The sequence below is a fragment of the Prionailurus bengalensis genome, chromosome B3, assembly GCF_016509475.1.
Source record: "Prionailurus bengalensis isolate Pbe53 chromosome B3, Fcat_Pben_1.1_paternal_pri, whole genome shotgun sequence".
Taxonomy (NCBI): domain Eukaryota; kingdom Metazoa; phylum Chordata; class Mammalia; order Carnivora; family Felidae; genus Prionailurus; species Prionailurus bengalensis.
The window spans coordinates 73,965,669-74,033,225 of NC_057355.1; the positions used below are offsets into that span (position 1 = coordinate 73,965,669).

At 45.7% G+C, this 67,557-nt stretch overlaps 4 protein-coding genes and 2 non-coding genes across 17 annotated transcripts in view; 3 read left to right on the forward strand and 3 right to left on the reverse strand.

Annotated features, from left to right (window-relative positions):
• The window catches only part of REM2 (RRAD and GEM like GTPase 2), a 6,162-nt gene extending 1,071 nt beyond the window's left edge, over nucleotides 1-5,091 (forward strand). The window contains exons 1-5 of the mRNA XM_043555763.1: nucleotides 1-833; nucleotides 2,074-2,415; nucleotides 2,657-2,730; nucleotides 3,458-3,665; nucleotides 4,024-5,091. The exon at nucleotides 1-833 is cut by the window's left edge and continues 1,071 nt beyond it. Coding sequence (XP_043411698.1) covers nucleotides 731-833; nucleotides 2,074-2,415; nucleotides 2,657-2,730; nucleotides 3,458-3,665; nucleotides 4,024-4,319 — 1,023 coding nt within the window. The 5' untranslated portion in view covers nucleotides 1-730 and the 3' untranslated portion in view covers nucleotides 4,320-5,091. The remainder of the gene's footprint in view (nucleotides 834-2,073; nucleotides 2,416-2,656; nucleotides 2,731-3,457; nucleotides 3,666-4,023) is intronic.
• Nucleotides 5,092-14,564: 9,473 nt separating this feature from the next.
• RBM23 (RNA binding motif protein 23) lies at nucleotides 14,565-26,534 on the reverse strand. 5 transcript variants are annotated; one of them, XM_043555766.1, is made up of 14 exons: nucleotides 26,298-26,534; nucleotides 21,191-21,266; nucleotides 20,495-20,610; nucleotides 19,967-20,014; nucleotides 19,661-19,834; nucleotides 19,354-19,407; nucleotides 19,084-19,201; nucleotides 18,837-18,989; nucleotides 18,614-18,751; nucleotides 17,947-18,012; nucleotides 16,234-16,429; nucleotides 16,023-16,142; nucleotides 15,843-15,927; nucleotides 14,565-15,746 (listed from the first exon to the last, which is right to left on the reverse strand). In XM_043555766.1, the coding sequence occupies exons 2-14, from the start codon at nucleotides 21,254-21,256 to the stop codon at nucleotides 15,743-15,745; spliced, it is 1,338 nt and encodes a 445-aa protein (XP_043411701.1). In that variant the 5' UTR covers nucleotides 21,257-21,266; nucleotides 26,298-26,534; the 3' UTR covers nucleotides 14,565-15,742. The 5 variants fall into 5 exon arrangements, with proteins under 5 accessions (XP_043411701.1, XP_043411703.1, XP_043411704.1 ...); XM_043555768.1 differs by having other exon boundaries at nucleotides 16,270-16,429; nucleotides 26,298-26,503; XM_043555769.1 differs by lacking the exon at nucleotides 19,967-20,014 and having other exon boundaries at nucleotides 26,298-26,497.
• A 1,216-nt stretch (nucleotides 26,535-27,750) lies between these two features.
• PRMT5 (protein arginine methyltransferase 5) lies at nucleotides 27,751-37,122 on the reverse strand. Of its 2 annotated transcripts, XM_043555764.1 has the most exons (17): nucleotides 36,777-37,122; nucleotides 35,994-36,112; nucleotides 35,600-35,685; nucleotides 35,289-35,423; nucleotides 34,599-34,711; nucleotides 34,404-34,453; nucleotides 32,304-32,467; nucleotides 31,663-31,824; nucleotides 31,412-31,489; nucleotides 31,261-31,319; nucleotides 31,055-31,177; nucleotides 30,793-30,968; nucleotides 30,127-30,236; nucleotides 29,789-29,882; nucleotides 29,495-29,611; nucleotides 29,224-29,288; nucleotides 27,751-28,305 (listed from the first exon to the last, which is right to left on the reverse strand). In XM_043555764.1, the coding sequence occupies exons 1-17, from the start codon at nucleotides 36,884-36,886 to the stop codon at nucleotides 28,153-28,155; spliced, it is 1,914 nt and encodes a 637-aa protein (XP_043411699.1). In that variant the 5' UTR covers nucleotides 36,887-37,122; the 3' UTR covers nucleotides 27,751-28,152. The 2 variants fall into 2 exon arrangements, with proteins under 2 accessions (XP_043411699.1, XP_043411700.1); XM_043555765.1 differs by lacking the exon at nucleotides 35,994-36,112 and having other exon boundaries at nucleotides 36,777-36,890.
• Nucleotides 37,123-37,241: 119 nt separating this feature from the next.
• TRNAR-ACG lies at nucleotides 37,242-37,314 on the forward strand. The gene has a single exon. It is a non-coding gene; the product is annotated as a tRNA-Arg (tRNA).
• A 4,101-nt stretch (nucleotides 37,315-41,415) lies between these two features.
• HAUS4 (HAUS augmin like complex subunit 4) lies at nucleotides 41,416-60,629 on the reverse strand. 7 transcript variants are annotated; one of them, XM_043555777.1, is made up of 11 exons: nucleotides 60,419-60,629; nucleotides 58,813-59,788; nucleotides 58,385-58,469; nucleotides 56,111-56,253; nucleotides 55,890-56,021; nucleotides 55,292-55,426; nucleotides 54,226-54,322; nucleotides 53,445-53,590; nucleotides 52,950-53,080; nucleotides 52,542-52,610; nucleotides 41,416-41,459 (listed from the first exon to the last, which is right to left on the reverse strand). In XM_043555777.1, exons 3-11 carry the CDS (start codon nucleotides 58,437-58,439, stop codon nucleotides 41,453-41,455), a joined length of 915 nt encoding a protein of 304 aa, XP_043411712.1. In that variant the 5' UTR covers nucleotides 58,440-58,469; nucleotides 58,813-59,788; nucleotides 60,419-60,629; the 3' UTR covers nucleotides 41,416-41,452. The 7 variants fall into 7 exon arrangements, with proteins under 7 accessions (XP_043411712.1, XP_043411708.1, XP_043411706.1 ...); XM_043555773.1 differs by lacking the exon at nucleotides 41,416-41,459 and adding an exon at nucleotides 50,859-51,329 and having other exon boundaries at nucleotides 58,813-58,943; XM_043555771.1 differs by lacking the exon at nucleotides 41,416-41,459 and adding an exon at nucleotides 50,859-51,329.
• On the forward strand, nucleotides 42,314-42,398 carry TRNAR-UCU. The gene has a single exon. It is a non-coding gene; the product is annotated as a tRNA-Arg (tRNA).
• Nucleotides 60,630-67,557: the final 6,928 nt, after the last annotated feature.

A 67,557-nucleotide genomic window follows, 5' to 3' on the forward strand; every position in this document is an offset into this window, starting at 1 on the left:
CAACCTGTGTACTAACACCAGGTTGGTGGGCCTGGCAGGGAGGGAGAGAAGGGGAGCCCACATGGTTCGCATCCACCTAAACGTAGTGACAGAATGAAGCTGCCCAAACAGGGCAGCCATCTCCCCTTCCTTAGAGCCCCCATCTGCCTAGGGGCCCAGCTGGGAAGTGGCTACTCTGGTGTGTCTTAACCCAGAAGGGGTGGTATGGGAAAGGAGAGGGTGATGGGGAAGCTTGGTGCCAGGGTGACCGGTGTCTTTTGGTTTCTGCCTCCAGGCCCTCCATTTAGCCACTGAGCAGCCACTCTGAGCTGGACACTGGGCTGGGAGGCTGAGAGTACACAAATGACGCACAGTCCTGGTTCCTGGACTCCCAGTCCCTGGGTCCTTGCCTCTGGCCATCCTCCACTCCCTTACCCACTGACCCCTCAGCCCACTTCTCTGAACGCCTGTCTCTTTTGCTCCTCTGACTCCAGTCTGTTCAGGTCTTAGCCAGACTCCGCAGTGTGTGTGCTCCCAGAGGGAAGCCACACAAAGGAAGGGGGGGGGGGCAGAAAGGAGGGAATCCCGCTGACATCACTGCTCATTAGCATGTGTGACCTCATCAGGGGGCGGGACAACTTCCCCAGGTGTTGGGGGGGGGGGAATGGGGGTGGTATTTAAGGGAAAAGCTGACAGTGCTGCTGAGTGAGGGAGCGGGGACTGCAAGCGGCTGGGCTGCACACGCACACGGATGCACACGGACCTCGACACGGACATGGACACAGACACAGAAACCACAGCACTCTGCCCCTCCGGCAGCCACCAGGCCTCCCCCCCTGGGACGCCCATACCAGGTGAGGGCTGAGCTGGGCAGGTTTCCAGCAGAAACCACGGGGGGTGGGAGCTGAAGCTCTGGTGGGGAGGTCAGAACTGGCGGCCGACGGAGCTTGAACCCAAACAGCAACTCGGGAAGTGGAGAAGCCTCCCGCTCACACCAGGACTGAGGCTGGGCTGGGCTGGGGGCTGCGGAGTGCTGCCTAAACACCCCCACCCCCCATCACTCCTCCGGGGCTTCGCTGGGGAAACTGGTGCTTAGCTCCTAGGTCAGCCTCATTCCCATGAGGCTGGGATGGGCAGGAGGGATGGGGGAAAGGAAAGGGGCAGCCCACAAGCCTGGGAATCACAGGCTGGGGGCTACCCTGGGGACCTGTTGTAAGGGTTTCACTGGCTCGAGGAGGCCCTGGCTGCCAGCCAAGTATTGATCCTGGGCTATTTCCAGCCTCTCTCCATCCCCCTTTGTTGTGTCTGTCGTTCTTCCTCCAGTTACCCTGACCCATGCATTGTCACTCTCCCTCTTGCTCATGCTCCCGCTCTCTCGCTCTCTCCCTCCCTCCCTCTACCTCACCATGAACACAAGATTCTCTGGAACTCACGGGAAGGTCAGAGATGCAGAAGGGTTCTCACACACAGCCATGCACCAGGAGTGCTCACTTAGAGGGCCATTTGAAGAAGCGAAGAGGCGGCAATTCTCACACACCGTGGAGGGGGACCCAATGCACACATCGTAATGAGCAAAGGCCCTTCCCTGGGCATAGGCTCCCCACAAAGTTTTTGACTCTACCAGTACCCACCCCTCAGAACCTGGGCAGCAGCTTCAGCTTCTCATCCCCTGTGCCCCTCCCCAGTGTGGGGACAACCAGTGCGGAAGCAGTGGAAGGCAGGGCCTCTTGGTGGAAACAGGGGCAGCCCTCAGGGCCAGAGGCCTAGTCTGGGGGTGTGCCTGTGTGTCAGTGTGAAGAGTGAGTGGGTGTGCGAGCCTGCGCACAGGTGCCTCCCCTGCATGGGGCATGTTTTAAACAGGTTGTGGCTGGAACCACACTGGCTAAGCCTTCAGCTCAGCTCCTCAGAACCCCACCAGTTCAGGCTTCTGAGGGAATTCAGTGTAAGAAGTCAGACCAAAGATTCTCAGCTCCTTCTGGGGCATGGTCATCAGCTGGGCCTCTGAAGCCAGAGCAGCCAGGATTGAGCCCTCTGCAGATGGCCAGGCATACCTTCACTCATAGCTTCTTTCTCTTTGCCTACCCCCCACCTCAGAAACAGATGCCACACTGCTGAAGAAGCCAGAGAAGCTGTTGGCAGGGTTGGACCGGGGTGGGCCACCACCGGCCCCAGGGGCACCCAGACGAAGAGGCAGTATGCCTGTTCCCTACAAGCACCAGCTGCGGCGTGCCCAAGCTATAGATGAACTTGACTGGCCACCTCAAGCCTCATCCTCTGGCTCCTCTGACTCCTTGGGCTCGGGGGAGGCAGCCCCCACCGAACAAGATGGCATCTTCAAGGTCATGCTGGTAGGGGAGAGCGGTGTGGGCAAGAGCACCCTAGCAGGCACTTTCGGCGGTCTCCAGGGAGATAGTGCTCATGAGCCAGAGAACCCAGGTATTTGGAGGGGAAACCCTGAAAGGGTCAAAGGCACCTGCGGACCCCTAGTCAGGGATGCAAGAGGCATGAGCAGCCCCCAGAGGCCAAAACCTAAGAGAAGTTACTTCAATGCTTTCTGTGGCAACCTCCCTGGAGGGGGTCCCTGGTGCTGGGATCTGAGGCGTCCCTGGTTACCAGGTCTCATGAGTGTTGGGGAGCCTCCTGATGGGCTCTATTCCCTGTCCTTATTTCCCAACAGAGGATACCTATGAAAGACGCATCATGGTGGATAAGGAGGAAGTGACTCTAATTGTTTATGACATCTGGGAACAGGTAAGAACTAAGACAGGGCTGTAAGCAGGCAATGAAACCTAGGAGAGCTGGGGAGGGGCAAAGTCTGGCTGAAGGCAGGTGGCTCTGTAGGCCCTGGTTTTAATATGTACTGGACATATGACCTTTCATATGTGTCATCCAGAGAGCAAAGGCCCACATCAATTGTGCATACCATGGCACTGAGAGCCGCTGTCTTTCCAGGATCTTCTGACCCTGAGGAAAGTTAGGATCTGAATTTGACAAACCCTGAAGCTGCAAGCCAGGCTACACACCCTGAAATTGACCCCATCCATTCGTGTTTCAGCCTGGAAGAGTCTTACCTGACAGGACAAGAGCTCAGGGCTCTGGAATATCAAGGAAGGGAAATAAGTGAGGATTTATGAATATTTGGACAAAAATGGTTACCACATAGAAATGAGAGGCCAGATTACATACAGCTGAAGGGCATTCATTTTTAAGTTAAGAGCTTAAGCATATGAAAGTAGGATGGGCTACCCTAGCCTAGGACCCTATCTCCCCAATTCTCCCATGTGGGGCTCACATTACAAACTACTTTCCCCTCCACAACACACTCTAGGGATGGAGATTATGCCATTAACTAGCTCTGCTGTCCTAAGCAGGTGGCTTCTCCCTCACATCCAGATTCCTCATCCTTGAGATGTAGGTGGGGAACAGGTTCTCCCATGCCTCCACCCCTGACATCCCACCACTCTCTGCCCACATGCAGGGGGACGCAGGGGGCTGGCTGCGGGACCACTGCCTTCAGACCGGGGATGCCTTTCTCATCGTCTTCTCAGTCACCGACCGACGAAGCTTCTCCAAAGTTCCAGAGACCCTACTTCGGCTCCGGGCTGAGAGGCCCCACCACGACCTCCCTGTCATCCTTGTTGGAAACAAGAGCGACCTAGCCCGCTCGAGGGAGGTCTCACTGGAGGGTGAGTATCCTGGACCTAATTAACACTTGCAATCTCAGGGGAGATTCCAAGTGACCTCTTCTCCACAAGGCCCTTCTACCCTTCCAGGACAGGCTAAGGGCAGACTCCCAATACCCATGTCTAGCGCCGGAGAACCCCTTCTCTTCACTCCTCACCTCTTCGCCAAGGCCCCTTTATCTCCTTCCCTCGGCACCACCAAGACCCTCCACCTGATCCCTGCCTGTTCTCAGTTGCAAGAGATTCACCTACCAGGACCCCTTTGTACTGCACAGCGGGCATCTCCCCAGGCCCACCCTTGCCTGGCCACGCCCCGGGCCCAGTGTAGCCCGCGGGCTCCTCAACCTGTCCCTTCCTGCAGAGGGCCGCCACCTGGCAGGGACACTGAGCTGCAAGCACATCGAGACGTCGGCGGCGCTGCACCACAACACGCGGGAGCTCTTCGAGGGCGCGGTGCGCCAGATCCGGCTGCGGCGGGGCCGGAGCCGTGCCGGGGGCCCGCGGCCCGAGTGGGGCAGCCCCGACGGCCCCGCGCCGCCCGCGCGCCGCGAGAGCCTCACCAAGAAGGCCAAGCGCTTCCTTGCCAACCTGGTGCCGCGCAACGCCAAGTTCTTCAAGCAGCGCTCCAGGTCGTGTCACGACCTCTCCGTGCTCTGAGCCGCGGTCGTCATGGCCACCGCGGTCGCCATGGTCACCGCGCCCTCAGCTCACCCCTTCACCCCGCTCCGCCCCCGTCCGGCTTCCTTTGTGAAGACCGTCTAGTAAACCAAAAAGTCCGAGGGCGCGCGGGTGTGGCCGCGGGGGGCGGGCCCCCTGCCCCCAGCCCCTGGTGGGCGTCGCCCCCAGCCCTGCCACCACGCGTGCCCTGGCTACCTCCCCGCCCAAGAGCGCCTAGAAGGCGAGGACGCAGACCTGCGGGCGGGCGCGCTGCGGTCGGCGGGCAAGGCGGCTTCTGGCGGGCAGGAGGGGATATAGTTCCGTGAGCTACTTTGACTTTTATTAAGTCGCGCTTGGCCACCTCTCCTGTAAAGAGACCCTAAAAGTGAGAACTGGAAAGGAGCTTGGTAGACCTCTTTACAGTTCTCTGCGCGAACACGCCTCATCTTTAAGACATCCTTAAAGGTAAAAACACTGGAGACGCTTCTTTGAGACTTTTCCCAAAACGTGCTGGCTCTTATCTGCTGCACTTGTCCACTTTGCCTTTAAGAAGTTCTTAAAGGCAAAGGCCTGGAAGTGCCATTTTTCAGAATCGATTCTGTGATTTACCACTACATCACGGCACTTCCCTTTTAAGGTTATTAAAGGTAAGGTTTGGACAGACTCTTGCCTTCAGATGCCATTGTTAAGAGCTGAGCAGGCAGCACCCTGGGCCCAGGAGGCCCCAGCAAAAGAGCCACCCTTCCCTTTTCAATAAAGAACTTTTCTACTACATTTGCTCATTTTGACTCTGTTCTCAAAAGTCCTGCAGAAGGGATAGATGTAGATGGAAACTGTTAGAGACAAAACTTAGGCCCAGAGGAGCAAAGAACCTAAACCTACCTCTACAGAGGCTTCAGAACTGACTCAGTCTTGGTTGTAGTCTGTAACAAGGAGCCACAGGCCCTTAGAGATCGCTGGGTCCAACTTGTCGCTTTGTAGATGAGCAGACAACCCTGGAGAGCAGCAAGGAAATACTAGAAGTAATTTAGTGACTTAATGACACAATGGGACCAGGTCCATAGACTCTAGACCTCATCTCCTTACACGACCTTATTCTGCAGAGTAAGCTGGAGGCTACATTTAGCACCTAGAGCTATACAGAGCTTTGTCCTGAGCTGGTTTAAGGTGGGGCCCACATCCACCAGAGAGGCCCATCAGCTGGGGCATGATGGGACGGCCTGCACCTCCCCTGGCAGGCCTCCACCCTCCCAACTGTCACCTGCAAAGCCCGTGTGAGAACTGAAGCTGTCAGTGTCTCCCCCTGGGGACGCCCACGTCTTCTGCTGAGCCACGAGTTTGAACAAAGAGAGCAGAGGCAGCAGCTCTCCCCTCACCCCAGACATGCAGTATAGCTCCCTGAGTACCTGAGGGCCAGGCCTCCACTCCACCCCACTCAGGTTCCCAGAGCTTGATGGAGGAGGGATGAGATGTCTCCCGAGTCCTTGTAGCTGGTGGGAAGGAGCCAAGGGGACCAGTTCAGCATCAGTGGTTATGAGATGGTAATACGAATAATGACATTATCCTAAGGACTTTATTAATTTTTCTCTGTTAATTCTTTAAGGACCATATAAGGTGTTACTACTTCTTATACTGTAGAAGAAACAGTTTAAGTAACTTGCTTGAGGTCAGTAAGCAACAGAGCAGGGATCCCACTCATGTCTGCTTGATACTTAATTTTATCCAGCTTTGCATCGGAGGTTCCCGCTCCAGTAAGGATGAGGGGAAGAAGAAGAAGGTCACTAGAAGAAATGTAAGCGACACAATGGCCTGGGCCATGGGCAGTGGCTGTGGTGAAAAGGCCAGAGAAGTTACATGGCTATGGGGGAATAGGCCAGGAAACTCTAGGGACCGTGAACAGAGGCACTTCAAAATGTAAAATGTGTAAAAACACACTGGGCCCATTAAAAGACAGATGGCTGGGTTGAAACCTCAGGGATATTAAGGGGAGGGGGTAAGAGATGAGCACGGAGTAGAAGGTTTGGAACCCTACTTTTAAGTACCTTAAATGGCAGGCAAAGAAGTTTGTGCCCAAGCCTGCAGGCAGTGAGTCACCACAGGTCTTTGGCTATGGAAGTGACATGAGCAGGATGGTCCTTGGGCAGAGGAGGCTGGGAGAGGTGCATGGACTGGGGCAGCAAAGATAAGGCCTGAGAAGCTGAGTTTAGCGGGCAATTAACTTTACATATTGGAAGGTAATGAAGTACTGACCATAGGGAGAAGGCAGTGGGAAAGGAGAGGCACTACGGGTGTGAGTCAGGACTGCGATGACTGGGTACAGGGGGGAGTCTTAGGTGGTGGGTGAGGAACTGGGAGTTAGAGGGCAGAGGAGGACATGGGTAAATGGATCCATTTTGGAGACTCTTGAGTTTGCGATGCTAGAATATCCATATGGGGTTTCGGCAGCTCTCCAAAGATCTGGGTCTGAAATTCAGAACAAGTTAGGGCAAGGGATACAGAAATGAGAATAATTCCCGTAAAGATGGTAGTAGAGGGGTGCCTGTGTGGCTCGGTCGGTTAAGTGTCCCACTTCCTTCCACTCAGGTCATGATCCTGTGGTTCACTGGTTCCAGCCCTGCGTCGGGCTCTGTGCTGACAGCTCAGAGCCTGGAACCTGCTTCAGATTCTGTCTTCCTCTGTCTCTCTCTGCCCTTCCCCTGCTCATGCTCTCTCTCTCTCTCTCAAAAATAATTAAAATGAAAACATTATTTAAAAAATTTTAAAAACGTTTTATTAAAAACAAGATGGCAGCAGAGGAGCCAGAGGAAAGGATGAGCAGCAGTCACACGGCACCCCGTGCTCAGTAGAATGTGTTGCTATTGCGGCCTTGAAAATCTTTGAGCAAGGAGCCCTGCATTTTAATTTTGCCCCAGACCCCACAAATCATGCTAAGGGAGGTACAAAGGGAGAGGATACAATACTGGCTGGGATCCTTGCCTCAAATCACACATGGGCTTTAGGGGCTGTGATTCTTGTGAAGTGGGACAATTCATGTGCCCATGCAGTCATGCACTTGAGAATAGTGTGCATAGATTTCATAGATTGCCAAAGGGGTCTGTGACCCAACAAATGACAAACCAGGATGTTACTGATTGCTGCCGGGGAGGGCAGTTGGGTGGGGGCAAGACAGGTGTAGGAAGTGTACTTTTCATCGTGTGCCCTTTTTGTTCCTTTTGAATGTTTAACTATGGCGTGTATCACCTGTTCAAAAACTAAATAAAATAATGTAAAACAAAACACAGCCTTGATGTTCTAGAGAAAGAAGGACCAAAGCAGACGAAGAAGGAGGAGATGTAGCCACCACAGAGGCAGGCCGTGGAAGGACTAGAATTGTGCAGGTAGTGGCCAGTGCCAAGAAAGGAGGCCTTTTTTTTTTTTTTAAAGTAAACTCTATGCCTAGCGCTGGGGGGTCAGACTCATAACCCTGAGAGCAACAGTAGCATACTTTACCAACTGAGCCAGCCAGGCACCACAAGAGGAGATTTTTGTTTTTTTTTTAAACATTTCTTTATTTTTGAGAGACAGAGCAAGACAGAGTGTGAGCAGGGAAGAGGCAGAGGAGGGGGGGTACACAGAATCTGAAGCAGGCTCCAGGCTCTAAGCTGTCAGCACAGAGCCTGAGCAGGGTTCGAACTCACTCACGAGACTGATAGATCATGACCCAAGTCAAAGTCAGACACTTAACCCACTGAACCACCCAGGTGCCCTAGGAGGAGGGCTTTTAAAGGAAGACTACCACCAATGGTCAAATGTGGCCAAAGGGGCAGATGGGGAAAAAGGTCCAGTGCCTTTCACGTGGCTGAAGCTGAAAATATGCATATTGAAGATGATGGTGGTGGCGGCAGGGCCTCCCCCAGGAGGGGGACTGCACGTGCCACAGGCTTCCCTCCCCCTAACTCAGCCAGTCCCATCAGCCCAACCCATCTGTGCGTTCCCTCCAGACGCCTACAGGGACGAGCTCAGAACAGACGGAAGCTGAAGCCACGCTCCCGTCAGACTTGGGAAGTGGGGTCTTCTGCGAGAGCCAGGCCATTCTTCTACCTCCCTCTGATCAAGGCATAGTGCCAGGCTGCTGGTCTGGGCCGCTGTGAGAGACCAGCAAAGGACCCTGGGCCTGAGCTGCTTGTGCCAGGTAAGGTCTTCTCTGCCCTCATGCTCCTCTTAACCACTGCAATCTTGTCTCTGCTCCTTTACCAGCTGGCCCCTGTGACCCCCGCGATTTCTGGCCCACTAGGCCTCCTCACTGGCTGAGAGCATGAGCTGTGTGTGCTCTGCTCTGAGGGGCCAGAGGTGAGGCCTGCCCTGCATCTTGGAAAGCATCTCTCTGCTCTGAGCCTCTGCTCAGAGTTGGGCCTTTGTGCCCTGCTGCATCTAACCCTCTCTAGAGAGACTGGGCAGGGTCTCTCCTCTCCTAAACTGTTTTTTAATGTTTTATTTATTTTTGAGACAGAGACATAGCATGAGCAGGGGAGGGGCAGAGAGAGAAGGAGACACAGAATCTGAAGCAGGCTCTAGGTTCCAAGCTGTGAACACAGAGCCTGACATGGGGTTGAACCCACGAACCACGAGATCATGACCTGAGCCGAAGTAGGACGCTTAACTGACCAAGCCACCCAGGCACCCCTTTCATCTTCTAAAAGGCTGCCAGTCGTGGAAGAGCATTTCACAAGTCTTCTGGGTTAAACCCTCATTCCCAGAAAGTCCACCCATACATATACGTCTTTTTATTCATCTAGCATAATTCTATCCACATCAGTCTAAGTCAATTTTTCCTAGACTTTCATCCACAAATACTTGTTGTTCCCCTCAAGTACTGCCATAGGCCAGTCACTGTGCTGGACCTTATGGGAAAAACAAATACAGGTGACACTATCCCTGCCCTCAGGGAGCTTACAAATGAGCTGGAGAGATGGGACAAGGTGGTAATAGCACTACCAGGGCCAACAACAGCAAACTGTACCACATTCTGACTATCTGAGGGCTATGTCCTGAGCTCTAAGAATTCTGAATGGAAGAAACAATTTAAAGACAGATTTTAGGAGCTGGGCCTTAAAGGATATATGTAAGCTGTGGATAGATGGGGGAAAGAAGAAAAAACTCCCTGTGGTGAAGGTACATGAGCAAATGCACAGGAGACACAGACATGGTGGGCAGCCTGCCATGTGAGGTAAATACCCTTCCTGTAAGAAGGCAGCCAAATTTGGGTGGATGGTACAGCCAAGTTGTCAAGGGACCCCAAAACCAATAAGCAGCATCTTGCTGCTTAGTACTTTATCATCTTGGTGGCTCTCTGATGGATATGCTCAAGGTCCCTTTTAATCTTTTTTTTTTTTTTTTTAGGTAATCTCTACCTCTAATGTGGGGCTAGAACTCATAACCCTGAGATTAAGGGTCGCACACTCCACCAGCCCAACCCATCTTTGGGCCAGCCAGGTGCCCCTCATCTGTATGTAGCTTGATGCCATGCTCCATGGCTTGGTCACCTTGCAGACTCAAGATGCAAATACAGACTCAATGTGGGCCTTGCAAACATTTTAATTAGCACTTAGTCCCATGATTTTCTGGATGGAGGACACCACTCTCAACGTCTTTGCCTTTCTGAACCTCAGCTCTCCCAACTGTAAAATGAAGATAACATTACCTACCTTGTAGGATAGTCATAAGGACTAAATACAAATCCTAGTATCTTTGTAATTTGTCAAACATTATCCAAATGAGCTGTGGAAGTAATGCTTTTTACAACCTGTGTCCAGGTCCCTTATTCAGGCATCCAGACAGCTTGCTAACCTCTCAAGCAGAGCAGCACCGTGGAGATACAAATTTAAGCTGTGCCTGGCTGGCTTGGTCAGTGGAACGTACGACTCTTGATCTTGAGGTTGTGGGTTTGAGTCCCACCCTGGGTGTAGAGATTGCTTAAAAAGATAAATAAAAAAGTATTTAAGTTGCAGTCCACAAAGTCCAACTTGCCTCCCATAGGATCACAGGTAACCCCCTGTGAGTTGTGTTGTTTTGAAGAGGATGGGGAAGGAGGGGGGTGATTGGCAACCAAAGCCTCAGTGATGGTATTATACTGCCTAGTGTTCCATTGTTTGTTCAAGTTATAATGTCTTTAGGCAGAGTATCTGTGCTGATTTAAAACATTTATCTGAAAGGAAATTGTCAGAGGTCTGGAGACCAGTGATGGCAGGTGCTACAGGAGCATCTGCGGAAGGTCAGGAGGGAGGCTAAGCAAAGGGCTGTAGCAGACACCACTAGGATTTTCCCCGGCCAGACAAAGCAAAGGGCACTAGGTGCCCTGAAGGTACCTGAGGGGGTGGGGAGGGAGAGAATCACATTGATTTTTCAAAGCCGTCTCGCTCTGATTTATAGTTTCAGGCATAAAAAGAGATTGAGCCAGTGGGACTGGTGTTTCTGAAAACTAAGCTGCTTGTGACCCAGGACCTAGGGAGCTTGGGACTTTAGTCCAGGAACAGTTGAGACTTACTTCCACCATTGCCTCACCTTCACTTCTCTCCCTGCATATATTAAGCATTCTCTGAGGTTGGAAGATGAGGTCAGGTAGAGTCAAGTGTGTAGGCATCCAGAGGAATGGGGATAGTGATGGCAGTAGCTATGACAAGTAGTAATGACAAGATATCAAGTTCTAAGCCCTCAACACAATCATTTCATTTCATCCTCACAATGTCCCTGAGACAGGTACTATTGTCATCATTTCCCTTTTACAGAAGGGGAGTCGAGGTTAGAGAAGTGATGAACATCCAAGTTTATTCAGCTGGTTTGTGACAGAAGAGCTATCTGAACCATGTGGTATTGCCCCAGAGGGTGACCATTCTGCTACGGGATGGAGGTCTCCTGACTTGGTTGGGCCCAACCCAGTTCAGAAAAGGCTAATTTTCAGCACCACCCATTCTAAACAAGTAGGCTTCATGATGCCTGAAAGCTGACTGAAGCTCCCTTCCTTTCTGGGACATTGGCTAGAGTTTGACAAGTCTCTGATTTCCAAGGTCATTGCTTCTCCTTTCTGCAATCTAGCACTGACTGGCTCCTTTCCAGTCTTCAGGGCCCTCATCCATCTACCATTGCCCTAAAAAATAACTGCTTAATGGCTCTCCAGTAACTGCAGCCAACTCCTTAAGGGCTCTTGAGAGGAGATCATCTGGGAAAGCTAACAGAACTCATCCAACTTTTAAAAGTGAGCTATGATCAGCTCTTTCCTTGCCTCCACCTTCCCGTATGATCTAAACTGGTTGGTCTGCTTCACCTCTCAGAGCTCTCTCAACCAAGAGCACACTGAGCACATCAGTTCTGGATATAAATGTAAGAGTTGGGAGAGAAGAGAAGGAATGTTTGAAGCCAGAAGGTTCAGACACAGTTCTGAGACCAGAATTTCTTTCCTGGATCCAGCTCATGACTATTGACTTCACCTGGTTGCCGTGGAAACATCAGTCTGTGTTGGATGGGAAGCAGCATTTTTGACAGAAAGCATCACAGGCTACCATGGTAACACCAAAAAGAGTAAAGCTGCTTTCTCTCTTGGAGGGTGAGGAATGAATGGAGGAGGAGGCCAGGATGGACATTGGAAAGCTTAGCTCTGACTTGAACAGAGGGGAAATTAATTCAAGACATCTAGTATGTGCGAAGGAAAGCAATAGTGAAAAAGACATGTCGATGCCTTGTCTCATTGGGCTATCACCATCTACTAGTAGAGTTTACACAGAACTGTAAATAAAGACAGAATGAGACTTCTAATGGGACAAAGAATACTGAAAAGGGAAACCAACTAGCAAAGCTTCAGAGTCTTAATGGACAGGATTTTAACCAGCAGGAGAGGAGCAAAAAGAGAACAAGATGAGCAGACGTGGAAGAAGAAAAGTTCAGGACATACTGAGAACTCTGGGTACAGAGATAGGAAAAGTGACTCCAAGGCCTTGGCTTCTACAAGAGGCAGGCTGAGATTAGGATCCAGGAATGTGAAGCTAGACTGCCTGGATTGGAATCCCAAACTCACTTGTGTAATCGCAGGGCAGGTTACTTACCCTTTGGGTAGCCTCTTCCTTGTTCACAAAGATGATAAAAGAGTCTGCCTCAGAGGTCACTGTGAGGTTGAAGCAACTCTATACATACAAAGTGATTAGAACAATGCCTAACCCACAACGACGGGACAACCCTGCACCGATGTTAACAGTCATTATACCCCCTCCTACTTTCCGAAGCCAGGACAGCCTTTTCTCCCTGTCTAAATATTACTTCCGGATTCTCACCAGACCCCTTCCTTAACAGAGAAAGGAGCGGCTGCGGTTGACCATCTCCCTTCAAGGTGTAAACTTACTTTCCTTCTGTATAAGCACCAGGACTAAAGGTTCAAAGGGTAAACACCTGTTTCCTCTGGTAGCTCACATCGGGGGCTGTTGGAACCTAAGAAGGAAGTAGGCAGAAACCCAATTTCAAGAACACAGAAGTTTAGAGAACAGGGAGGAAAACATCACTGCCTTAGAAAAGGCAGAAGCATGGGCTAGAAGCCAAATGTCAGGTGAACATCTGTTTAGAACTGAGGACAGTTGGGAAATTCTATGCTAGTAGAGGATCCGGGTCATTCTCTCCTCTACCTTCGCCCCAGGTGCCATGCCCAGACAAGAGAGGTTGAAGGTTTCTTTTACCTTAAGCTGGGCACAGAGGCTGTTTGCTGCCCCCTCCTCTCTACTCCAACCACCTCCAATGCAGGCATGAGTAACAAGAAGGCACTGAGTCACATGCAGTGACTCCAGCTGTCACCCATTAGATGCTGTCACCTTATATGGATTAAGACTAGAGTAGCTGTCTTAGATGTTTCCTCACTTCCACCACGCTCTCTCTCCCAACAAGAGGCTGTATGAGGAAGTAAGAAGGGTGGCAGGAACCAAAGTGCAGAAAGACCAAAGGAGGCAAGGATGGGAATATAAGGAAACCAAGCAGAGATAGACACCCATCTGAGGAGGGCAGGGAGGCAAAGCCTGTGGGTATTTATGGTTTGGAAGAGTTCAAAACTGCCATGAGGCGGCCCAGTCCATAGCCTCAGGATGACTAACAAAAATGGTCCACACTGTACTTTTCAGGATGCATTAGCAGCCAAATCAATAACTACAGGGGGACTGGGCCACAGCCAGCTGCTACCTAAAAACAATGTATCCTCTGTCCTATCCCCCAGGCCAAGAGAGCAAATTAGAACAGGAAAGGGTGGAGGTGGTGGCAAAGGCAACCGTAGCAGCAAATGAGGCTGCACCAGCCTATACAGCCATACCACCCTGAACACACCCCATCTTGGCTGATCTCAGCAGGTAAGCAGGGTCGGTCCTGGTCAGTACTTGGGATAGGAGGAATCAAGACCTAGTCCTGGGTCCCAGTGGCCTTTTATACCACAAGCAGGCACCAAGTACTTAATACTTCAGTGTGAAAAGCAACCCCAGAAACTAATTATCACCAAAAACTGTTCACTCTGGTTAGAAGTCTGAGAGCTGACAAATTAAAACCTAACAGCAATTATCCATATTTTTAGCATGACAATACAGTCTTAACATTCTGTTGCCATAGAGACCAGAAGAGAATGGGGGACTCCCACAGAGCTCTGCCCCTGAACCTCAGACCTTCTTCTCTAGGTTGGTCCCTAACTGGTGAGCCAGGTTTTGGCAGGCCCCTTGTCACGCATCTTACAAAGCTGGCAGAGAAAAGAAATGTGCATCCCCTTCCTCAGGGCGATTCCTGGGATACTCAGCTTTCTGGAATTCACTGGTCCTAGCCTGTGTTATCTCAAGCAGAGCCATATATGGAAACCAAGACTTGAGGGGACTGACCAAGGAATAGCAGATTTAAGGCCTGGGAGCCCTGATGTAAGACCCCCAAGCCCCTTTGGATACCAGACTGGGATTTCCATTACAAAAAGGGCCAAAAGCGGGCACAGAGGCTAATGGTAAAACTGGTGAGCTTACGCTTCCCTGGTACTTAAGCTGCTCAAGATCTCAAACACCTCTAGCCACTTGAGGAGCAGAATGTGCTACTGTCACACTGCCATCTGGTGGAAAGACAAGATCTGTCCCTTAGACGCAGAGACAGCCTTGGGAAGTGTGTCCAGTAGGCAAGGTAGGTTTGGAAATAGTTAAGATGAAGACAAACGGAGGAGACAATGGGGCTAAAGGTGTAATGCAGATACAGACTGGGAACTCCATCCAGGCGTGTGCCTTTTGTCCATTTTAATTTCTAAAGAACGTTAGATAAAACAAAATTAAAGGGAAAAAACAGAAAGGCATTACAAATGTTTTATATCCTAGAACCATTCACGGTTTTGGCTCATGAAAAGTTATTAACATCAGACAGATACACCAACTGACTGAGACCACACACACATGGGCAGCAGCCGCCACAACAGTGGAGCTTGCCTTTTATACAAAGTTTATACGTATGTGTATGTGTATGTGTATACGTGTACACATATACACACACACACACACACATACACACAATTTTATGTACACAGACACAAGGGTATAAAATCCAGTGAGAAGGGCTCACATGTGCCCAGGTAGGGGACAGGAGCAGCTTTAACAGCTGGGGTTGAGCCCATGGTAGAGGCACATGGGAAGTGGTAGAGAATAGCAGCCTCCTCTCCATCCTCCCACCCTGGGCCACAGGAAAGACCTGGGAGGAAGGAAAACTATACAGAGGAAGATGGAACCTAGTAGAGAAGTACCCCACCTTTCACTCAACTCCTGAATGCCCCTAAGACATCCAAAATGCCTGGCAGGACAGATTACTCCCATACTTCCCAGTAAGAGGCTGAGCCCACAGTAGCAGTTCTGGCCTCAAGCTGAGACCCAAGGAAGGCTTCACAATGTTCATGTCCATGCCATCTTCCAGGGCCTGTGCAGCAGCAAGCCAGCACTTTCAAGGTTCACCTTCCAAACTGCAAAGTCCTCTTGGACTAGAGGTCTTCAAGGGTTTTCCTCAACAGATTGTAGGGTAAAGTACAGGAAAAGGAGAGAGGTTAGTTCCCTCAGTTAATGCCCTACGGCCTTCCCAACGGGGGAGGAATTGAGGAATCACTAAGAGCTGGTCGGAGAGAGCAATGAAGGTCATCCTGGGAGATGACACACACGGAAAAACAGGTGTTCAATATAGGTGCAGATTCTGTCCTCTTCGACTACTGGCTTTGCTCAGCAGAGTCCATTCCCGATGGGGCCCTGGGCAGGAGCTCTTCTTGGAGTCTAAAGGTGGCCCCAATTCCCACAGAGTCAACATCCACGCCCTCAGGATAGCTTGGTCCACAAAATGGAGAGAAGGGGCCATGGAAGGGTAGACGTGGAAAAGGGAGTGGCACCCAGAGGCACAGGGAGGCAGTGTACTGAGCCACTGATTTACCTATGGCAAGGAGAAGAGGTAAATGGGAAACCAAAGGAAAGAAAATAACCAAAGACATGGCACTTGCCACCATGAATACCAGACCCTGAGACTCACATGGTCTGAGGGGTAAAGAGGCTGGAAAGCTGGAAGCACTGGGAGGCGATTGCTTGGGAGGCGAGGTTCAGGGCTGGACTCAGAGCTGCAAAAAGAGAGGCACAAGGAGTTGGTGAGCACATAGCATTCCTTCTTTCCAGGCCCCAACCCAATTCCTCCCTTTCCCAAGTTTAAGTCTACCAGTCAGAGCCGCAGGGTTCAGGGCCCCCAAGGGAACTGTCCCATTCAGTTGCAAGGCAGCAGCAGCCTGGGCGGCGGCAGCAGCAGCAGCTGTGGTAGTAGGCAGCTGCATTCCAGAGCCTAAAAGGGAAAGAAAAGGTGGGGTTAAGTCCCAACTTCCGATCTAAAATTCAACCCCATGTTCTTCACTCTGCAGAGAAACTCTCTCCACCTTCTGCCAATTTGGCCATGAGCTGCAAACGTCCACCTGCTGATCCCAGATCCAGCTCCTGGTCCCCATCCGGAAAAGTGATGTCTGTGCCACCATCCAGTCGCTCGGTCACATGACCAACTCTCATAGGTCGACCAGCAAGCTCAAAGCCATTCAGCTGTTCCAGGGCTCGCCGAGCACACTCGGAGTCTGAGAACTACAAGAAACCCAGGCCGTATCAGTCACTTCCCGGACACAGACATGCTCTCAAAACCCCACTACTATTCCCTAGTCTCGCTATCCCAGGAAAACTGCATGCTCACCGTGGCACAAACTTTTCTGTCACAGGGAATGTGACCTAAGGTCCCCATCCTCCCAAAATGGGGTAAAAAGGACCTTTTCCAACTGACTAAATGGCAATTACTTCAATCTTCCAGCTACACTAAAAACCAAACAATACAAAAAAAAAAAAAAAAAATCTATTACCCATAGAGTGCCTACCCTGACAGACTGTTTCACAAATGACCAGATAAAATGGAAGTAAGACAGGCTAAGGGGCCCAAACTCCTGGACTTTTATTTTATCTCAGCCCTTTGGACTAGTCAGTTTCAATTCTCACTCAAGAAAAAGGAATCTGGAACTCCACAGTTCAGTCGCAGGGGGGAGCACACCCTGGCGTGGAGAGCAAGACTGCACCCCACCCCTACGCCTACACCAGTGCTGTCGATCAGAGGGCTCCACTCCCCAGTCCCTTTCATCAGCGTCACCAGAGCTGCCTAGCGTAGAAAAGATTCCAGTCTGCTATTTAAGTGTCATGGGTGTTGATCAAAAAGGCAGCAGCGCAAGGGCAAAAAGGCCTCACCAACACTTTTCTGCAACTGAGTCACACAAGGTGTTAGAAGAGGTACTTGCCACCATGAATACCAGAGCTGGCTTTGTTTATTCTGGTGGCACCTGCCCTAGGGCCTGGCACGTTGGTACTGACAATTCCTAGGCAGGTGGTGTAGGTGGCTTGCCTTTACTGGATACTTCTGAGGTGAGCAATACCTCACCTGTGCAGAACACAACATAACTCTCCTCTGCCCTGCAGGCAACTGTGGGGGGTGTATGCTTCCTGGACTAAACCCAGGAAATATCAGCTTCTGTGAGACTCTGTGGCTGGCAGCCAGTCTTCAGCCTGGAGTCACACAGGGCTGGAAGAACCAGTTATGGGAACTGGAAGTAATTTTGTGACAGTGTCAGGAAAAGGTAAGACACAGCCCCACTATTCTCCCTATAGCCGTCTTTAAACATAAAGATATTTCTCAGTGGAGAAACTCCTTCAAATGGGATAGTGCCAGAAAAAAATATAAATCTCTATTCCCACTATCATGAAAACACCAATTCCATGAAGCATGTCTACAAAAGCCCACATCTAACCTCCCTCATGCCCCCAACCTTTTAGCTGCTGCCTGAAATCATTACTATTACCCAAAAAGCAAGTTGCAGCACCAGGGAAGCTGGTTGAACTCCTGGACACCCCCATGCGAGGGCCACTGACAGAGTGTGGGAGCAAAGCCAAGATCTCAAGCAATGCACTCATCTCAAGGGGAGGAAGGCTAGTCCAAGCTTCAGGCACCAGGGCTTATGAGTCATTTAGACAGTTCCTAAAGGAGGAGGAGGAGGCTGAGCTGCAGAATCAGACAAGTGGACAAACCCACGCTGAAATTCAAAACTTCAAGACCAGAAACTTACCGTAATGAAACCATAACCTTTAGAACGGCCTGTATCTGAATCCTTCATCAGGACGATATTATCAATCTGTAGAAGAGGCGGAAATTATTAACAATCTTTGGGCTAAGCTGAGCTTTCCTATCTGACTGTTCACACTACCTCTAACCTTCCAGCCAATCGATTTCAACTCTCCCAAATCTTTTCTTTTTTTGAAGCTTATTTATTTTGAGAGAGAGTGCATGCATACACTCAAGCGGGGAAAAGGTAGAGAAAGAGGGGGAGAGAATCCCAAGGAGGCTCACTGATAGCACAGAGCCCAATGACACAGGGCTCAATCTCATGAACTATGAGTTCATGATCTGAGCAGAGATCAAGAGTCAGACTCTTAACCAACTGAGCCACGCAGGGCCCCCCAAATTTTTAAAGAAGAGACAAATGCCATCTCTTTCCAAACCACCTCTCCTGACCAACCTTACTTAATCTGCACCCCATTATTTGATTTCACGGTGCCTGACTGACCTGTTTATTGAGCACTATGAAGACAAAGATGGAGCCTAACTTTCCCAGTGTGGACCTACACGCCCGTTCGATGGATGCAGTGCCTTAATCGTGGTCAGAATAAAGAGGTACACTCACCCTCCCCACTTTTTCCAATTCCCTTCAGAGGTTTCCATCACTTTCTACTCACTTTGCCAAAGGGCTCAAAGATACCCCGGAGCATGTCCTCAGTGATATTGAAGTGCAGGGAGCCCACATAGAGGCGCATTGGTCCACCACTACCCTTCTGCAGGTTGTTGGCCATGGCTGCCAGTCGGTTTTTCTCAGCCTAGGCAAGGAGGAAATGACGGGTCACATCCCATACCTCCTACCTTCAACCCCATCTTCTTGTGTCAGGTTTTCAGCCTGCTCACCTGTGAGGCCTGGACAATGATAGGCACTCCGAGCAGCCGCTGCCCAGTCAGCCCAATGGCCAGTGGCACAGACTGGATCTCACAGAATTCTACGTAGGCGATGCCCTTAGAACGACGGGAATTCCGATCTGAGATGATCCGGACGTCACGAACCTATCCGGGGCAAGAAGGAAATCCTGAGTTGGGCATAAGGGAGGATGGACAGAAAATAGGCCACATGGACGAAAACTAAGGGAGGGAAGGTTACCTTGCCGACAGCAGAGAAAAAGTCCTCCAAGTCTCGAGGCCGAATGCGGGCAGCTAACTGCATACAGAAAACTGTGCGGGCATCACGCTCCTCGGGACTCAGATTATCAATTGGTTCCCTAAAGAACAAGTACAATTTATTGAGACACCTGCTCCGATACACAGTCCTTGTTTTCTAGCTACACTCAAGCACTACAAGTTCCTGTATTCCAGCTCAAACGGCTTTTTATTCACACCTCACAATCCCTGGGAAAGCTCATTATCCACTCACCTGACCGGGCTCTTCTCTCTGAAATGAGGACTCTTACTGTGCGCATACCTACGCCTATGGAACAGAGAAAAACAAACGGAAAATCGTGTCATTCAATGTCATTCGCGCTAGTCCAATGCTCAGTCTTCTAACACGAGAAAACCAGATTCCAGCACTTCACCTCACGGGAATTCTCAACACCACCCCTCCAATAACAAGGTCTCCTGCCCATCACATCAGGTTGTAAGCATCCCCAGGCAGGAAGCACAGCACACTGGTTTTACCCAGACTACAACACAAAGGCCATCAGATTGGTGAGAGGTGTTACCCAGTGGCAAGTGGCGGGCTCCTGTAACGCACACGATCCTCACGCCGCCGGTCCCGACTGCGTGACTCACTACTGTGCCGACGGTCCCAGCTCCGGCTGCGGTGGCGACGCTGCCGCTCTCTACTTCGGCTCCGAGTGCTTCTCCGCCTGTGCCGGTCCCGATCTCGACTGCGACTATAGGTGGAAGGCACTACTGAGTTTGTTGAAGGACAAACCAACCTCTTCTGGCCTTTGATGGAGAGCTTTCCCTGGTATCTTTCCACTTATAGCAATCCTCAAAATCCAAAAGTCCCCACAATTACTTACCTGCGCTTTCTATCCCTGCTTTTACTAGGGCTCCGACTCCTCTTTTTCCTGGGAAAGAGGGGATAACTTATTGAGAATGTTTTATTCTCTCCCCCCAAGGACAAGAAACAAAAGAAAGGCCAGGGTGGAACGGCAGTAAAAGACCAAAGTGCCCAAGATGACCTGGCAGGAGTTCACAGTAACCGCGCAACACGAGCTTGCACACAGCCCTGGATGTTGTCAGGCACCTGGAGTGGCCGTTTCCCCCCCAAAGCCAGGCCAAAGCTGCTGTCTCCAAATCAGGGGTCCTCTTGCTGTTTTATTCAATTAAAATATACTGATGCTAGAACAAATCCACAAATCTAGGCAGGAATGTGAAGACTAGAAGAACATCAAACCAAGTCACCGTTATTCTCAGGACCCAGTGGAGCCATCACTAAAAGTCAGCAGTCTTCTAAGCAACCATCTCCCTGTTCTGGCTGTTTCTCTCATGGACATGGTTGCTTCCTTTCCCCCAGCTGCCAGCCCATTTCTCCACACCACACTCACTTGCTTGCCTCCCCACTGGCACTGCTCCCACTGGTACCACTGCCACTGTTGCCGTTGCTGCTGGTGTTGGTGTTGCTGGGGCCATCTTTTTGAACTTCTTTCCTTTGCTGATCATCCTAAAGGGTTAGCCAGGAAAAACGTCACAAGGCACAAGGTGGCAACACACACATTCCACTGGGCAACAAAAGAACAAAAGTGGACAGAGATTTGATTATGAAATCAAAGCTCACAATTAACTAGTCAGTTTCTGGGCACCCGATCTCCTAACAAAAGGAATAAAATAGGAAGAGAGAAAATCAAAAAGAGATCAGAGTGACAGATTTTGTCAAAACTTCAGCTACCCAACATTGGTTCCACTGACATCTATTTCCCAGGAGAGTGAGAAATTATTTAGGTTTGAGATACACTGACTTTGTAGTGTGTCACTGAGAGCTTTGAGCAAAGTACTAATTACTAGCACATTATGCCCTGCCCAAACCTCTCCCCCACACCCCCAGCTTTGGGAGCCTCTCTGCCAGCATGTCTTTGAATATGAGAGCTGGAGAGTGGGGTGCGCTAAAAGACTATGACTTTTACGAATAGCCACAACACATAATAAACAAGCAGGAAAAAAGGATTCACAAAATGCTGAAACTGATGACCTAGAACTGCTGCTTCTTACTAACCCAATTCTAGGAGTGAAGTGGGGAGTATTACCTCTTCTTTTTTATAGGGAGCCTCCAGCATGGCTTCAATCACTATATCAAAGTCATCGGACGCCATCGTAGCAGATCTGAGAAGACATGGATACGTGATAATCTCGTATTTTTCCTCCCCTTCTGGCACCCCACATTCCCTTCCTTCTCCAAGAAACAGACTTCAGAATATACAGTTCTGTTTCTTGAATTCCAAAGGGATCTTCCTGGCTGTTGCTTACTCTAGGTTTATTTTTGTACATTATAAACCTTAACTAGTTCAGCTCTGTGGCTCAGAAAAACTCAAGGGTTGAGAAGGAAACTGAATAGGTAGGAAAAAACTACAATACGGACCCTGTCCTGTGAAAACAAAGTGTTGGTATTCAAAATTACTATTCATTTTACAGTAGACGCTAGGCCTCCATTCTACAGTTCCAAAATTCTGTATATATAACTGGCTTACACATCAATCCCAGAAACAGACACACGTTTCCAATAAAAAGGTAAAAGTGAAAGAGTACAAATCAGGAACAAGACAAAACAACACCAGAATGCAGATCTGCCCTAAGCTCTTCTCCCCACATACCCCACTCAAACATCAATAATTAGGCAACTCATCAGTAAGTATCTCGCGTACAACAGCAACTAGAATTCAGGTAACTCAGAAAGATTATGATTAAGACAGGCTTAACCAATTCCACTTTGAAGCCTGTCTAGGTAGGCAGGGTAAGACTTCCTGCCTCCCCCGAGCTTTCACACCTAGCAATCATCCTTCCCAAGACTGTCCACCACAGGCCTGTCAAATTAAAAAACAAACAAACAAAAACCAGAAGATATCAAATAAAATCAGTAGGCTAAATTATTAAAAAAAAATATACTGGTCTGGAATTATCAACATATAGAACATGGATGAATTCCAAAATAATTATGCTGAAAGAAATAAGACCAGATAAAGTATATACCATATGCTTCCATTTATATAAAATTCTAGGAAATGCAAACTAACTTGTACTGGCAGAAAGCAGATGAGTGGTTGCCTAGGGATGGACGAGGTAGGCAGGGGAAAGGAAGAAAGAATTATAAAAGGGCAGAGGAAACTTTTGGGGGTGTTGGTTTCATGGGTGTTTAAACATCAAATTGTACACTTTAATGTGTACAGTTTTATTTTAGGTCAATTATATCTCAGTAAATCTGACAAAAAAAACACAACCCTCCAACTAATCTGAAGAATTTCTGTACAAGGAAGCTAATCATAACCAGACTTTCCATATCCCCAAGAGCTTTGTCCTCTTTAAAGGAGCTAACGCATTATCCAATGATGCTGTCCTTGTTGCCCTCAAAGCCCACAGCCTATTTTGATGACTTAACAATGAGTATAAACATACTAATATAAACTAAGTGATGCAAAAATAAAATTAATCGTTCCATTTGTCATTTACAGTACCTGATATTGCTAGGCACTGAACTAAGCTTGTTTCAGAAACAAGATTCTTGGAAAGAGCAAAACAATAAATTAAAAATTACTTGGAGCTATGGGCACCTGGGTGGCTCAGTCTGTTAAGCGTATGACTCTTGGTTTCAACTCAGGTCATGATCTTGAGGTTTGTGAGTTCAAGACCCACATCAGGATCTGTGCCAAGAGTGCACAGTCTGCTTGGGATTCTCTCTCTCTCCCTCTCTCTCAAAAATAAATAAACTTTGGGGCGCCTGGGTGGCTCAGTCGGGTGAGCATCTGACTTCAGCCTAGGTCATAATCTCATGATTCATGAATTTGAGCCCTGCGACTAGCTCTGTGCTGACAGCTCGGAGCCTGGAGCGTGTTTTGGATTCTGTGTCTCCCTCTCTGCCCCTTCCCTTCTTATGCCCTGTTTCTCTCTGTCTCTCAATAATAAATAAACATTAAAAATTTTTTTTTAAATAAACTTAAAAAAAAAGTTAAAAAAAGAAAAAAATTACTTGGAGACAAATTTAAGACATAAAATGGAATTCAAATCAAGGTGAAATAGCTGTGTCTAAAAACCGGTGAACTCAACTGCTTACTATAAGTAACATCATACGTTTGTTTAACAACCAAAGGTAATATATGTCACAGGCAGCTGTCAGACCCAATGCACAATGAAAAAAACTGAGGTTTTATGAACTGCCCAGAGCCACAAAGCTCAAATGGAAGAGCTGACTCTTGATTAAGGTCCCCTGACTCTAAGTCTAATGTCTTATCAAGTCGATCAAATTACCTCTCTCTCCTGTACTTTATAACTTAACTTTAAAGATTTTTCTAATTTTATTTTTTATTTTTTTAAAATTTATATCCAGGGGCGCCTGGGTGGCGCAGTCGGTTAAGCGTCCGACTTCAGCCAGGTCACGATCTCGCGGTCCATGAGTTCGAGCCCCGCGTCAGGCTCTGGGCTGATGGCTCGGAGCCTGGAGCCTGTTTCCGATTCTGTGTCTCCCTCTCTCTCTGCCCCTCCCCCATTCATGCTCTGTCTCTCTCTGTCCCAAAAATAAAAAAAAAATAAATAAAATAAAATAAAATAAAATAAAATAAAATAAAATAAAATAAAATTTATATCCAAATGAGCATTTAGTGCAACGATTTCAGGAGTAGATTCCTTAGCGCCCCTTACCCATTTAGCCCATCCCCCCTCCCACAACCCCTCCAGTAACCCTCAGTTTGTTCTCCATACTTGTGAGTCTCTTCTGTTTTGTCCCCCTCCCTGTTTTTATATTATTTTTGTTTCCCTTCCTTTATGTTCATCTGTTTTGTCTCTTAAAGTCCTCATATGAGTGAAGTCATATGATTTTTGTCTTTCTCTGACTAATTTCACTTTGCACAATACCCTCCAGTTCCAGCCACGTAGTTGCAAATGGCAAGATTTCATTCTTTTTGATTGCCAAGTAATACTCCATTGTATATATATACCACATTTTCTTTACCCATTCATCCATCGAGGGACATTTGGGCTCTTTCCATACTTTGGCTACTGTTGATAGTGTGCTATAAACATGGCGGTGCATGTGTCCCTTCAAAAGATCACACCTGTATCCCGTGGATAAATGCCTAGTAGTGCAATTGCTGGGTCGTTGGGTAGTTCTATTTTTAGTTTTTTGAGGAACCTCCATGCTGTTTTCCAGAACTTTAAAGATTTTAAAAAGAAGAGTACACAGCATTCTAATATGTCTAGTTTTATTTATTTATTTATTTATTTATTTATTTATTTATTTATTTATTTATTTATGATTTTGGGGGTTTAAAAAATTTTTTTAATATTTATTTCTGAGAGAGAGAAAGAGACAGTACGAGCCAGGGAGGGGCAGAGAGAGAGGAGACACAGAATCTGAAGCAGGCTCCAGGCTCTGAGCTGTTAGCACAGAGTCTGATGTGGGGCTCCAACTCACAAGCTGTGAGATCATGACTTGAGTTGAAGTCAGATGCTTAACTGACTGAGCCACCCAGATGTCCCTAAGATTTCATTTTTAAGTAATCTCTACGTCTAACATGGTGTTCAAACTTACAACCTGAGTTCAAGAGTCACACTCTACAGACTGAGCCAGCCAGGCACCCCAAGATGTCTAGTTTTAAATACATACTCATCTGAAGAATGATTGTTCTGACAGGTTTATCAAAAGAATTACTCCCCTCAGTCACACCTTATTATGTGTCTTCTAGGTATGAGGCAGCATATACTTCAAAATATTAGGAACCTGGCTAATTTTAATACATACTATTTGGCCTACTGTGGAAAAATGGTTCTTTAAAGGTTTTGATGTTCTGTTTCTTCCAGTCATTTTGGCTGCCAGGTCTATACAAGTTCTCTAGGTGTCATACAGCTCCTCTTTATATTTTTACAATCTTTTTCCTCCCCAAATGAAATGCTTCGGATTTCAGTAATTGCTCTCTGTTGACTGCTAGTACAGAGTAGGAATTACTTAAACGCACAAAAACTTTCACTTAAGTCCACAAACGAACCACCACCTATCAAGTAAAGTTTTCATTCAGGTACTCAGAAATGAATGAATCCCTTTAAGCAAAGATACACACAACACCAGCACATTTTGAAATGAAATCTCACTAGGTTTGGTGCATCTTTTCAGATATCCTAGGAGCAGTAAAGTCCCAAACACCATGCATTTTCACACTGGGAGTTTTCAAACTCTTCCCATGTCCCAAATTATGGGTCAAAGTCCATTCAATCCCATCCATTAAGACACTGTAAGAGCCTTAGTCCATCCCAGCTCCAAAAACTGCATTAAGGGCGGGCCCACAATCATGCAAGTCTCGGGGCTCTATCAACGCACAGTCAAGACCCAAACAAGCACTTAACTTAGGCCCCACTGCTTAAGGGACAAAAAAGAGTGAAAAACCACTGTCAGCTCAGTTCAGGCAAAATTCACCACATGCTGAGTCCCAAAGGGTGATCACCTCCTGGGTCCACAGTCACAAAGCTGGACACAAACACCTCCAAACTGAAGACAGCTTAATTAAGAACAGGAGCAGTAAGATAAAAAACATTCCCCATGCTGCGTAACAAGCCAAGGCTACACTTCAAAAAATGGTCCTTACTGTAAGCAACCGACTGGCATGGTCTCTGCGAGGGCCAGTGTCCCATGCTAAAAACCTCTTATGAAGCCTCACTATCCTCCGGTACAGCCACGGAATGTGTGGTTAAAAAAGGAGGGAAAGCCCCGAGGCGACAGAGTGAACACGAGTCTTCCAGAGACTGAAGACTGAGGAAGAAATCTCAGTTCCCTAGCCTCTCTCGGAGTGGTAGCACTAAGAGCTGAAACCCGAACCTGCGAGCTCTGTCAGACCGCCCCGGTATGGACGACCCTAAACGTCAGGGCAGAGGGGACCTGGAAAGATATCAGTCACTGGGATCCTTAAGACAGCACCTTCACCATTAAGAGATATACCCAGGAGGCTGCCGATCCCTAAATCCATGCCAGCAGGCTACATCTAGGTAGCGAACACTTCCAAATCAAAGTAAACAATTTTTCTTTGTTTGTTTTTAAAAGTTTGCCTGACTCTGCTCTTGACGCCATTTTCTGCCTGTGACGTCAGGGGGAGGCGCCGTGCGGCGACGTCACGCATAGGTGACGTCGCGGAGGGACCGGGTTTCGGGGTTTCTCACCAGTTCCGGGTCCCCGCAGGGGGCCCCGGTTTCCTCCGTTCCTTTGGGTGTGTTGGGGGCGCGAAGCAGGGCTATTTTCCAGAGTCTCAGCAGTAAAAGCAGCACTGCAGTCGGAGCTTCTCCTCTTCCCGCAAAATGGCGGCACCTCCGCTGTCTTCCAGAACTTTCCCCAATCTGCGCAGGCGCCGAAACATTTAGGCGGTGGAACTAATCTCACTGGTTTCGCGGCAACAGTCAAGTCTAAATTTTCATTGGCCAAACCCCTGAGCATGGGTGGAGCCAAACTCAAATGTTTCTTAGCAACCATCAAGTTCCCATTGATTGGCTAACCTCTCCCAGACACGGGAAAGTGGAAGCGTCCTACAGCGGCCCGCCCGTAGCTCTCTCATTGGTTAGGCGACTTGAGGAAGGCGGAGAATGCGGGCAAAGAACCAGCGGGAATGACTTCCTACCCAGCTCCCGAGCTCCAGGCCAACGCCGGCAGGCAGAGCCGGCAAAGAGGTACAATTGACCTCTTTGCTATTCCCTCCCTACTCTGATTTGCCGAGGGTTGCGTCGGACTTACCTGTGACAGCTTTGGGGACACTGCGGCACACGTCAGGAGGGATGCCGAACTCCACATCCCCATTCTGAGCTGGCTGTCTACACAACCCTCCCAACCATCTCCTCTTGCCCTTAGTGCTTTGGCCCCGGGAAACACAAGTCTTGTAACAGATTTGTCTTCTTTCACATTCTGCCATATCGTCATTACCTGGTCCCACAGCTCACACGCCTCCCGCTCCAAGAGTAAACTTGGAAGATTCTCCTGGGACTCCGTGGGTGCAATACTCAGCCCTCTCTAACCAGAAAGAGAAGGAACTAAGGTCCATTCTTACATTCCAAGGGCTTCCATAATCCCCACACTTCACTTGCCCCATACGTGCTGCCAAAAACATAGCTGGTTATAACATCAAGAGAGCCAGAGTCAGAGGATCTGTGTTCCAGTCTTGAATACTAACTTCGTATCTATCAGTTTGATTCCTCCTCTGTAAAATGGAGAATTGGACTCTTAGGACTTCAAACTCTCACCTTGTGATTTTATTCAAACAAAACAGGTGCCTTCTTGCCGGCGATGCCTGGATGGCTTCCAGCTTCCCTTCCAAGAGGTAGCAAAGGAGCTGGTGGTGCAGCAGCTCAGAAAAGTGGAAGGGGAGCTGGCTTCACTCACTACTACATCTTTCTCCATAGTGGCAAAATTTCATCCCCAGAGAAAAGCCTAATCACAGGACCTAATGTACAAGACCTCTTTGCAGCTGGCCGAAAAGGCCTACGGCCAGGAGTCCAAGAGTGACCATTAAGCTTCCTGAATAGGGAACAAAGTTTTAGGGCGCTTTGAATCTTGCATAAGGGCACAGATCTGAATATGCCTAGGTTTAAGTAAAGTGTGGGAAAGCAGAGGCAGGGGGCAACAGGGTTGGAGCAGGAAAAGGCTATAACTTCACTTTATTTGTATTTCCTCCCACACAAAACCATCAAAACAGGAACAGAGATGGGCAGGGAAAAGGGCTGAAAATTTGTTCAATCCACATGTTCTCAGGGCTATTCCAGGGAGCGCTTGAGGCCGAATGCCTGTTGGAGTAGCTTCAGATCCAGCACTAATTCCTCCCACCCTGGCCTGAAGTCTTCACAGATTGGTGGCTTGAGCCCTGCAATTAATTCTCATCCTTTGCCCACCTTGATGTAAGGCAGGAAAGCAGACTGAAATGCTCCACTCTGATGGGCAAGGGGAATCACAGCCCACAGATGTACTGCACTTTCTGTGCTACAGGAGCAGAACTTGAAGCTGCTTCCAAGGTCTCAACACTTGTAGGCAGGGCTAGAGGCCGATGGTGTATGAGCGGCCTGTGGGGTTATGAATAGCAGAACAGACTGGTGCTGTCACAGCCCACTCATACCACACCTTCTTGGAATTGCTGCACCGCCAGAAACGGACACAGATGGTCTGGCCTTCGCGTACCGTAATGGGCTGCTGTAAGAAGAAAGACAGGGAGGTTCAGGGTGGAGCTAATGAATTGTATGTGGCAATGTACTACTGAGCTAAGTGTGCAGAGAAAAGGATAAAACATGACATTCCAACCCTCATGAAGTTTATTTGAAGTCTTTCAGAATGAATTATCTGAACAATCAGACACTAAACAAACCATCAGAAGTGTGATGAGTGCTATGAACATGCAGAGAACATTGCGCTACAAGAGCACCTAGGAGGCAAGGCGAACCTAGTTCAGGCAGTCAGTTAAAGTTATCTGACAAGTGGAATGTTTAAGGGGACCTGGAATATAAGTCAGCTGAGTGAAGAGATGAACAAAGAATTTTCCAGGCAAAGGAGGTGTGAAAGCCTGAGGCAGGAAAGAAGACAGGGTATTAGAGAAACCAAAAGAAGGTCCACAGAATCATGATGAGCATTGAGTAATGTACAGAATTGTTGATTCATTATGTTGCACACCTGAAACTAATATAACACTGCTTTGTTAATTATACTTCAATTAAAAAAAAAAAAGGGCTGATGCAATGTAACTAAGGGAAGAGTAGCTGAAAAGACAAGCTAAAACTAGATCACACCGTCTTACAAGGTTAAACCTTTCCCCTGATGGCAGTGGGAGGTCAATGAATGGTATTAAGCAGGACAGAGATATGACAAGATCTGGGCTTTTAAAAGATGACTCTTGCTCAAGGTAGAGACTAGACAGAAGAGGAGCCAGAGGAGATGTGGGGAAGCTAAGGACACAGGCACCGCAGACATCTCAACATCTACAACAGGGATCCAAGAACATGTGGGAGTACCAGAACATGGGTCATACTCAAGCATCCTCCTGAGAGCAGGGAAAGGGCAGAACACCAATGGCAAAAGTTACTCCTTAACCCATGGAGTATTAAAGGTGATTCCTACCTTAATAGGGAAGAGGATGGGAAACCATGAGAACATCCCAGGAGAGTGAGTTTCTGGACGGATACCTGTTTGAAAAAATAATGAAAACATTGAGGTCTCTGTGACTGCTTTTTGCCTGGGTTGAGGGGCGTGTCTTCTGTGAACAGAGAAACAAGTAATCAAAGATCCCCATTCATTGATTCTTGGGCTCCCTGTGCATCTAAATGAAACATTAACAAAACTGCCTAGGTAACATACTCATGCCCTGCCATCCACTGCCCCAGACACTCACTCAGGGTGATGTCCTGATAAAGCACAGTTTCAAAGTAGCCTGCAAAGCCATGTAGCACTGTGTTCACCTCCACAGGAAACTCCAAGGTGCAATAGCGGTTGTTGTCAATCATAGGATCTGTCAAGGAAGAATTATGTGGATGACAAGGGGCCAAAAGCTCTAGACAACTTGGTAAAGCAAGAGCAAAAAACAGGATGGGAAGCCTAGACAGAGCAGACTCAGGATAGCAAGAGAAGAAACCAGAAAGGTAAGCTCTCACCCATCCAGTCAGAGGAGAGTCATGCGGGAACCCACCTCTGTTGGGATGGCTGAAGGTAAAACAGGGCTGGGGCGCCGACAGCTGGTGGAAGTTGTGCAGCCGTACCACATAAGGCATCTCAAACTGGGCCTGTCCCGAGAGACCAAGCAAGAGCTGGAGCAGACAGGCAAGACACACCTACTTCCCCGGGAAAAGAAGCCTGAGCCTCAGGGACACAGAAAAGGATAACATTGTCATTTCAACTTTAGCTTTCCCACATCCCCAGCTCCTCCATCACTTCATCTTCTCCAGTGCAAGAAAACAGTTGATGCTAACGTAGAAAAAGAAGATGACTAAAGAGAAAAGAGCTCTCCAGAAGACAGTGGCTCTTTACCTCAGGGTCACGGTCCTTTTCCCGACAGGCGCGGACCTCATTATACAGCTTGGAGGAGGAGATGGGAGCCAGAAAGGAGGTATACTCCCCAGGGATGCTCACACCATCATCTGGAGAGTAGGAGGGTCATATTAGTTCCCAAGGGATGAAAATGGTGCGTCTAACTGAAGGTTCAAACCTCCTACATCAAAGCATACCACATGTGACAACATGGAGCTGTCTAGGTCTGTTTTGTCTAGGTCCTTTCATGAGAAATTCTACTTTGAGGTTAACTTACAGAGACACAGGTTAAAACTGGAAAGAACCTAAGATATTCTAATCTAGTGGTTCTTAACTTCTGTAGGGTCATAAAGAACCTTGGTATATGGATGAAAGCTAAGCCCAAGGTACATATTACATCAGCTCAGGGAATCCACAGACCTCAGACTTAAGGAGGATCTGCTCTAGTCCACTCCTCTCATTTTACAGATGTGAACAGTGAGGTTCAGAGAAGTTACTTCATTTGCTAAGGCAATGACCCAAGTCCAACCCACCTTCCTTCAAACCTTGTCACCTCCTCCTAGGCTGCTGCTGCCTCACTCAACCCGCCCCCGCCCCCCAAACTGCCACGGCCTTCCAAGCTGAGAATCCATTCCCCTTACTCAGCACACCCCAGCCTAGAGGCACCTTTTAAGAAGTGTTGGGCTCCATCCAGGCACTCAGGTGACAGTTCATTGTCAGCAAAGGAGCCCAAAAGCTCACTGACGATGATGTCTGCTTTCTCTGGAGCCACCCATTCCCGCATGTCCGATGAGACTACGGTCACCTGGCTTCCCCATTCTTCAAATTGCCAGTTCTCTAGCCTATAATAAAGATAATGCAAGTGAGGACACTGGTAAGAAAAACTGGCACTGGAGACAAACTTCCCAGCAAGGAGGTTGCTACTCACGTCACCACGGCATTTGGGTTCTTCTCCACAGCATACAGCTTTATCCTCCGGTCAGCCTGCTTGGCTGCCCTCAGAGAAGCATTTACCAGGGGACCCCGGCCTGCTCCCAACACCATTAGCACCCTAAGAAAGAGGAAGGGTCAAGCTGACTTAGCAGATAGAGAAGAGGTATGCAAATCTCTGGGATTGTGGGCAAGAGCACTCACTGGACATTGGTATCCTTCTCTTTGTCAGGCACTCGATCTAACAGACATTTATAGATGGCCTGGTGGAGGAAGGAGAAAAGACCTCATGGCTATGATCCCATCTTCACCCAGGACATCCCGGCCCTGTACTTGACCCAGACCCACACTATACCTGCTGATATTGAGAGTATTTGATGGGGTCCTTTTCAAACACTTCATATGTCTGAGATTCCAGATTGTCCATCAGTGGCTGACGAATGAGAGGAAAAAGGGAAAATAAGTTAGCCAGTTTCTGGCAAGGGCAACACACCAGAATACCAAAAAATTTCCCACTGCTTCCTGAGCTCTGGTAGGATTTTAGGGCACCTATGGTCAGAGACTCTTCTCCCACACCTCCCTCCTCTCAGAATACTCCATACCCACCTGGAGTGGGGACTGCAGATAGTCTTCATAGCCCTTGGCAAAGAGTTCGTAAGCATTGGGTGGAGGACGGTTCTGGCTCAAGTATTCCAGGTACTGGAGGTAAGAACAGAACTCCTTCTCTGAGTGGTGGTTGGTGCCTGTGATGATGAACTGCACTTCCAGCTGTGAGAGAAGTCAGACCATCAGGTACAGTCCCCGAACCAAGATTCTGGGATATTGTTATGGCTTATGGCCAAAGAACCCTGGCGTAAAATAAGGCCCAAACGATCAGTCTTCCAGTTCAACAGATCTCTCCAAGTATCAACACAACAGCATGAAGCTTCAATAAACTTATAAAGCCCTCTAATGCCATATAAGCATCATCCTGACTCAAACAGCCCCATCAATCCTCACTGTAACATCTTAAATGAAACCTTCTGCAAAGTTCTCATGAGATTTGGTTCCTTTTGAAATGTTCTGGGGCTCCTAATCCCATTCGCCTCTTTGTTCTCAAGAGCTCCAATTTTGATGAAATCGCTCCCCAGAAACCAGAAAGGAAAAGAATCAGCCTCACAGAAAAAAAAAAAAAAAAAAGCACCACACATATGTGAATAAGGCAAGAGGATTAGCTGGAGTATCTTTGGAAACCTTCTACCACCCACCTTGAGGAGCCGGAAGATCAGCCTCTGATGCATCTTAGAAAGAACAGGAAATCCCTTCTTATTGGTCAGGAAAATGCTGGTGGGGAGAATGGCTGCTTTGATGGGCTCCCCAAGCCAACGATCAATGACATGGTTAGATGGGAGGTCGGCCCCAATTTCAAGAGCTACACGAGGGAAAAGAAAGTTAACTACTATATAAGAAGGCTTTCCTTGCTTTTTTGTGCAACATCTGTTTACTCCTTAAGAGCAAGGCCTACTGAGACATAAAGTAGCAAAACTGCCCAGCAGCCTAGTATACATGAAACTCTTTTTTTTTTTAAACGTTTTTTTTTTATTTGAGACAGGGAGAGACAGAGCATGAACAGGGGAGGGTCAGAGAGAGGGAGACACAGAATCTGAAACAGGCTCCAGGCTCTGAGCTATCAGCACAGAGCCTGACGCGGGGCTTGAACTCACAGACCGCGAGATCATGACCTGAGCCGAAGTCGGCTGCTTAACCGACTGAGCCACCCAGGCGCCCCTGAAACTCCTGGTTTTTTTTTTAACTGTATCCAGCTCTATTAAAGATACTTTTCATAAACAATCATGGTATTTCAGGCAGAACATGGGCAGACAATGTTAACAGTATACAGCAACTTTCAAACTCCTTTCTTTAATGGACTACCGAAGTCAGAAAGCCATTTCATAAAACCCAATGAAGTCTTCATTTGATGCTCTGAACAGGGAAAAGTTTAAAGAAATTTTAATATTTTATTTATTTTTGAGAGACAGAGACAGCACAAGTGGGGGGAGGGGCAGAGAGAGAGGGAGACACAGAACTCGAAGGGGGCTCCAGGCTCTGAGCTGTCAGCACAGAGCCCAAAGTAGGTCCCAAACCCATGAACCGTGAGATCATGACCTAAGTTGAAGCCAGACGCTTAACCGACTGAGTCACCCAAGTGCCTGAACAAGGAAAAGTTTAGAGTAAGGGTTGACATTTCACATTTAGCATGTTGTTAAACAACTTTTCACAAGCCAACCCTGACTTTGAAATGAAAATGGCAGAATTATCAATCTGATGCTCCACAAGCTAAAAGAGGAACTCTTTTGAGGGATGCCATCTCCATGGTGACCCTGCAAAGTCCAGATTGCCTGACATACTGGGAACCATTTTGACACTCGGGTCAGGTTCCAACAGGTCTCTGGGTTTAAGGAAGTCAAATCTATGTTGAAGGCAGAGAAGGAGAAGAGGACATAAAAAATGAATTTTAGTTTTTCCACACCATAAGGTGTCTGTGCCAAGGTGGCTAATGTGTATCATCATCAAGGAATCCCTCCTCCTGGGAACCAAAGAGGAAGTTTCTCAGAACTAGAAGGGAAAGGTATTTTCTCCCCCTTATCAATCTAGCTTCAGAGATATTCAATTAGTGACATTTGTCTTCCCCCTAAATAACAATGAAGTGTTCTGTGTACTAACAACATAGCTTAAAAGAAAAAAAAAAAAAAAAAAAGTAAACCATGGATGCCTGTGTGGCTCAGTCAGTTAAGTGTCTCTTAATTTCAGACCAGGTCATGATCTCATGGTTCATGAGATTGAGCCCTGCATTGGGCTCTGTACTAACAGCGAGGAGCCTGCTTAGGATTCTCTCTCCCTCTGCCCCTCCCCTGCTCGCTCGCTCTCTCTCTCTCTCTCTCTCAAATAAATAAATAAACATTAAAAAAAGTAAAAAAAATCTTCATTTTAACAAAACTTAATAAAAAAGTATTTCAAGCTGTAAAGTCACCAGAAGTACATAGTTATCAAAAATGCACACATTTCACTTGGCATCTCCAAAAACTCCTAATTCTTTTTTTTTTTAATATTTATTTAGTTTTGAGAGAGATATATATAAGAGAGAGGGGGAGTGTGTGCAGGGGAAAAGCAGAGAGAGAGGGAGACAGAGGATCTGAAGTGAGCTCTGTGCTGACAGCAGAGCCCAATCTCACAAACTATGAGATCATGAGCTGAGCCGAAGTCGGATGCTTAACCAACTGAGCCACCCAGGTGCCCCCAAAACTCCTAATTCTTACTCGCAGGAGGTCAGAGAAGGGATACCTATCCCAGTACCCTTGTGGACTTACCCACCGCAATCCTCTTGCTATAGTCACACAAGGTCCGGAAGTTGTGCCACCTGTCGGGGTCAAATACAGAAAAATACTGTCAAATATATATAGCTCACCAATTACCACAGCTCGAGGAGACCTCCCTACAGTCTCCACCCTATACCTCCCCTTATCCTCCCCTTTGCCCTGGCACAGCAGCAAAAGGAGACATACCACATCCATGTCTTCTCCTCTCCACTGTACTCCTCTGTGTGTGTACTTGGTGCATTCTCAATTATATCATCTCTCAGGTCCTCTGGGGCCACCAAGGGTACCCGCATCCAGAACTGCACATGAACAAGTACTCTATTTAGAACTCTTTGGAACTCACTAGGTCCAGAAAGCTTCCTTCAATTAAAAATATCTTGATCCACAGGGCACCTGGGTGGCTCAGTTAAGCATCCCACTCTTGATTTCGGCTCACAGTTGTGAGATTGAGCTCCGTGTCAGGCTCTGCGTTGATAGTACAGAGCCTGCTTCAGATTCTCTCTCCCTCTCTCTCTGCCCCTTCCCCACTCGTGCTTGCTCTCTCAAAATAAACTTCAAAAAAAGAAAAATCTTGATCCAGCTCACAAGTTAATCCTTTTATGTTTTTCCCAACTTGTGGTTATATGCACATGTACACTTACCTTGTGTATATCCTTATGTAAATACCTGCCTTGTCCTTTATTGCAACTGTAAGTTTCTAAAAATACCTATACATTCTATATATTTTATAACAGTCTGCTTACCACTTTTAGATGCTGGTAGGCAGTACTGACATGTCAGTTCTCCCAAATGCACTCTTTACTCAATGGCTAGGAACAAGAAAATACCTAGCAGACTATTGTAACATGCAGCAGAAAGGGAGGCCCTTAGCCATACCATGGAGGAGTGGTGGCCAGTGTGGATGTGGTTGGTCAAAACCCTGGCCAAGTTTGTGTTATCTTCCTGATTTAGGGGCAGCAGGAAAGCTGGAAGACCCAAATATGCCCCAAAATTCAGCTCCTGTAACATGGCCTGGAATGGAGATCAAGAGGAAAAGGTTAAGAGCTAGGAATCCAATTAGCTTTAATTGAATTATATTAGATTTACTAAGTTATGGGAGAAAAAAAAAACAAAACTGCTCTTTGCATCCAGCGTGGTTATGAACCTGACCTCTAGACAAATCCATTGGATTGGTGAAACAGTCTTACCGCCTCGGAGTTCCTGCGGATCTTCTCCACTTTTGAGTCTGGACGAATCCATGGAGAAAGCTTTCCCACAATTAGCGTATTCCAGTCTGCACTCCCCCCATCCAAGAAAGACAAAGACTAAATGAGGGTCAGCACTTTACTTGTTCAATTTCTAGTTCTTAACAGGGAATAAAGAGTAGAGATGAGAGATAAAAGACTTTTTCTATCACAGATATGGGATAGCCTGATGCAGAATAGACTACAGCTTTTACCAGGTAAGCAAGAAAACAAGAGTTATCTGTGTCCCAGGACTAACCAATATATCCAAGTCAGGAAAGGAGGAGAATGAGGGCACTGTTAAAGCAGAAGTTGTTACTGCCTCTAATAATTAAGGGGCATATGGGATGGTCCCTACCCCTTCCTGACAGCAGTAGGTCTGATCGTGTCTGGGGGCCCGGCCGATTCTTAGCAGGTTCCTGAGTGAACTCCCTCTTGAAACGCGGGTGGAAGACAGGCATGCAGAGGAAATCAAACCTACAACCGCGACAGACCCAGAATCGTCATGTAAAGAGAGCAGCAGTGCCCAGAAATCCAAGCAACTGGATTAGGCTATCTCAATTCTGCACAACCCTCTCAGCTGCCATCAGTCACCCGATGGGACTGCTGAGTTCAGCCCACCTTGGGGCAGATCACTTCCGCTGCACTGTGCCTCAATTTCTCCCCAAAACACAGGCATGGAAAAAGACAAGGAGAGAAGATAAAAATCCACCCCAAGTGGATTTCTACTCTGCTGTCACCGGTTTTCCAGGATCGTCACATCCAGATTTGCCCCAGTATCGCCCATGCCTTCCCCCTTAAGATTTACCTCTTCTCTCTCTAGCCCCCTGACTCTCCCTCCCACTCTCAGACTGTAATCCCGCTCTCCAGGGCCTTGGAGATCTGTATGTTCGCTTTTCGAGTTTACCTGACAACTCCCCCGACTTTGGGGCTCAGTGACCACACACCTCCAGTAAGTTTTTTTTTTTTTCTTACGCCCCAGAGCCTAAGGCTCTCCACCCACCCGCAAGGAGTAATGGTTTCTCCCGCCCTAATCTTACTCCGACCCCCTCACCCCTGCTTCTCGGGGATGACTAGTCTGTCCCCCCTTCGTCCCCGAGTTCGGAGCCCGCATTCCGCTTGCAGAGGTCTGGGCCCTCACCCCTGCTTGGCCACAGCCCCCAAAGTGTCAGCTATTTCGGGGACGCAATTCAGGTCCCTGCCGCTGGACACGCGGCTCCCACCGGCACCTCCGACCGCCATCGCCGCCATCTTTTCCCTCGCGCTGTCCACGCCGGGATTCCTTGATATTAGCAGCCAATCAAAAAGCCAGAAAAAAGCCCCCGGAAGGCGGGATGAGTCGCCCTAACAACCAGAGCGTCTTCCACGGCTTCAGAGCGAGAGGCGGAGGGGTGGGGAGTGGCTCCTCCCGCCAATCCGCGGGCTGCACAGTGGCTTACGGCGTGGCTCCGGAAGATCCACCAATCTCAGGGTCTGGTTCTCGACGAATTTCAATCTCCCAGAATGCTTCGTGCATTCATAGAACTCCGTCAAGGGACTACACGTCCCATGAAACCCTGCAATATAAGCTTGAAGTGTCATCATTGAGCGGAGTGTAATTGTCTCAGGGCCAGTGGCGCAATGGATAACGCGTCTGACTACGGATCAGAAGATTCCAGGTTCGACTCCTGGCTGGCTCGGCGGGACTGAGACTTCTTTATTGCATCGCATGCGACACGGCCTTAAGCAAAATCTTTTAAATCTCCCTTCCTTTCCTTACACTCTTAGAAGTTTCCTCTTTTATCTTTTCGCACCTTCGTTTTATAGGTCTTAATTTGACTGAGTTCTGCAGCCATCTTATGTCAGCTTTTTCCGTCCTAATTCAGAAATGACTCTTGTGTCACTACTTGCTTAGGTCCATCTAAGCAAGAGAATTGAGTTAATGGCTGGTGCTCTTAAAATGGGCTTTGTATGGGCCTTCGTATATTTACAAATAGATTGTGGAAACTCAGCCACTAATTCCTTGTGATTTTATATCTCAACACAAAAGGTAAACACACACACTCACACATTCGTGGTAAGGGATTACAGCGAAGAGGAGTCATGAAGTGCCTGGAGGAGGCCTGGGAAAATATATACACTCTTGTTAGAGGAATGGAAAGAAGTAGAGGAATGAAGCAAGGGAAGACACGGGGAGGAGAAAGGGAATACCTGAAGGCGGGAGCCCAGAGGTGTTGAGGGCCTGGGAGCAGGGATGGAAAAGAGAACACAGTGCAAAAAGCCCGAAGAAGGAGGCGTTGACAGAATTTAGGGACTGCTTCGCAGGGCTCCAGGAAAGAGGAGTCTGGGTTCTGGCCTCTGTGAGTGAAACAAGAAAGGAGAGAAGCGGGTTTAGGGAGAATCAAAGTTCGGGTTTGGAAGTGCTGAATTGATTGGGCGCCTAGGGGGCGCTGTGTAATAGAGAGTTGGATGAACAGTGAGTGATCTGATCTGAACCAGAGAAGATTTGGAAATGCCAGAAGAGAGGTAGTGATGAAAGCCACGAGACTGAATGAGATCATCCTGGACCGTTGCGGACAAAGTCCTTGGAAACATGGAAAGGGTGTGGATAGGATAAGCTCTAAAGAGCTCTGGGTGCAACGATAAATGCTCCAGAAGGACGAAAGTCAAAAAGCCAAACAACTAAGAAAAGGCATACAAAAAGCCTCAAGTGGTTGGAAGTGCTTTTGTCCCATCATTACTAGTACACCTACTACAAACTACTACTAGTAGACTTTATTTCTTTGCTTAAGTTTATTTATCTATTTTGAGAAAGAGAGCACAAGCAGGGAAGGGGCAGAGAGAGAGGGGGGGAGAGAATCCCAAGCAGACTCCACACCATCAACACAGAGCCCCATTTGGGGCTCTGACTCACCAATCATGAGATCATGACCTGGGTAGAGATCAAGATTCGGACCCTTAACCGACTGAGCCACCCAGGCACCCCTAGCACTTTATTTGCTAAAACAGTTTTAGATTTACAGAATGGTTGAGCAGATAGTACAGTGAGTTCCCATGTGCCTCCCCAGAACTCTCTTTGTTATTAAGATCTTCACATGTATGGTACATTTATTATAATTCAGGGACCAATATTGATAAATTATTATTATCAAAGTCCATAGTTTATTCAGATTTCCTTAGTGTTTACCTAATGTCCTCTTTCTGTTACAAGATCCAATCCAGAATACTGTGTTACATATAGTTGTCATGTCTCCTTAGGCTCCTCTGGGCTGTGACAAGTTTCTCAGTTGTTCCTTGTTTTTGATGGCCTTGATAGTTTTGAGAAGTACTGGTCAGGCATACTATAGGATGCCCCTCTGTTGGAATTTAGTTTGTCTGATTGTTTTCTCATGATTAGACTGGGATTATGGGTTTGGGGAGGAAGATCACAGAGGTGAAGTATCATTTTCATAATATATCAATAGTACATACTATCAACATAATTTATGACTGTTGATGTTGACCTTTATCACCTGGCAAGAGTAGTATTTATCAGGTTCCTCCACTGTAAAATTACACTCTCCCCACCCCCTCCCATCCTGTGCTCTTTGGGAGGAAGTCACCATGTGCATCCCACACTTAAGGAGTAGAGAGTTCTGCTGACCCTCCTTTAGGGTGGAGTGTCAACAATATTTATTTGGAATTCTTCCCTGCAGGTCTTATGAGTAGGTGGTTGTCCACAGGAAGTGGGTGAGTGCTCTACCAACATTTTAAGAGGTAAAGAAGAGTTTTCAGGAGGCCTGCTTGTTCTCTGCCCCAGCTGTGCCCAACCAAGCTCTACATTCAGAGAAGACTTATGAGATGTGGTTTCTTCTTCGGAAGCTAATTATCTGGGTTGTGGACCATCTGTGCTCCTGGCATCTTCCTCCTGATGTCAAGCTGGTGCTGCTCTTGACTGTTGGTTGTTAACTAACCCATCCATGAGTAAGAGAGAGAGAGAGAGGAAAATCTATAAAACAGTAATGTCAGTTTTGCCATCATTAAAATAATTTTCAAAAGAATATGTGTAAAAAGGGCTTGGAATTTGTTTGGCCTTAAAATAAATTCACATGGGCTGCATTTCAATTCTCTGTAATGTCTTTGGTTTTTCATTCAAGATGGCCTCAGCTCTAAGGCAAGCATGATGCTGAACAGCTCACAATAATTCCATACCATGTTGTTCCCACTCTTTCCTGCAGCACTTACCTGTGACTTAAAAAAAAAATACAGCAAATACTATGGGTCTATCTATATGAACCAGAGAGAAGCAGAAGGCAAGGAGTGAAAAAGATACAGAGAACTTTGTCAAGGACTTGGCCCTAAGCATAAAGTCAGAGCTGGCAAACAAAGTCTGTCTTCTGTTCTGACTCCCTCTGCCCTGCCCTCCGTGCTGAACTCTTGTGCTCAGAAACATGTAAGTCACTGATAGAAGGCCTCCAGATCCAAGCCTTTGCTGAGATGAGGGTAGGGAGATGGTAGGACAGTGGGGCAGATACAATATTATTTTCTCCCAACAGGAGCCAGTGACCAACAGGCAAAGCACTGGAAACTCCTCTGGAAAGGAAACAGTATCCTCTCCCAGATAGTTCTCTCCTTACCCCCCCACCCCCAGCCCCACCCTTCCACACCATCCCTAACCCTGCCTGGCATTCCTCACCTTCAGGCCCAGTTCTTCTACCTGATCCTGTTTTTGTGACCTTGTTTAAACACCTCCAGCCCATTGTAAATGCTCCTTTCATCTCTGGTGCTCAGCTCCTCCCTCAGCACTTGCCTCCCTCCCCAGGACCCCTTCACTCACCTCTGTGCCTGCCCAGCCAGCTACACTCTTCAACACCAAAATAATGGACCGTTTGACCCTCCTACTGCTCCAAATTGCGCCTGTACAATCAAGGCTGTCCTGCAGCTACAAAAGTGGCGGAGTTACTGAGGCAAAATAATCTGTGCCGATTTGCATTCTCTTCCTTGTCATCTCTATTATACAGTGTTTATCTGTCAAAATGAATAGAAAGTAGAAACTGTTCTGGAACATAGAAAAAGATGGAAAACTACCCAATTTGTTTACGAAGCCAGAATATACCTAATTGCAAAACCTGTCAGAAATAGCACCCCCTCAAAAAAACCCTATAGACAAATCTCACTTATGCTGCACATAAATGTAAAAATAAAAAATATTTAAGATTAATACATAAAGGTCAACAGTATATTAATATAATAATTATATACCACAACCAATTAGAGCTTAATCTCAGGATTTAAGACAAGATTAGGTATTAGGAAATTTATTTATATAAAAGGTCAAAATAAACCAAACAAAAAAAATTTGATCATTTTTTAATAGTCACCAAAGAGAACGTGGCAAATCAATTCCATTTTCTGTAAACACTCCTAATCGTGTTAATATTCTTCATATATAAACACATGTATTTATATACATGAAGTCAACAGTTTATGTAAAAAAAAGAATGTCTATTTTCATCACTGTGTTATTTAATATTATTCTGAAAAATCAAATAAAATAGGCTGGAAATTTGAAAAAGGGGTTATAGTTTTTGGAAAGAGAGAAGCAAATTTATCACTGTTTGCAGATGATATAATTGTATACATAGAAAATCCATAAGAATCTATTTTAAAATGATGAGAACTGAAAAAAAAGGGGAGGGGGCACCTGGGTGGCTCAGTTGGTTAAGTGTCTGACTTCAGCTCAGGTCATGATCTTGCGGTTGCGGTCTGTGAGTTCAAATCCGGCGTCTGGCTTTGTGCTGACAGCTCAGAGACTGGAGCCTGCTTTGGATTCCGTGTCTCCCTCCCTCCTGTAGCCTTTTAAATGCTGAGAATAACCAGTTAGAAGACATAATTAATAAAAAATATCCCAAAAACATGATAGTTAAGATTATGGACTGTGAAGAGGTGCCTGGCTGTCTCAGTCAGTGGAGCATATGACTTTTGTGGGATTGTGGGTTCAAGACCCACCGTGGTTACAGAGATTACTTAAAAATAAAATTTTGGGAGTACCTAGGTGGCTCAGTTAGTGAAGCATCTGACTTTAGCGGTCATGATCTCACAGTTCATGGGTTCAATCCCTGCGTCAGGCTCTATGCTGACAGCTGAGAGCCTGGAGCCTGCTTTGGATTCTGTGTCTCCCTCTTTGCCCCCCCCCCCCCACCACCACCACTTGTGCTTCTTCTCTCTCTCTCTCAAAACTAAATAAGCATTAAAATTTAAAAAAATAATAAAATCTTTATATATATAAAAAAGACGGGACTATGGAGCCAGATAGAAAGAGATTAAAGTTCTGTTCTTCCATTTACTAGCCACATGAGCATAAACATCTCTGGCCTCAGTTTCCTCATCCATAAGATGGGAATGTAAATAACAGTTTTTATCTATTGAGAATTAGTTAAGTTTAAATGTTTATTTATTCTGAGAGAGAGCAAGCAGGGGAGGGGCAGAGAGAGAGAGAGAGGGAGAGAGAAATCCCAAGCAGGCTCTGTGCTGACAAAGCCCAATGACTCAGGGCTCCAACTCAAGAACCATGAGATCATGACCTGAGCCGAAATCAAGAATCAGTGCTCAACTGACTGAGCCACCCAGGCACCCTGATGATTAGTTCAGTTTAAATTAATTAAAATAGCAACACACTTTCCTGCACATAGTAAGACTTCAATATTGTGATTAGGGGGCGCCTGGGTGGCTCAGTCGGTTAAGCGTCTGACTTCTGCTCAGGTCATGATCTCGTGGTCTGTGGGTTCGAGCCCCGCGTCGGGCTCTGTGCTGACAGCCCACAGCCTGGAGCCTGTTTTGGATTCTGTGTCTCCCTCTTTCTCTGACCCTTCCCTGTTCATGCTCTCTCTCTGTCTCAAAAATAAATAAATGTTAAAAAATTAAAAAAAAATACCGTGATTAGTATTTTCCCCATTCACAGTGGTAACAATAACACTGCTATAAAATACTTAGTTGTAACCTTACTGAAAAATGTGAGGAACCTATATAAAGAAAACAATAGGGGCACCTGAGTGGCTCAGTTGGTTAAGCATCCAACTCTTGATTTCAGTTCAGGTTCATGAGATCAAGCCCCACGTCAGGCTCTGCACTGACAGCGTGGAGACTGCTTGGAATTCTCTCTCCTCTCTCTGCCCCTCCCCTGGTTGCACACACTCTCTCTCTCAAAATAAATAAATAAACATTAAAAAAAAGAAAACTACAAAGTTTTGCTGATACAATGAAAGAGAAAAAAAAGGAGACAGCCGTGTTCTTACAAAAAATGAATCTCATAAAGATGTCAATTCTTACAAAATTAATTTCTCACTTTTACAACATTCAATCACAATTCTAATGGAATCTTTTGTTACTTGACAAAATGATTCCACTGTTCATCTGTATAAAAATCAGACAAGAAAAGCAAAGAAAATTTTAAAAAAGAGGAGAGTGAAGGAATTTATTCTATAGTTTTAGCCCTTTACCTTAAACCCCTTTATGAAATAAGCAATGTATAAATAAAGAGACACAATGTGCAGTTGGTATAAGAATAGAGAGAATAAAAGAGCTAAACCAATAGTCCAGAAACAGACCAGTTGTATGTGTGTACATGTTTGTGATTAAAAATGATTTTATTTGTAATAATAAAAATAGCTAACAATTACTGAGCCCTTCTTTTGTGTCGGGTTCTATGAAAAGCATTCCACATTTATAAGAACGCTGTGAGGTAGGAAATATTATTCTTTCAGTCTTAGAAAGATTAAGTGAGCTGCCCCTCTAAGAAAGAGTTTAAATGGGGTACAAACTCAGGTCGACAGACTCTGGAGCCTTCGATCTTAACCTTAAGATATATCATCTATAATTTTCCTTCTAGAAAGCTATCCTACTATCCTAGACAATCTTTCCAAACTAGGACAAAGATTAATTAAGAGAAATGCTTAGTGTAGCATTTTTTTATGATTACAAAGAATGTAAAACAACAACTTGGATATCCTATAGGGGTATGGTTAAATAAATCATCCATGCAATGAAATCTTAAGCAGCCATTAAAATCAATGTTGCCAGAGAAAATTTAATAGCATGGAGGACCACTCAATGATATGCTATTCTGTGACACAGATTACAAACTGTATACACAGAATGACTTTGATATGTGGGAAAAAAGTGGTATTTTCCAAATTTTCTGTAATAAATGTGTTTATATTATATGGAAGACATTTTTAAAGTTTATTTATTTATTGAGAGAGAATGAGTGGAGGAGGGCAGAGAGAAAGGGGGACAGAAGATCCAAAGTGGGCTCTGTGATGACAGCAGAGAGGCCAATGTGGGGCTCAAACTCATGAACTGTGAGATCATGACCTAAGCTGAAGTCGGACACTTAACCAACTGAGCCACCCAGGTGCTCCTGGAAGACTTTTCTTTAAATTTTACTTATTTTAACAGAGAGAGAAAGAGAGAGAGAGAGAGAGAGAGAGAGAGAGAGAGAGAGAGAGAGAGAGAGAATCTCAAGCAGGCTCCAAGTGCAGCACAGAGCCTGATGTGGGACTCAATCCCACAATCCTGGGATCATGACCTGAGCTGAAACCAAGAGTTGTATGCTCAACTGACTGAGCCAGGTGCCCCAGTTTAAGGCCTTTAGAGCAAAAACTGAGGTTTCCCGCTGAAGAAGAAATTCTGCCTCAAGACAGGAGCATCACTTCTGCCAGAGTTTCCTGCCTACAGCCTGCGCTATAAATTTCAGAATTGCCAGCCCCACAATCATATGAGCCAATTCCTTAAAATAAATCTTTTTATCTAATTAATATAATATAATAAATATAATAATATAACATACATATTAATATAATATAATCATATAATCATAGGTTCCGTTACTTGGGAGAGCCCTGACCTTGCTCTTTGGATAACCCTTTTCTAAACTCTGGGCTAATTGTTTACTTTTCATTATACATTCTTTCTTCAGCCAGGCTTGGTACATTTAAGTGTCTCTAAATTTCACTTGTATTTTTCTGAGACTAGGAAAGCCGCTTAGGCTAGACCTCAGCCACTCAAATACATACCATTTTTACTGTTTTATTTTTTATTTTTTTAAGTTTATTTATTTATTTGGGGGGGGGGCAGACAGAGGGAGAATCCCAAGCAGGCTCTGCACTGTCAGCACCTAGCCCAATGAGGGGTTCAAACTCGCAAATCGTGAGATCATGATCTGAGCCGAAATCAAGAGTCTAAGCCTTAACCAACTGAGTCACCCAGATACCCCATCGACGACATACCACTTTTCTTGGTAAATTATTTCTACAGATTGCTAATCTTGTCCATTATCAGTTGCCTCTTACGTTTTCACTGTCTTAAGGTATGAAAAGACCTACCAATTCCTTTTTTTAGTAACATATAATTTTTTTTTAACATTTATTTGAGAGAGAGAGAGAAAGAGACAGAGCACAAGTGGGAGACAGGCAGAGACAGGGAGACACAGAATCCAAGGCTCCAGGCTCTGAGCTGTCAGCACAGAGCCCCAGGCAGGGCTCAAACTCTCGAACTTGTGAGATCAGAACCTGAGCTGAAGTCGGATGCTCAACTGACAGAGCCACCCAGGTACCCTGACAAAACCTAGCTCAGGTCCTTCAAGGTGGGTAATGCGGAGGGACTGTTCACAGGGTGAGGGGCCCCACAGAGGGGGGTGGATGTCAGGGATTCCTTTCTCCTTTGGGGATCATCAGACTGGGCTCTAAGGGGGCACTGTATTTCCTCTTTGTGGTGGCTGAGGGAAAATGCAGGGTGGCTGCCCCAGAGACCTGGATAGTCACCCTTCATAGAGAACCTTGAAGGAACAGGTTTAGTTTGTCCAAGAGCCCCAGAGCTTCCTTAAGGAGAACAATCCTAGGGGCGCCTGGGTGGCTCAGTCGATTAAGCATCCGACTTCCGCTCAGGTCATAATCTTGTGGTCCATGAGTTCAAGCCCTGCATTCAGCTCTGTGTTGACAGTTGAGAGCCTGAAACCTGCTTCGGATTCTGTGTCTCCCTTTCTGTCTACCCATCCCCCACTTGTGCGTTCTCATTCTCTCTCTCTCTCAAAAATAAATAATTATTAAAAGAAAAAAAAAAAAGAACAATCCTATCCTGAGCTCTGGAGGTGATATACTTTGTTTCTTATTATTGAGGAAGAATCAGCAAGACTTAGTTCTTGATCAGATGTAGTAAAAGACAAGTGAAGGAAGATAATGCCTGCAAAAGAATGAAGAAAAAAAAAAAAAAAAAAAGGGTCGCCTGGGTGGCGCAGTCGGTTAAGCATCCGACTTCAGCCAGGTCACGATCTCGCGGTCCGTGAGTTCGAGCCCCGCGTCAGGCTCTGGGCTGATGGCTCAGAGCCTGGAGCCTGTTTCCGATTCTGTGTCTCCCTCTCTCTCTGCCCCTCCCCCGTTCATGCTCTGTCTCTCTCTGTCCCAAAAATAAAAAAATTAAAAAAAAGAATGAAGGAAAGGCAGTAAATGTAAATCTTTACTGAAACGCGTGAGGGACAGTGAGGGCAACTGAAGTCCAAGATGTTAACCTTCAGCTCTCACTGTCACCCACCCCCTCTGCTGGCCCTCCTCCAATCCCCTTCCCACCTAGTCCACACTAGCCAACGGCTCATCCTGCGAACCTGCTATCTCCACTCACTGCGAAGAATGAGGACCAAGACAAACTGCTGTAGTGTCCCCTTTGGGCAGCACCGAACACCCTTCATGTCCCTTCTCCCACCTCCATGGAACAGTCTGGAGATACTTTTCCTACCAAACTATATTCATAAGCTCAGTAATTAGTTTATTTTTTCATGAAATTACTAGAATTAATATATTGATTTTCTATACCAAAAATGCTTTAAAGGCACTTGAGCAAGAAACAAATGCAATGATATTCAATTAAGCATTGTGTAATAGGGCAAACTGGGAACCATCTGAATATCTATCATAAAGGGAATGGTGAAATCATGATACAGCCATACCCCCAACGATATGAGCTAATATTTCTGTGCATACATTTGCAAATGTTTAGAAAAAGCTCTGCTCTGGCATTATATTCACCAAATCAGTCTAGTTATTCTGGGGTAGTGAATTGGCATAATGGGCTGTGTGTGTATGTACACGCATGTGCACGTTAAACCTTTTACTTTTATATATTTCTGCTTGAATTTTTTTACAAAGCACATTTGTTTTGCTTTTAAGCCAATGTTTTTTATATAGTTGGGCAGCACTGTTGCTAGCAAATGTTCAGTTTTATTTAGGTTTTGGGAAACACGAGGAACAACTAGCTGTCCAGCTCCCTGTCATTTAGGGAACCAGGGCTGGGAACCACTGCCTTGGAAGCCATTTTGTTTTCTCAGGTAGTCACTTCTCAAACCTCAGCTCTCCAGAAACTTGATTGACACCAGGGGATATTCTTTTCAAATTTTGGTCATTTAAGATGAAATATTTGGGGCGCCTGGGTGGCGCAGTCGGTTAAGCGTCCGACTTCAGCCAGGTCACGATCTCGCGGTCCGGGAGTTCGAGCCCCGCGTCGGGCTCTGGGCTGATGGCTCGGAGCCTGGAGCCTGTTTCCGATTCTGTGTCTCCCTCTCTCTCTGCCCCTGCCCCGTTCATGCTCTGTCTCTCTCTGCCCCAAAAATAAATAAACGTTGAAAAAAAAAATTTAAAAAAAAAGATGAAATCTTTCCTTGGTGTGCGATTGACTCATTTCTCACCCTGTGCTTTCACTTACCGTCGCTTCCCCTTTCTCTGTCTTTGTCACTTTTTGCACAATGCCATCCCAGACTCACCTCTACAAATCCTGAACCAAATCTGTTTTCCCTACTAAGGCTCTACCTTATAATCCCGGATTCACTTCTCTTGGTTTTTCAACCATACTCATTTGCACTTCCTGTTACTTTATATTCTTAGACTGTCTTTTAAATTAATTTTTTAACGTTTATTCATCTTTGAGAGGGAGGGAGGGGCAGAGAGAGAGAGGGAGACACAGAATCTGAAGCAGGCTCCAGGCCCTGAGCTGTCAGCACAGAGCCTGATGCGGGGCTCAAACCCACAAACTGGGAGATCATGACCTGAGCTGAAGTTGGATGCTTAACTGACTGAACTACCCAGCTGCCCCATATTCTTAGACAGTTTTTATGTGTCCACTATTGTCTATAAGTTGTAGACACTAAGACAGAGTCCATTTTTTTTAATCATTATTTCAAATACCAAAACCTAGTATGGTTTAAGATGAGTACCTAACTAAGGAAATGCTAAATGCCATAATAAATATCAGGAAAAACTATTTTGAGACTTTTGATGTCATCTCCAGATGCTATGAACTACAAAGGGAAAATGTACTTCTATATTTTAGAGACATCAGCAATTACCACCTTAACCAAGCAATCCAACTCAGCATAATTTAAATCTTTAAAAAAAAATTTTTTTTTTAATGTTTATTTTTGAGAGAGAGGGAAAGAGACAGAATGTGAGGGGGTGAGGGGCAGAGAGAGAGGGAGACAGAATCTGAAGCATGCTCCAGGCTCTGAGCTGTCAGCACAGAGCCCCAGGCAGGGCTCAAACTCTCAAACTTGTGAGATCATGACCTGAGCCGAAGTCGGATGCTTAACCGACTGAGCCACCCAGGCATCCCCAACCCAGCATAATTAATAGTGACACACTCTAACCTGATATGGCTCCAGGGTGATATAATGTGAAGTACATTATGTCATCTATTAAGTTTTCTTTGCAAAAATGTTTACCCTGAATCTAAAAAGGCTGTAGACCTACTTCTAGTTTACAGGAAATATAGGCTTATAGCACTGTCCAATAGAACTTTTTTTTTAAACAGCATTTGTATTTTTTGTTAATGTTTATTTATTTTGAGAGAGACAGAGAGAACAAGTGGGGAGTGTGGGAGGGGCAGAGAGAGGAGAAAGGAAATCCCAAGCCAGCTCCACAATCAGTGCAGAGCCCAACACAGGGCTCAATTTCACACCATGAGATCATGACCTGGGCAGAAATCAAGAGTCGAACACTTAACCGACTGAGCCACCTCGGCACCCCAATAACTTCTTTACATTTTTAAAAACTTTTGTTTATTGGGACTGTGGTGGCTCAGTAGTTGGGCGTCTAACTTCAGTTCAGGTCACAATCTCAGTTTGAGTTCCAGCTCCACATTTAAAAAATTTTAAAAAAATTTAAACGTTTATTAAGTAATCTATACTCCCAACGTGTGTCTAGCGTTGGTAGCATAGTAGTGAGCATAACTGCCTTCCAACGTGGGTCTTGAACTACAACCCAAGATCAAGAGTCCCACTGACTGTTCCACTGACTGAACCAGTCTGGCGCCCCTAGAACTTCCTAGAATGATAGAAATGTTGTATATTTGTACCATCCAATACAGTAACCACCAACCTACTGAAATTTTATGTCATCCTAATTAACTTAAATTTGAATTTACATACCTGTATGTGGCTAGTGGCTACTATATTGGACAGAACAGGAAAGGTGGAAGTTAACTACTGCAGCAAATAGACAATGGGACATTCTACAAAGTAACCAGCCTGGATTTTTCAAAAAATTAATTTCTATTTAAAAAGAAAAAAAAAGGTAGGAGAAATGGTCTATTTTTAAAGAGATTAAAGGGGCGCCTGGGTGGTTCAGTTGGTTAATGAAGTTGAGCCCCACATCGGGCTCTGCAGTAAGTGTGGAGCCTGCTTGGGATTCTCTTTCTCCCTCTCTCTGCCCCTCCCCTGCTTGCACTCTCTCTCTGTCTCTTGCTCTCAAAAATAAGTAAACATTAAAAAAAGAGAGAGAGAGAGAGAGAGAGAGAGAGAGAGAGAGAGAGAGATTGATTAAAGAAACCTAATATCCAAATGTAATGCCTGGGCCTTTATTGGACCCTAGACCAGGAAAACATATTAGGGAAATTTTAATATGACCTGGATAAGAGTTATTACAAAGTTACTAACTTTTAGGTATCATGATTTTATTAGTTATACAGAGGAGTGCCCCTATTTTTAGGAGTTACCTGCTTAAGTATTTAAGAAATGAAATATCACATCTGTAATTTACTATAAAATGGTTCTAGAAAAAAAAAGTCCATATGACCAAATATTTATCAATCTATTTAGAGAGAGAGGGAGGAAGGAGAGAAAAGAAACAGAGAAAATCAAAATGTTAGTAGTTGTTGAATCTAGGTTGTTGAGATTATACTGGTGCTTATTGTTTTATTCTTTTATATTTTTCTGTAAGTTTGAAACTTTACCCCAAAAATGTTGGGGAAAAGAACACTATAGAACTAAGCAATATTGATTATTTCTGACTTTTTCCATTAATTGGTTTGTGATTTGTTACTTTTCCTTATAGATAAATGGCAATAAGCACCATTTACAGAAAAAGCTAAAAAAAAAAGGTTAAAATTGTGTCAGGATACCTGGGTGGCTCAGTCAGTTGAGCATCCAGCTCTTGATTTTGGTTCAGGTCATGAAATCAGGGCTTGTGGGTTCCAGCCCCAGCTCTACATTGACAGTGTAGATTCTCTCTCTCTCTGGCTCTCTGGGATTTTCTCTCCCTCTGTCTGGCTCTCCCCCACTCACACTCTCTCTCTCAAAATAAATAAACTTAAAAAAAAAAAAATTATGTCAAAGACCTTAGTCTTTCCTATAAAGCAATCCAAGACCATCATTATTCATTGTAGCAGAATGCCTCGAGACAGCCTCCCTTGAAAGAAGTTTGAGAAGCTAGGTAGGCTCTTCTAAATAAGGGTGGAGGTCTTCTGCTTCTGTTCTCAGTCCCCGACTGTGATGCCAATCAGGGCCCTGCCTTGTTCTAAAATAAGTGGACTATGAAACTTGGTCCCTCAGGGTGATCTCTTCCCACTCTCTGCTTTCAGAGGAAAAAGTAACCCTCAAACCACACCAGAGGGAACCAGGAATCCAAGGGGCGGGTGTCCCTTCTAGTAACAGAGCTGGGTGCCCTGCTGACTGCCCCACTGAGAGCTGTGGTGATGGAATAGTTCCCCCCCCCCCCCCCCCCCCGCCTTGGCATCGAGCACTCCTCTGGATATTACAGTTCTTCAAGAGCAAGGCCAGATGTAATCCAAGTCTGCTCTCCAAGAATGAAGCCTCTAAGGCTCCAGGTGGGCAGGCTGCACTCCTGCCTCCCACTGCTAGCAGAGGCATTATCCATCGGTCTGTCTGGATCCACTGAGTTCTCCTCCTTACCCACCTTTCATGTTCTTTTTTCATCCTTGCCCAAAGGAAGCATCATCACTTTATTCAGGAGGTAATCAAATATCCTATAGGGCTGACACTGACAAATAGTTGCACATAAAATTATATAAATCTGTTACATTTCCCAGAAGAGACTCAGTCACTGTAAACAAGGAAGAAAAACCAGGACGGTGCCTAAACCACTGCAGGGCTTCAAGCAAGTGTCCCCACACTTCCGGAGTGAAGGTGGGCCTCAGGTGGAGGTGGTCCTTTTGGCAGGAGGGGGAGGCAGCACCGGAGCAGAAGTCCACCTCCAGACCCCCACCAGCCAGCGCTCAGCGGCAGGCCTTGTTAAACTCTTGGAGGGCCCAGCGCTTGTTCTCAGTTGCCTGCTTGAGTTGAGTGTACTCTTTTACCAGCCTGTCAAACTCCTCCCCAAGGACCTCATAGGTGCTTAGGACCTGTCGGGACTTCTCCATGTCCTGCTCTTGTAGGCAGATGGCCCCCTCCAAACGGTCCCTATACACCCGGGGAACAGAAGATACAATATAAGGATCGGCTCCTCAGAAAGTAGACAAGATTATCCAAAAGATACAAAAATGCTGATTGAAACAGGTACATGCACCCCAATGTTTACAGCAGCGCTATCAACAATAGCCAAAGTATGGAAAGAGCCCAAATGTCCATCGACAGATGAATGGATAAAGAAGATGTGGTGTGTGTGTGTATATATATAGTGTAATTAAAAAAAATTTTTTTAATGTTTATTTATTTTTGATAGAACACAAGGGGGGTAGGAGAAGAGAGAGAGGGAGACCCAGAATCTGAAGCAGGCTCCAGGCCCTGAGCTGTCAGCACAGAGCCCGACATGGGGCTCGAGCCCATGGACCAAGGAGATCATGACCTAAGCTGAAGTTGGTCGCCCAACCAACTGAGCCACCCATGTGCCCCTATATACAGTGTAATATTACTCAGCAATCAAAAAGAATGAAATCTTGCCATCTGCAACAAAGTGAATGGAACTAGAGTGTATTATGCTAAGCAAAATAAGTCAGAGAAAGACAAATGTCATATGATTTCACTCATATGTGCAATTTAAGAAACAAAACAGATGAACATAGGGTAAAAGAAGGAAAAATAAGAAAAACAGAAGGGAGGCAAACCATAAGAGACTCTTAAATATAGAGAACAAACTGAGGGTTGCTGGAGGGGAGGTGGGTGGGGGGATGGGCTAAATGGGGGATGGGCATTAAGGAGGGCACTTACTGGGATGAGCACTGGGTGTTGTATGTAAGTCATGAATCACTGGATTCTACTCCTGAAACCAATACTACACTGTATGTTAACTAACTTGAATATAAATTAATAAATTTTTTAAAAAAAGAAAGAAAGTAGACAAGAATGTGACCACGTTAAAATGAATAGGTATGGAGAACACAGGACCAGCTCTGAGTAACTGCACCCTGTCCTCACGAGTTCTTACCTTTTTTTTTTCAAAAATTTTTTTAATGTTTATTTTATTTTTGAGAGAGAGAGAGAGAGAGAGAGACAGAGTGGCAGCAGGGGAAGGGCAGAGAGAGAGGGAGACAGAATCCGAAGCAGGCTCCAGGCTCTGAGCTGTCAGCACAGAGCCCGACGTGGGGCTCGAACTCAGGAACCATGAGATCATGACCTGAGCGGAAGTCGGATGCTTAACCGACTGAGCCACCCAGGCACCCCGGGAGTTCTTACCTAATGAGACGATGAACTTCCACTTTCTCAGTAGTGTAAGTGTCAGACAAGATCTTTAGCTCCTCCATCCTGACAAAGAGAAGAAAGAAATATCAGCCTGATGATCCCTGACAACAGCAAAGTTATGAACACAACAGAGAGTACCTGCCTACGGTCAAGGTGTGGGCTAAGCAGTGACAGGACAAGCAAGGTCACTCTGAGTTCCTGAGCAATGTATCTCATCTCACAGGAAAGCACCTATTTCAGAAGGCTTTAAAAATAAGACTCAGGAATGGTGAATGCTTATGGGTAATCCAAAGGCTAATACCCACAAGGTGCTAGGCATGGTGGAAAGACAGATGAGGGTGACGATTGAAGGGGGTGGTGTGTGAGACAGAGTTCCTTGGACCCACAGGGGTCAAAGCTCACCTCAGCTTAAGGATCATGGCACTGCATTTGATCTCTAGGTACTGAGCATTGATGCGGTCCAGCTCAGACTGAGTCTTAAGCCGGTGCTCTTGAAGAAGCCTCTGCAGCAAGGCTAGGCAGCGGAGAAGCACCTGAGCCCCCGGGAGGCAGGAAGAAGAGGGCAAAATCAAAGTCAGTAGTAAAGAAGGCAGATCAGAAATTCTTGTCTTCCTCAGGGCACCTGGGTGGCTCAGTCGGCTAAGCATCAACGTTGGCTCAGGTCATGATCTCACAGTTCATGAGTTCGAGCCCCACCATCGGGCTCTGTGCTGGCAGCTTGGAGCCTGGAGCCTGCTTTGTATTCTGTCTTTTTCTCTCTCTGCCCCCGCCCCTGCTCACGCTTTGTCTCTCTCTCAAAAATAAATAAACCTTAGAAAAAAATATTCTTGGCTTCCCCCAAAGTGCCCCTGGGGCCAGGATAAAAGGGGGAGTGGCTATCCCACTGCCCTGACAAACCTGGGAATAGGTGGCACTCTTCTTCTCCAGCAGCACCATCTGCTCCTGCTGCTGGCTCTTGGCATCCTGGCATTGCTGCTTCTCACCCACCAGGATCTCTGCCAGTTTCCACACCTTTGCCGCCTTCAAGGTTTCACTGTCTGAATCTGGGCAAAGAAACAGAGGACTAGACAGGAAAACCCTAACTGCTACTGCCCTTCTGAGGCCATTATGAGGCCATTATGAGGCATTTCAGTGCCTTATCCCTTATCTAGCTCTACAAATTCTCTCTTCAGGTTATCTTCTGATGTCCTGTTAAAATGGCCCACTTCTCATAATTAAGTTCTCTTTCCTCTTACCTTTATTTTTTATTTTAAAATTTTATTTATTTAAGTAATCTCTACACCCAACGTGGGGCTTGGCCTCACAACCTAGAGATCAAGAGTCACATGCTCTTCCATCTGAGCCAGCCATGTGCCCCTCGCTCTTACCTTTAATTCCAGATTTGGCCCTTAATTCTTAAGTCAAATAAATAAGATAAGGAGAACACCTATTAGCTTGAACTTTCCTCCCTATTCCATTCCGATTCTCCTAAGAATGAATTCATCCTTCCCTGTAGCAAGAGGACACTCCCACTTGGTTTTCACACAATTCCTTGCTTGTATTCTACCAGCAAGGAAAGAACCCTCTCCAGTGCTTCCTAGCTTCTGTCGCAAATCTATAATTCAACAAGTTATTCTCAGAAGAGCAGACCAAGAGACTGGAAGGTCAGCTGTGGACAGAACAGAGTGCCAGCACTCACCTGAATTGGGGTCATGGTAGCACAGCAGGGTGAAACATTTCTTCTTGAGCTGCTCCTCTACTTCCAGTGGGAGCCGAGCTCTCATCCACACAAAATCCTACATCCACAGGAATGAGAAGGGAGATGCAAATAGACCGTTAGAACTAGGAAGATCCAGCCGATGAGCACAGGATGATAAGTATCTCAGTGATAACCAGAGAAAATGCCTCAAGAGACATCAAGGAGATTCACTTTTAGCCTAGCAAATTTGCAAAGGATAAAATGATGGTTAAGAGCCCATGTTGATGAAAAAGTGGGGAGCTGGCAATATGCACCAATGTTTAATGTGTATATCCTCTTGACCCATTGATCCCACCCCAAGTACTAATACTCCGGGAAATAATCATACAAAGGCAAACCACACCTATGAACTAGCATGATCCTATTAGTGTGGTTTCTAACAGCAAAATGTAGAAACAACCGTATCGATCACTAACGTTGAGCAAACTGTGCTACATTCATACAATGGAATCCTTTTGGTTTTTTTTAGGTTTTTTAGTGTAATCTCCACCCCCCCATCCTGGGGCTCAAACTCACCACCTGGAGATCAAGAGTCACATGCTCTACCAACTGAGCCTGCCAGGTGCCCCCACACAATGGAATCCTACCAGTGATTTAAATTGATGATATACTAAGAACACTGAGCACAAACTACGTGCCTGGAACTGTGCTTGGAGTGCTTTAGGAACTATCGGTTTATTTATGTTTATTTATTGACTTGAAAAAAAGTCCAAAATATATTCAGTGAAAACGGATTATATTCACTATACAAGCATGGAGGCTATAATACCGTTTATGTCAAGTTATATATAAAACACTGTATTTATTTCTAGAGGTAGTATTTCAGCTTTTACTCTCTTCTGTGTAACATCTCTCTCTCTTATTTATTAGAGTTTGGCCCCCCCCCCATGAAATTAATGCATATCATTTTTGAAAAAACAATAAAGTGTAACGAGACCACGTTTAAGTATATGGGAGAAATTAAGCCATTTCACTTCTTTGGTCCCCGTATCTGCCCACTCCCAACCTCTGAGGGGGGCATGAGCTCCAGAAGGTCGGCTTTCTCCACCCCTAGCAGCGGAGGCATTTCCTTCTCCCGGCTGGGCCCTAACAGCCCCGTCAGTTCAGTCACGAGTAGCCGCTGTTCAAGGGTCTCGTGAAACTGAAAGAGAATAAAAAACAAAAAGAGGTTACTATAAAATTTCTCCCACTCCACCTCCTCCATCCTCATATACCAGTTCTTCACACATTTTTAAAGTCCTCAAACACGTTATCCCCTTCAGCTGCCAGCGCTTTCTCCTGTCAGTCTTCCTTTTCAAAACCCTAACAACACACCCACCTCTTCCCCCATAACTACGGTCCATTTCTTTCTTTCCTTTTTTTTGTTAAGGTTTTATTTTTAAGTAATCTCTACACCCAACATGGGGCTCAAACTCACAACCCTGAGATCAAGAGAGGCATGCTCTACCCGCCAAGCCAGCCAGGTGCCCCCTGTCCAGTTCTTTTTTGATAACCATTACTCAAAGCTCCTATTTCCCCTAGATCATACAATCAGGCGAAGCCATAGTTGGCCTAGTCATTCCTGCAGGTGGTAACCAATGCCTCCTGTGTTTCTCCTGCTTCACCTTTTTGTCCTCAGAAGTTAAATTTGTGTCTTGTGTCTTCACATAGTAGTCCACAAGCAGCTCTTGAATGACTCTCTGTAAAATCTCAGACCTCAACCATGTTGTTTTATGCAGTCGAACTTCCTTCCATGCCTAGAAAACCAAAAAAATCCCAGGTAGGAACTTCTCTCTCTTGGAAGATTTTCGCTTCCTCCTATCATCCCTCCCCCGAGAGCTCTTACCTGAGCCTGCTCCTTTGCCAGGGTGAGGCTTAAGCCACTCTCATCTACGTGTTGTGCGAGACTCAGCAGCAGCTTGCTGAAGTGTGGGTTTTGTAACAGGTCCTTTTCACTCAGGTTACAAGGAGGAAGCTGTTTGCTGCACACTTCGTGGGATGTCCCCATAGAGACAAAAAAAAAGCAAGGATGGTATTATATATAATTGAGAATAACTCTTAGCTTAACACTTTCAAAAAGGTTTTTGGTAGGGGAGTTTTTTAAATCTAATGAAATGTTTACTTATTTATTTTTATTTATTTTTAAAAATGTTAATGTTTATTTATTTTTGAGAGAGAGAGAGACAGAATGCAAGGCGTGGGGCAGAGAGAGAGGGAGACACAATCCAAAGCAGGCTCCAGTTGTCAATGCAGAGCCCGATACAGGGCTTGAACTCACAGGCCGTGTGATCATGACCTGAGCCGAAGCTGGCCACTTAACTGACTGAGCCACCCAGGCGCCCCTAATGAAATGTTTAAAAAAACAAACAAACAAAAAAACCCCACAAATAAACTAGAGGCAACACTCAAAGTAACAAGTATTTATAATATATACAAAGATATTGATCAAGGATTAGGGAATGAGTCTCTAATAAAACTAAGAGATTTGGGGTGCCTGGGTGGCTCAGTCAGTTAAGTGACCGATTTTGGCTCAGGTCATGATCTCACAGTTTGTGAGTTTGAATCCTGCATAGGGCTCTGTGCTGACTGTGTGGAGTCTGCTTGGGATTCTCTCTCTCTCCTCCTCTTTCTCTGCCCCTTCCCTGAGTGCATTCTCTCTCTCTCTCTCTCAAAACAAATAAACTTAAAAAAATAATAATGAGATAATAAAACTAAGAGCTTAGAAAATGGAAATACAGTTGGAAAATATTACACAAATAGAGTCAGGAATAAGGGACCTCTTAGTAGGGATCACCACAGTACCCCAAATACCTCATTCACACTGAATAACTAGAATTCTTGAGGAAGGGGGCAAAAAAACTATGTAAAGTTCCTTTGGATGTGATCTCTGGTCACATAAGCAAGACTGAGAAAAGGTATATTCTTAGGGATAAGTGAAAAACTTAATGGAATTCTTATCGTAAACAGAGTTGAGTAACCCACCTGGATTCAGAGCAGCACATGTATGAGAAAAAGTGCAGGAAACTGGGATCCTCTGGTTATTCCATAGGTTCAAGGGGCTTTCTTTAAAAATTTACATTTATTGGGGCTCCTGGGTGGTTCAGTTGGTTAAGCGACCGACTGCAGCTCCGGTCATGATCTCGCAGTTTGTGAGTTCGAGCCCCGTGTTGGGCTCTGTGCTGACAGCTCAGAGCCTAGAGCCTGCTTCAGATTCTGTGTCTCCCCCTCTCTCTAACCCTCCCCATGCTCTGTGTCTCTCCATCTCTCAATAATAAATAAACGTTAAAAAAAATTAAAAATGTATGTTTATTTAGTTTTTGAAAGAGACAGAGCACAAGTGGCAGAGGGGCAGAGAGAGAGGGAGACACAGAATCCGAAGCAGGCTCCAGGCTCTGAGCCGTCAGCACAGAGCTCGACATGGGGCTCGGGCTCACAGACCACAAGATCATGCCTGAGCTGAAGTCAGACGCTCAACCGACTGAGCCACCCAGGCACCCCATCGGCCTTTCTATCTCTTTTGTCACACGTTTTCTGCTGGGGTCCTCTGTTTTACTCCTACTTACCAAACAATCAAACTTTCATTCTTTGGACCCTCAGAAAGTCCCTTTGAAGAATAAGAAATCTCCTTTTTCTCCCCTCAGGCACTGAAGGATCAACATGGAAATGGTCAAAATGTAGAAGATTCAAGTTCTTGAAGGATTCAAGATATAGAAAGGGTGTGAGATATGGAAGAATTCAAGATACGAGACGATATGGAAGCATCTGAGATTTTAGAGTACAAGATATGAGAAAATTCAAGATGCAGGTAGGAAGGAAGCCTTCACAGAGTTTCTTGGCCAGCCTTACATTCAGGTTATGCCTGCTAACACAGCATCAGAGCAGCATGAGTTTTTAGTCCACTGCAGGAGCAGACACTTGATAGGAGCCAGTGTAATATGTTTTCCAATAAGAGAGTATTTAAGAATCTTTATGTATTCTCTAGTTTCCCCCAGAAACTTAGGCTTTTATGTAAGAAACCATACTGGTGAACTTTATAAATCCTTTTTATTATAGAAAGCAAGAACCTGGATAAGATCTCTCTGGAGAAGTCATCAAATCTCGTTCAAATGGCAGCCCTTACCTTGTTGGAGTATTTCCATTCCTTCTCCAGGTGAGCAGAAATCCCCGGATGCCATCTGATTTTCTTGAAATTCTTATCTCTGGAAGTGAGTGAAAGAAAACACAAAGTGAATAAACTGGGTTGCTGCTCCAGAGAAAACTACCATGGGTTCAAGTTTCTGTTGTCTATGAGCTGGGGAGGAACTTCAGGGATGCCTCTTACAGGGAGGGACTATATTGCACATCATGGGTCCCAAGCTCTTGCAAGTTTTATAGACAGACTTCTAAGTGGCAAAACAATTTGCATTCTAAGCACATAAATGTTTCCACTTATTCCAAGCCTTCTAAAAAGGAACCTTCTTTGGAAAGAAAATTTTCCAATTCACTGAACAGGACGATGCTCCCCTCCCCTCACCATTATGTCCAAGTTAAAACGGAGTTGCTACTTGCCAGTGATGAGTGAGTTGGAGGAAGGGAGGGTGGGGAGTCAATGTCTGCTTTTTTTCCCTAGTCAAATAACTCCATTTTCAAATTCCACAATAGTTTCTTGTACTTCTTTAACTTGTCCTTTCATCTAAGACCTGTTGGTAGTTTTTGATCATTAACTTTAGAATCATCCTTCAGGAATGACAAATCATTCCATATTGAACAACCACCATTGGTTTTCACATAGCAGCGTTAGTAAAGAGCACCTGGAGGAAAGAGCATGACAAGAAGACTGACAGGGAGGTCGGCGCCAAAAGAGCAATACAAAGGTGTAGTTAATACAGCTAAGGCTGGGCTGTGGGCTGTGGGGTGTTTTGCCAGAACATGGAGTACACTGAAAAGGATGACATCAACACAAAGGGGCAGTAAAGGTGGGCACAGTTTGGACTCAAGACAAAATTTTTCCCTTGACCTTATCTTCCATTTTTTTGCTCCACCCTGTCCTCTCTGTAAGGTATTAAACTCCAAAGGGCAGCTGAGCCTCCCAAAGAAGACATTGAAGGTTATTAGGATTTAACATTTGATGTTCACAGAACATTTGGTTTACTCCCTTGTTTTATGAGTAGCATCAAAGTAACTACTCATTTATTATTAAGTTTACTTATTTATTTTGAGAGAGAGAGAGAGAGAGAGAGAGAGAGATGGAACAAGAGCAGGGAAGGGCAGAGAGAGAGGACAGAAGGAATCCCAAGCAGCTCCATGCTGTCACCGCAGAGCCCTTGGTGGGGCAGTGGCTCCATCCCACCACCCACGAGATCATGACCTGAGCCAAGATCAAGAGTTGGATGCTTAATGACTGAGCCACCCAGGCGCCCCTACTACTCATTTATTTTGTAACATGGTCTAGAGAGGAACACAGATGAGGAGTCCAGATGCTAGGACTTCATTTGCTGCTGTGTGAAGTTAAGGGAAATGCTTTTTGGTGCCAAACTTTCTTCGCCTGCAAAAGAGATAATAAATCCTGCCTTGGATGAGACATCAAGAATTAATAACACAACTCGTTAACAAAAGCCACTAGTTAAACTCAGTGTTTTAACAATTCTGTTGATCTAAGTTCTGCAGGCAAATTTCGCAGACGGAAATGAGGACCAATCCAAATTTCAAAAAAGTCAGCTGTTCTTCCCTCCCTAGGGGAACTGCCCACTGGGGTTTTCTTAGGGTGCTTTTCTTTACCCTTTTAAAATGTTACAGGGCGTGAACGAAGGCGACAATCAGACTCGATTCTCCACCCTCTGCACTCAGACGTGTTAAAACGCTGCTACAGGGACCCAAGCATTTAAATGTTCTGACTCAGGCGTCTTTTAAATTCTTAGAGCTGTCTTTACACGCTGCACTGAACGTTAAATTGATTTTACAGGTATTTTCACAAGATGTGACCCTTACAGGGCCCGAGATGAATCAAAATGCGGAGAGGGCTCTCCGGCGCCTACTTCCCTTCCGTCTGGGCAGCCAAGGATTCCCAAGGGCGAGGGCGGCCGAGCCGGAGGCCGGGGGCTGGCCGGACTGACCCTCCCAGCACTCCTCTTCCCCGCCGCGCCGCCCTCCGACCCTCAGAGGCAAACCTGCACACCATGGGGCAGCTGAAGCTCCCGAGGCAGTGCGGAGCGGCCTGGGGCGGGATGGCCCGCAGCGTCCACGCCGAAATCCCGCCCGCACCCGGGCTCCGGAACCTCTCACTCGGGCCTGCACTGGGGTTGGGGGAAGCTAGGCCCGGGTGGACTGAGCAGGAACTTCGGGGGAGAGGGGGAAAAGGCCGAAAGTGCACAGCGGCCCCGTGGGAGGGAGGAGGGGCGGGGCCTCGCCTGAAGCGGGAACTGCAGGCCCCGCCCCTCGTCGAGCGCGCGCCGTCAGTCCTCAACCACCTGCGAGCCCGGCTTTTCGGCTTTTGGAGTGCGGGGTGGGAAGGCCTCTTTGCCCCTTTTTCTGAGGGCCTCCCCTTTGTTGAGAGCAAATGTAGAGAAAATGGTAATGATTGCTAACATTTATCGAGGGCCTACAATGAGTCAAGAGCTATGTCAATAGGCTTTACTTGCCTTGCGGGTTCCTCATTTAGTTCTTACGTCAGTTCTTAAGGCATCCTACGAGAGAGTCACTATCATACCCATTTTACAGAGGGGAAAACTAAGGCGCCGAGAAGTTAAGTGACTTGTTCATGGTCGCAGCTCACAGAGTCTAAATCAGACCCAATGGCCCTCTGAACCTTACACCTGCCGCCCACACTAAGCCTGCCAGTCTCTTCACTCTGGCGCTGCCCCCTGGGTCAGCTTCCAATCTAATTTCCTCCCAGGCTCCTCTAACTTCATTATCTCTCATCCTTCATTCACCTCGCTCTCTCAGGCTAGCTCGCTCCCTCTCCCCCCTCCCTCCCTTTCACCTTCTCTCCTTCTTTTTTATTTTTATTTTTTAAATTTTTTTTTTTAACATTTATTTATTTGTGAGACAGAGAGAGAGAGAGCATGAACAGGGAGGGTCAGAGAAAGAGGGAGAGACAGAATCTGAAACAGGCTCCAGGCTCTGAGCTGTCAGCACAGAGCCCGACGCGGGGCTCGAACCCACGGACTGTGAGATCATGACCTGAGCCGAAGTCAGGCGCTTAACCGACTGAGCCACCCAGGCGCCCCATCTCCTTCTTTTTTAAACTACAGGGACTTGTATAGTTTGCTTAATAATAAATCTGGAGCTGGAGATCCCAAGGCTTCTTAGTAACTCTGTGGTCATGTTTTTTTGCATTTTCCTTATGGTTACAGGGTAGCTGCAGAAATCCAAGAAGTACATCCAATTCAACAGCATCCCAAGCGGGCAGGAAGGGGAGGAGCCTTCTTCCTGCAACAGTCAGGGAAGAAAATCTTTCCCAAAGTACATAGCGGACTTTCCCATATGACCAGTGACTTTTCATTGACCAGACTGGGTCACGGGCCCATCTCTAGACCAATGAGCTAGATATCTTCCATTTGCCCCCCAGATAACCAGTAAGGACTGCCTGTAAATACTTCAGGGTTTCCATATGCCCTACTTTCAGCCAATGAGGGGTCCCAGCAGGAGGCTGGATGGGAGGGAGGGGATGACTGACTTTCTCACTGGGCTTGACCTGAGGCTGCCTACAGACTTTAACCCAAGATCATTACTTCTGTCAAGGGGGTTCCCCTACCTCTCTCTGTCTTAAACACCACTCACTCCCACCCTCTTTTCAAAGTTGACTGGAATGTAATCATTAAGTGAATTATTTCTAAAATAATATTTGATGCTAAGTAAATTACACCAAGTTTCTCAAATCTCTTGCATCAGGGAAGCTGGTAGTCTGGGGTGGTGGGGCAGGAATCTTGGTTAGGTGTGCAGGGTGGTAGAGAGTTTCATATTTTCCTTTAGTACCAACCAGAGAGTTCTACTGGCAATACATAGAGGAATAGTGTGATCCAGTGCAGAAATTTTATATCCCTGGTCATCTTGTCAGCTGCCACCTTTCGTGCTTAATATTAAAGTGCTGTCATTTTCTACGGCTTTTAAAAATCATTTATGCTTCCTCAGCTCTGTGGTGCAGCATCATTAAATATCAGGCATAATGTCCCTAACAAACGACACTTGGAACAAAATAGCAAGCATGCTTTGGTGACTCAGAGCTGATCAGAAATCTACTGAAATTTCATGTCTCGTATTTGTCAAGTTTTATAATCTGGTACTACAAAGCTTTGGCTAAACAGCTCTAAAGGACTTGGGGAATGCAAAGGTGAAGGGTGAAGAGGCCTGTCTTCAGATAGTGCAGAGGGGAACGAGGGGGAGAGCCATGGGAAACCTTGAATTGGCTCAAACCTTCATATGTAATTATCTGTTCCAGCTCTCTCTCTGTCTGTGACCTTGGGCTTCAGGTTCCTTATTTGTCACAAGGAGGAAATAACATATTTCTAGCTCCTCCAATCTCGTAGTGTTGATGTAATGATCAAATGAGATAATGGCTGAAAAGTGCTTTGGAAAGACTATCAAAGTGTCTTTGATAGTCAATTTTAAAATTGACACTTATTGAGCACATATTAAGTGTCTTGAGAGAGACACATAGATAAATATGACCCAGTCCCTGCCCTGAAATTCATAATCTAGTTGAGAAGATAAGACATGCACACGAAAAGCAAATAATAAATACTAGAAGCAAATAAATACTAAAAGCAAATTATAAATACTAGAGGGGCACCTAGCTGGCTCAGTCAGTAGAGTATGTGACTCTTGATCTCAGGGTTCTAAGTTTGAGTTGGGTGTAGAGATTACTTAAAAATAAAAAATCTTAGGGTTGCCTGGGTGGCTCAGTCAGCTCAGTGTCCAACTCTTGATTTCGGCTCAGATCATGATCTCAGTTTGTGAGATCTAGCCCCACGTCGGGCTCTGTGCTGATAGCATGGAGCCTGCTTGGGATTCTCTCTCTCCCTCCTTCTCTGCTCATGTGAGTGCACACTCTCTCTCGATATAAATAAACTTAAAAAAATGTTTAAAGGTTATAAATACTAGAGAAACTTAAAAAAAGGTACAGAACTCTTTCTGCAGGAATGGATAGTAAAGACTATGAAATCAATCTTATCTTAACTGGGCCTAAAAGGAGAGAAAATTCGGATCATTTAGAATGGAGGAATATCCCAGCAAGCATAGGCACAGGGAGTCCAAGCTGCTTTCTGGGTTCAAGAGGACACTGGCCCAGCTGAAGTGAAGGACTGTATAGGCCAGTTCTACATAAGACTACAACATTTAGCCCATAGACCATCTGGGCAATCAAAACTGCAGCAAAGTACTGAAAAAAGATATTACAATTGCACACTGTCTGATGTCCTTGAGCAAGTAAGATTTGCAAGAGAGTCCCTAGAATTCATTGTCTTTCTCTCTCCCTCTCCCTCCCTCCCTCCTTTTTTACCCCCAAATTAAAACAAACAAACAAACAAACAAACAAACGAAAAACCACTCACACAGGGGCATCTAGCTGGCTCAGTCAGAAGAGCACAGGACTCTCGATCTCAGGGCTGTGAGTGAGTTTGAGCCCCATGTTGAGTGCAGAGATTACTAAATAAATAAATAAATAAATAAATAAGAACTAAAAACAGGGGCTCCTAGGTGGCTCAGTCGATTGAGCATCCAACTCTTGATTTCTGCTCAGGTCATGATCCCAGGGTCATGAGATTGAGTCCTGCGTTGGTCTCCTCCCTGAGTGTGGAGCCTGCTTGAAACTCTCCCTCTGCTCCTCATCCCTGCTCACGTGTGCTCTTTCTCTCTCTCTGTCTCTCTCAAAAATAAAAATAAAAAACAACAACAACAAAAATACACACAAAAACAGTTTTATTTATGGGGCACTTGGGTGGCTCAGCCAGTTAACCATCCAAGTCTTGGTTTCAGCTCAGGTCATGATCACAGGGTTTTGTGGGTTCGAGCCCCATGTCAGGCTCCACAATGACAGTGCAGAGCCTGCTTGGGATTCTCTGCCTCCTTCTCTCTCTCTGTCCCTCCTCCACTTGCGCTGTCTCTCTCTCTCTCTCTCAAAAATAAATAAACTTTAAAAAAAAGTTTTATTTAGGTATTTTGACATACAATATTTAACATGTACAATTCATTAAGTTTCAACCTTAACTATACATATGTGCTATCACCATAATCAATCAAGAGAGTGAACATATGCATCACCCTCTAAATGTTTACTTGTGCCCCTTTGTAATTCTTTCTGGCCCCTCCCAACCACTGATCTACTGTCACTATAGATTAGTTTGCACTTTCTAGAATTTTATATAAATGGAATAAAATAAAGATGTACTTTTTGTCTGGCTTCTTTCACTCAGCATAATTTTGCAATTCATAAATGTACTAGTATCAATAGTCCATTTTTTTAGTCTGTGTCTATTGTTGAGAAGTGGCATGAAATCCACTTTAAAACCTTCATTTGTTTGGGTTTGTATTCAAGGAGGTGCTTCCTCCATGATCCTAAGGTACCTATCTCAGTGCTTGGCATATGGAGCGCTTATTTGTTGAAAGAATGAATTTTCACCACCCCACAATGTTAATTCCTTATATAGTTTTGTTTGTTCCATGGAACGCTTGACCTTTATAGGCCTGTTTCTTCATCAGTGTTGTTCATCTCACATTCTGCTATGCCATATGCAAAATACAATCACTCACTTCTTAAATGTTCTTTAATGATAAAGCCAAGAACATGCTCAAGTATTCCTGAGCTAGATTCTTGCAAGGAATGGGAGGGGGGGGGGGGGAAGCGTGTAGAAAGATAAATTAGGCATAACTCCTGCCCACAATCTAGCTCTACTTTCTTGGAGACATTGCTCTTGATCTAGTATTTAAAAATATTAATGTGTATGTTTTGAACTTGATGTTAAATGTAAATGGGAGCCTGAGAAAAAGTTTACTTAACCTTTCAGACTTGGACATTCATTTGCTGCATTGTTTAGAATTACAGAGAAGAATGGAGATTTGCTGAGAACATTGTAAGAACTCTGCCTCCCACACTCTAGCCAGGAAACAAAATGGCACTGCAAAGATAGAGTATTTAGTACACATTCTATTTATCAAACCAATGGAAACTTTTGAGTAGAATACGTTTTCACATGGAAAATTTGGGCTTAAATAATCAGATTTCAAAGCTAGGATATTAAAATCGCCATTGGAGTGTGGAACTACACTTAACTGAGCAATTGTTTAGAAAAATTAAAAAAAAAATGAACGATACTACTTTGCAAGTATCTGAATATGAGTAGCAAGAATATATTTGTATTATGGACCTGAATATATATGAAACCAGTTTCAGGAATAAAATTTACAGGCAGTCAAGAGGTTTTCAAATTATTTTCAAGGGTGTTCACTGGAAAATGAAGGTATTCAGAGGCACAACTATTGATGATTAAGCTAGGAAATTCCATGCCCATTGTGAGTACATGATTTAAGGAGAAAACAAGTGGATAAAGAAAATACGTAATCAACCTATGACATCAAATAGCAATTTTGGAACAAATGTTCATAATGTGCCATTTTTCAATTGATTAACCATTCCAAGGGGGATTTCAAACCCAGCTCCCTTGTGGCTTCAAGGGTTGCCTGTCTGTTCATGGAAACGTTTGTTATACAAACTGAAATGAGCCTGGTTTTACTGAGACACCATTGTGAACTAGTATATAAATAAGGCCTGATAGGACATTTTGGATCTCAAAGAAAAGCTGAGAAATTTGGCTCAAAAATGGGACAGATTGAAACAATTTTTACCAAAGGAATATGAGACAGTAAAGGAAATTGATTCAGAAGAAGACCAGTATCATTTTGAAAAGCTAGACATGAGGCACAACGTGTGCAGTTCTTGTTATAAGGATTGAGTGTGCTGCTGTAATGAGAAAACATGTGCCAGGCTGATAAAAGTATTTCCCTGGATTTTAAACTGATGATGACACTGTCTTACACTGAGTTGCATATGAAAGAGATTTTCTCCTTTAAAAATTGTATCAGAACCAGTGGGAGAAACAGACCAACCAAAGCGCATTTGGAGTTTCGTGGTTGGGAAGACCATACATTGTAAATTTTGAAATGCCCCCTAAGATTAAGGTGTAATGGCAAAAAAAACCAAACCTTGAGGAAGTTAGCAATTTAGTATACTTTCCAAATTCCATTTACCAAAGAGAAATTTTGCTAAACTAATTTACAGTATGCAACCATGGTAGCTAAGTAGATTAATTATTACATCTGGGTTTCACATGACTGGGTTGCCTTATAAAAAACAAACACAAAAACAAAAACAAACACAAACACAAACAAACAAACAAACCAGGTACAGGTAATTCTGGAACAGATGCTTTTCTCGGGCAGCATTTCAAAACTAATTTGTTGATACCTTCAACAATTAATAATGGGAGGGTCTATGGATGGGGAGGAGCCCATCAGGATCACCCAACTAGAGGATTACTGACACAAACAGAGGGTCTACAGGAGCCAGGCAGTAAGCAGTGTGAAGCACACAGAGTGGTAAGAACTGTGACAAATGAAGGAGAGAATATACCCTATAAAGGAGCAGCCATCACTCAGTTCCAACTAATTGTTGCCTTGTGAGACTGGAAGGCCAGGGGTGACAGATCTTCTGATTATTCAGAAAAACCTTAGAAACCCCTCTCTTCACATACAATCTATGGATTTTTATGTGAAATCTCCTTAATTATAAAAGTTGGCAACTAGTTATTTTATTCGTAACAGCTTTTTACTACTACAGAGGCAGTACAAGTGCACTGTATAAAAATAGAAAACATAGGCCAACAACACAAAAACATACTCTCACCACTCAGAGATCACCACTCTCAACACCTTCATGCCTATCCTTTCAGATCTTTTTTTTTTTTTTTTTAAACGTATAGACACTTTGAAAACAAAAAAACCATTACCCTGTACTGGTTTTGTGACTGGCATTTTTGTTAATGATTTTGACCTTTCCGGCTCAGTAAATTTTCACCTCATCTAATCCCGTCCATATAAAAAATTTCCCAGTTGACTCCAAATATCTTTTATAGCAATTTGCTTAAACCAATAGGGAATCCAGGACCATGCGTTGCATTGTTACGAGATAGCTTAAGTCCCTCTAATCTAGCAGTTTTGAAGTTAAAAAAAAAAATCATGCGGACTTGCTCAAGAGCGCTGACCCATTGCCCTGCAGATTGCCTCACCTCCTAGGTTTGTGGGATTGCTTCCTCCTGGCATCCT

Bases quoted from the DNA above. Each gene is read 5' to 3' on its own strand.
- RBM23 (XM_043555766.1), bottom strand. From the start codon at position 21,256: ATGGCGTCCGATGACTTTGATATAGTGATTGAAGCCATGCTGGAGGCT. The intron at 18,990-19,083 runs GTAACCTTCCCT...TGCCCCGGATAG, and splicing joins TTTTCTCTGCTGTCGGCAAG to GTTCGTGACGTCCGGATCAT. The intron at 16,143-16,233 runs GTGGAGAGAGTT...TTTCCCTTTTAG, and splicing joins CATGGCCAAATTGGCAGAAG to GCTCTGGAATGCAGCTGCCT.
- PRMT5 (XM_043555764.1), bottom strand. From the start codon at position 36,886: ATGGCGGCGATGGCGGTCGGAGGTGCCGGTGGGAGCCGCGTGTCCAGC. The intron at 32,468-34,403 runs GTAAGTCCACAA...TCCCTCGTGTAG, and splicing joins TAGCAAGAGGATTGCGGTGG to CTCTTGAAATTGGGGCCGAC. The intron at 31,320-31,411 runs GTATAGTGTGGG...TTCCTCCACCAG, and splicing joins AATACTCTCAATATCAGCAG to GCCATCTATAAATGTCTGTT.
- HAUS4 (XM_043555776.1), bottom strand. From the start codon at position 58,439: ATGGCATCCGGGGATTTCTGCTCACCTGGAGAAGGAATGGAAATACTC. The intron at 54,323-55,291 runs GTTGGGAGTGGG...CTGTGGATGTAG, and splicing joins AGCTCATGCCCCCCTCAGAG to GATTTTGTGTGGATGAGAGC. The intron at 53,081-53,444 runs GTTTGTCAGGGC...CCGGGGGCTCAG, and splicing joins AGAGTGCCACCTATTCCCAG to GTGCTTCTCCGCTGCCTAGC.